Genomic DNA, 63,162 nt, shown 5'->3' on the forward strand with positions numbered 1-63,162 from the left:
AGTAGAGTAATTAGTTAAATTATCTACACATTAATGTTCTGCTCAACTTGGCTTTGAGGGCTTGAGGGTTTTTGAAGAAATAGTTTATGGTGTTCAAATATTGAAGTTGGTTTTTTACATGTGCCTCAAAAGTTTGGGAGTACAGGTATTAAATGAAACCAGATAATAGCTCTTGTCATCTTGTTTTCTTAATAAGACAAACGTTCGACAATTTCCAGCTGTCTGAAAATACATTTGTTCTAAACATTTCATTAAATATATCTAATATTAATATTAATATAAAATATTTCATCAGAAGAGACTAAAGAATAAGATAATCTACTCCGCCTGGATCCGAAGTTGATATTCTGTTCTTCGCGTCTGAAAGCACAATTAACAAAATTATCATTAACGTATAAAGAGGAAGAAATAATTAACATTATGAATACCGTTTAAAGATGATATTAGCTTTCATAGATCCTCATGGGATGTGCAAATTAACTTCTGAATTTTTCGAAAAGTATTATATCAACCCGCAAAGACTACTGACTCCCGCATCAGAAAACACCATAAAACTTACACTTACAAATGACAAACCGTTCCCACGTGCACCGCATGGACTTTCGTACAATGAAACAGCTAAATAGTAACGCATATTATACGGTCTGATTAGCGGAGGTATCATCTGAAACAACACATCCAAATATATTTAACTGGTGGTTCTAACGGAGAAAAAACGGAAAGGTAAGAATGTGTATAGATTTTCGAGCACTCAACAAGATAATTGAGTCAACAACTCGGGATAATTAAATTCATTAGCAGAAAAGAAGAATTTTAGGATATTAGATCTTAAAGGCTCATTTTCCCTACTTGCCCGTACTCTACGACTGAATGTCCGTGATTCTTCGTGATTCTTCGCATCTGCCCCATCTGAAAGTGGGGGTTAAAAGTAAAAAGTTTGCTTCTCTTACCGAGTAGTTTATGAGACTCATAGTCCTTCAAGCCTTGACCCTTTTGAGTGGACATTCAACAGTGTTATAAATCCTTACCTGTCTTAATGGTCGAACATACTGTCCATCTTCAACGCTTCAACACAACAATTAAATAAACATGAGAATACAATACTACAACGCATACCACACCACAGTTAAACAGTACAAGTTTATTATACATACCATTACTATACGTTCTATGAATCTACGTAAATACAATGAATATAGGTATATAATGTTATCCCCCAATGTGAACATGGAACAGTTAAATTCCTACATCAACGAATTGGACACATTGACACCTGCGGTTAAGAGGAGTTATCGCCGGCACCTCCAATTCAAAGTCCACCGCGTGGGATGGCAATGTAAATGACCGCAAGAAAACTGGCCTCCTGGATATGATAATGAATAATAGAATTGTATCAATTAGGATGACGCGTAAGAATTACACGATCTCTAGAAACGGGAGTAAGTTTATTTGACGTGATCAGCGTGAGCAAGAGACTGGCGAGGAGGTATGTCGGTGGGAAGATGCCGAAAGTCTGGCCAGCATCGGACCATCGCTACGTTCTAGATAATTTTATGATTACGAGGACGAGACATAATACCGAGTATTTTAAATACTCAACAAAAGACATGGAGACACTTCTTTTAACATTTGACGATAATTACGATAATTTATTGGAAGACAATAAGGGCGAAGAGAAGGCCATGGTGATCGTTTGCAGAAGACACTGGAGATTACATGTGTCTCGGAATTGAAAAAGATTTATCCACCGATAAGAGATGCACCAACTATTTGTGGAGTGACGAAATCGGCAATTTTAGAAGAATGACGATGAAGAGCAGGAGAAAGGTGCAGAAAGCCTGGATGAGGGGCACAAACGACGCGGCTTGATTGAGAGAAGAATTTATGACGAACAAGAAGAAGTTGGCGAGGTTCATTCAGAACGCCATGGAAAGGTGTTGGAAGGAATTCTGTGCGCCGCTGGATCGGGATCTATGGGGATGGCCGTACAAGACTATCATGTCCAGGATGGCTAGGAGATCGAGGACGAAAGGCCTCCACATGGCCATAGGGCCCCTGACGGGCCGACAGGAAATAATGACGGTAATGTGGATGACGGCGGCTGTAGGATTATGCTGAAAGACTTGTGGGATGCCGCCAAGAGGATTAATCCAAAAAAGGCGATCGATGTATATGGTATGCCAGACACAGCAGTCAGAGTATTGATAGAAGAAAGCGCGGAGGAAGTACTGAGGGTATTGAACGCGGTGAACGCTAAGGGCAAGATTTCGGCAAAACGGAGGAGGCGAGGGTGGTCCTCATTTCCAAATCGGGTAAGGAACCACCATTGACATCTACATTCTGGCCGATCAGCGTACTCCCAGTACTGAGTAAAGTCTGGGAGCACACGTTTGAGAGTCTGTTCGAGGAAAATCCGGGGCTGAACCCATCAATCAATATGGGTTCAGAAGAAGGAGTAGCAGTATTGACGCCCTGCGCCGTGTGGTTGATCTTGCCAACTGGGCCAAAAGAAGAAACGGAATAACTGTGTTGGTAGCAATCGATGTGACGAATCTGTTTAATACCCTCAGTTGGAACGTGGTCTTGAGGGGAGTGGATGTTAGAGGGATACAAAAGAAACTGCTGACGCTCTTAGAAAATTATTTCATGCACAGAAGAATTGTATTTAGAAGTTAAAATTATTAAAGGAGTTAAAGGCGATTCCTCACCTGAACGCAGTGGCATCTTCCGACGACCTAGCGGTCATGTTTGACGTGGCTAAGCAGGAAGAAACGACCACGAAGTTATTCGATACGATGGGTGTGATTTTGCGGTGGTGTGCCGATTGTGGATTAACGATTACTCGTGACAAGACTGGGGTGATTTTCTTGTATGTATGTATGCCTAAGGTAATCGAGATGAACGTCGAGGAATACCTCCTGACGACGAGACAGGCAGAGAAATACCTTGGGGTCCAGTTGGATTGCAAAAGAAGGTTCGGAGCTCACTTGGAAATGATGTGCCGGAAAGCCGACGCCCTTACAGGCGTATCATTTAGATCTTTGCTCCCCAATGTCAACGGGCCCACCATCTCTGATAGAAGAGTCTATTATGGAGTCTGGGAGTCGGTGGTTTTACATGCGGCGCCCGTACTGGCCAAGGTAGTAAATATTAAGAAGAATAGGGACATCTTGAAAAAGGCCCAAAGGTCCGCATTGACAAGAGTTTCGATGATCTACCGTACAGTGTCCCATGTAGTACTGTGCGTGTTTATGGGCATTATGCCCATTTATTTCGCAGCGGAGCTTCGAGTCAAAAAATATCGCATTAAAAAGAAGGATCAATAGGAGAGGACTATGACAGTGGAGGGATGCATCATGGAGAAATGGAAGGACTGGCGATTTTACAGAGAGAACAATTGGACGAGGCGATTGATAGCGGATGTATGTTTACTTAGAAGATATAGGGGGAATATTGATCACTTCACCATACAGATCCTGACAGGGCATGGAATTTTTAATGTTTATCATAAAATAATTAATAAGGAGAACCACTCCTGATATTAAAACTGCAAAGATGAAAGCTATGACGCTGAATATGCGCTCCTCAACTGTCCAAGGTGGATACGCGAGAGGATGGAGCTAAAAAATTACGTTGGCACACCACTAACGGCGGAGAATTTAATGGAGCTAGTGGTAAAGAAGGAAAACGACTAGGCAAGGTTTCAAACCTAGTGCAGAAAAATCATGCTATCAGGAATGACGCAGGAGAAATTGGAATAGAGGAGGAGAACAAGAGGAACAAGAAGAAGAAATGGGACTCAAGTATAAGGGAGCGGTGTGTAGTTAAGACCATCCCACAAGTAATGCCGTAAGGCGGTTCCGAGGTTGATGCTTGCGCAGAAGAAGAGCGGACCCTTCGGGTCGGAGTGGTTACGCTGCCCGCTGAGAGCTGCCAGGAAAATCAGCGGAAGGGGGGACGCCCGATCAGGAAGCAAAATTAACATAGGTTGGTCAGCGGCAAGGGTTTCCCCTCTTCCGGCGCGCCGACTCCAATGCTTCAAGTGCATGGAGTCACGTGCGCAGGGACTGCACAACGACGGCCGACCGGTCGGAGCGCTGCTATCGGTGCGAGGAGGAAGGACATCGTGCCAGGAACTGCTCAGCGGAAGTACCAAGTGTCCGGTGTGCACGGACCCAGGACTCCCCGCGTCGCACCGTATGGGGTCACCGACATGCAAACCGCCGGCCCGTAAAGAGGGCCGCACAGAAGGCAAGGACCGTTCCAGGCGAAGGCGGGGACGCGTCGGCGAGAAAGAAAATGACACCGCCGTCAACTGGACCTACGATGGTCAGAAGAGGAGACGGAGAAGTCGAACGCGCCGACTGCGAGGGAAACGGCCCGGAAAAGGCTATGAAGGCGAAGCCTTCCCCAACGTGAGCGGAAGATGAACAGGAGGACAACTGCTCCCGCAGTACAATCTTAACCGCTCCAGCAGGGACTTAATGTTCCAGAGCCTGGTGGAACGGCGGGTCGGTCTGGTAATGGTAGCTGAGCCATACAGTATTCCCGACGCGTTACGGGGCGCTGGGGATCTGATCAGCTCGGTCCATATTTTGGAACGGGATCGCAAGAAGCCCCTCCTGTTCGGTGATCGAGCGGGGACGGGGCTTTGTAGCCGAGAGTTGGGCCGACCTGGCCGTGGTGGCCGCTTATGTGTCGCCTGACATCAGCCGGACGGAATATGTCTCCTTCCTGGACGGACTCGTGGCTTACGTGAAGCCTTTAGGCGCCTGTCCGTGACTAGCCCTCGCACTCGACCTCCAGCTTATGAATTGGCGGTCGTCTAGCACGTGCGTGGCGTGGCGGGGCGAGTCCATAGTGGACCTCACCTAGGAAAACCCTGCTGCATCCCGCCGTGCTTCCGGTTTGGGCGTGTCTCAAGAGGAGACCCTCTCGGACCACCTCTATATCTTGATAAAGGAGGCGGTTGGTGGCGTGATGGACGACCGTTCGTTTGGTACGCTCACGCCCATCAGCCTACCGGGAAGGAGAAGAAGATTCCCGCGGCGGGCGCAATCCACCGCGACAAGGACTTCATGGCGGCGGCCGCTATAACCGTCGCCTAGTCGGAAGAATCCCCGACCGACGAGGACACGGAGGCGGAAGCGATCCGGCTGAGGCGCGACATGCACGCGATCTGCGATTTATGTATACCTCGGTCCGCAGCCCTGCGCCGTGCAGGCGCGGAGTACTGATGGTCCGAGGAGATCGCTCGTCTCCGCGAGGCGTGGTGCTCGGCACCGATACACCAAATCCCGCCGTAGGCGGAGGGAGGACGAAGTCACGGTTGCTCGTCTATGCGAGGTCTACCGCAAAGCGCGGAGACCCCTGTAACGAGCCATCAAGGAGGCGAAGAGGCGGGGTTGGATCGAGCTTCTGGCCAGCCTCGACTCCGATTCCGGGGGGCGCCCTTACAAGATGGTATCGAACAAACTCCATCCATGGGCGCCTCCTGCAACGGCGGGCATGGACTCTCGGTTCCTGGAGGAGGTTCTCGGTAGCCTATTCCCGGGAGCGGTGAACGAGGAAGATGGCAGGTTCGCCGATGAGAAGGAACAGGAGCCTCATCCACCGGAGGGAAAAAGCACGTGACACTGGGAGAAGTTGGAGCCCGGTATCGAAGGTCACCGAAGAAGAATTGGTTGAGGCTGTCGGGAGGATCGATGCGTGGAAAGCTCCGAGTCCCGATGGAGTCCTGGCTCGCCTGTGGAAGGGCGTCGCCGGGGTCTTGGCCCCGAAACTAATGCGTCTGTTGAAGAGATGCCTGTCTCGGGGCGAATTCCTCGTTTTGTGGAAGGAGGAACGAATGGTCCTGCTGCCGAAGCCGGGACGCTCTTCGGACTCGCTTTCCGCCTTTCAGCCGGTGTGTCTTTTGCACGAGGCTAGCAAGCTACTGGAGGGACTGGTGGCTGCCCGCGTCAAGTCGCATTTGTCCCGGAGTGTTCCCGGGCTGCACAACAGCCAGTTCAGCTTCCGGAGGGAGCGGTCTACGGCCAACGCTGTCGCCCGTATCCGCTCCCTTGTTTAGGGGGCTGAGCGGCGTGGGTACGTGGCATTGGCCGTGTCGCTGGACGTGGTAAACGCCTTCAACAGCATCCCCTAGGACAGGATATGCCGGGCCGTCGAGTTTCATCGGGTACTCACGTATCTGCGGGGTGTGGTCCAGGCGTTCCTCCGGGACCGGAGTATCGTCTACACCGTCCGAGACGGGGGGATGACTGAGAGTGCGGTGTAACAGGGCTCCGCAAATTTCTGTTTCGGGTCCGTTACTGTGGAACATCGCGTACGACGCGGTGCTTCGGGCGCCAATGCTTCCGGACTCGGCATTATCGTATTATGCCGATAACACGTTGGTGCTGGTCAGGGGGAAACCGCGTGGGGCAGCTCCGTTAGTTTGGCGGAGCTGGCGGTGGTCTACGTGGTCGCCGCGATCAAAGAATTGGTGCTGAGGGTGTACCCTGAGGCAACGTGGTTTTGCCGCAGGGCCGATCACGGGACGCCTCCAGCGGGTTATCGCCTGAGGTTGGAGGGGACTGAGATCGGGGTCGGAACCAGCATGAAGTATCTGGGCCTGATCCTCGACTGCCACTGGACCTTCGGCACTCACTTCGAGCGCCTGGCACAGTCTGTCGAGGCTACGGCGAACGCCTTTGGACCTTTGCTGCCTCGGTTGGGCGGGCCTGGCGTCGGAGTGCGCCGGCTGTACACCGGCGTTGTGCGATCGAGGCTTCTCTACGGAGCTCCGATCTGGACGAAGGACCTGATAGTCAGCCGTCGCAGTCTCCTAATGGTCAGGAGGCTGCACCGGACGGTGGCCATCAGGGTAGTGAGGGGCTTCCGCACCATTTCGACGGCAGCGGCGGTGGTGCCCGTCGGAATTCCCCTTTTCGAATTGCAGGCCCTGAGGTGTCGCGAGATTTATCTCCACACTCGGGGTTTGTCGAGCGAGGCCCGGTGGGCGCTCATATTATGGTTCGGCCTCGGCGGGCCTTGCTCGACAGATGGCGCGCCAGTCTCGACATGAGAGCGGGCGCGCCGGGGCCAAGGGTCCTCGAGGCCGTCCTTCCAAACTAGGACGTTTGGTTCGACGGGTGCAGGCCTCCCCTGACCTACAGGGTGACGCAGGTGCTCACCGGACACTGGTGCTCCGGTAAATACTTGCACCGAATCGGGAAAGAGGCGACGAGCCGGGGTATGACGTGACCGCATTCCGCTTCATTAGAGGATGCAGTTTGTGCGCGGCGTGGTGGGCCGGTGCGCCGCTCACAGCGTCCCGCAAGCAGGATTCGCTTATGTAGGTCTATGGGGGCTGGCAAATCCACGTTCCCGAAGCCAGGGGTGACCGTCGGGACAAGCGTCCCGCTTACGTGAGTCCTATATGTACTCCGCAGGGAAGGTCGCCGGAAGTGTAAGGCGTTTAGGTATGGATACATTCTCTCTACGTGGCCTTAGGTAGTAGCACACTTACGATCCTGAAGTCAAGGATGGAACCGTCGGGATAAGTTCCCGGGTACATTGTACCTTGAGGCCCCCGCTTACGTGAGTTCCATCTGGAACTGCCCAACTCGGTAAGCAGCTCGCCTCTCCCTTGAATTCGCGCTTATTAGCAGATCGTCGGCGTAGAAATCACCGACCAGCCGCAAACAAAGCTGCCGGCGCGGTTTTATGCGTTACAGTATTTACCTCATAAACGTCGTCCGACTCTAAACTATCCTCTCACTATAAAATGCGTTGCAATTACCGCCACCCGGGTTAGAAGAATTTTCCTATACATCTCTATGTCGGCACTTATTACTACACGATGTTGTCTAAGTCTGTCAAGGATCGAAAACAAATCATCTTGAACTATCCGCCCTACACATTAAACCTCGTTTAAAGACATTTTCTTTGACGTCTTCGTAGAACCATCGAAGACCACTCGCTCCTTTGTTATGGTACTCGTTTCCTTGATGACAGCATGATGCGGCAGGTAATAGACGGGTTTCGTCTTGACTGGACTATTCCTTGGTAATTTATACGTATGTCCCAGCGCGGTATCTTCTTAAATGAACATATATGCCTGCCGATGGTGGTGTGGACAACTTTCTGTCCAAATTGCGGAATCTGTTCTCACCTGATTTCGTAATGTCGTAATTCAACGAAATCTCTACTATTAAATGTCTGCCGAAATTTCTTGTAATCATTTGCATAAAATACCCTTCGCATGACTGAGTGTATGATTTTTTGGTCTACGGAATTGTTTCGATTACCCAAAATCGCGTTAACTGTTCGTTTAATGGCTTATTAGTGATCACATTGCGAATCCGTCGTTGCGATGCTGTTGTGCTTCTAACACATCCCCCGAGTACCCAACCCATTTGTGTTTTCAGCAAGACCGACAACCCAGGTCCTAATCTGTGGTTTCCCGCGCTCATTATGTCCCAAAAATATCCATTTCCAATTATCATATCCACGTCGTATGGCACATCAAATTGTGCGTCTGTAAGGCGTATGTGTGGTGGGATATGCAACAATGAGCGAGAGAGTTTGTAATTGAGAATATGGAAGTGACATTTTGCATTATTAAGCATAGTAAACTTGCACGGTACCCATTGTATCGCGATACTATCTTAATTTCCTTGACAGATTTACCTGGGAATTCTACCTGTGCCTTCTGTTACGTCCTATTGAATTGCCGCGTTTTGTTGATCGTGATGATATAATCAACAAATCGCATGCACACGGGTAGCGTTAACTAACATTTAATGCAACTGGCAATAAGTTCCACTTTCAGCTAACCTGCTATGTGCGCGTATACTGGCATTGGAGAGGATTAAATTTGTTTGAGAATAAATTATCAATATGCAACGATTTATTCAAATCTTACTCGATTTCGATATTGACAATTGACTGACAGACTGAAGTATGTAAAGCTCTTCGATTGACAAAATGATTACCACTCTAAGTTGCTACATTTATTTATATCTGTCGGAGATGAAAAGACATCGGGGTCTTTCTTTTTTTAAATGTTTCGGAAGATCCCCAATGTTTGTTCAAACTGCCGACTTTGTTTACAATTTTAAACTGCCTCAATATCGTTAGGTAAATTTATCACAAGACATATCTCTTTTTCGAGTCGCGGGTCGCGCGTTCAAATTTTCGCGTTACGGATCATGCAGGGCGCGGGACGTTACATCTTCTACCTTGGTCATCAATTACATGAACAATTGCTGTTGATAGTAGACCGAGATATGAGGCTGTCGCAAAAATAATATAACTTTGATTATCGGACCTCATTTCCTCTGTTCATTTATCTATTACGACAAGATTTGCGACCGAATCTAATCCTTTTTGATTTAATTTTTTTCAATCTTTTTTTAAATTTCTAATGTTTTACCTTACATATACGGTATGTACCTTAAGTACAAATCTTAATGCCGTGCCCTGTATGAAGATACCTAAAGCAGATAATTCTCTAACCTTCGGCCTGCGTGCTTAGAATGCCAATGATTTGAATGACTGACAGAAATATAACCCATGGTCAGCAGTGCATGATATGCATTTGACCATCTCAGTGTTAATTAACGATACGAGACGCGATTGTAGTTCTTGATTATTGTACCTGTTACTAGTAGGAGGTAGAGATGGTACCGGATTCCCCTGATACGATTTTGCAACAAACTTTTAACGCTATACAAGGAGGGCTTTCAAATCTACTAAAGTTTTTCTATGATCTAACTGTGAGGCCCGTTTCTCCTACGCCTTGCGCATTCGTTTGTGTGGCTTATCTGACAGATGTACTAATAGCTAACATTTCGTAGAAACATACAATCCAGTCTTCGGGCAACACATATTCTAGCCTACAAACAGTGACACTTTCTAGTGTTCTGTCAGAACGCATTGCCAGTGAGTTGCGACATACTTCACCATTCATTCGATATACATCTGCTAGCATTCGATCAGCACAGACATTATACATCTTGTTTTCATTAAAATACAAGTGACATATTATTGTTAGGTTTACATGAGTATAAACTTCCATTTTTCTGGACCATTCATTCATGCTGATAGTTCATAGTTATATCGGTACAATAGGTGCTGTCTCAAATGTATCATGTTTACACCAAATTATGGAAAACCCGAGGAATCGTTACATACCATGTCGAATAGTAATGTACATTTACATGTACATGCATTTAATATAATACGCAGTGATCACTTGGCTCTTGCGTCCAGATCAAACGAATATAAAAATAGGTATATTTTCTTAATCAGTGAGTCTTTTACAAAATACAGAAAATTATATACTACCAGGATCATTATCACTCTAAACTTGATCACGATCAGTGGATACTTCACGTTTTTAACAGAGTCCGACTTAGACTTTGGAAGAAAATATATTCGTTATCCTGTTGACCGCGGATACGTTATTGAACCTAGGATCATTAGCATCGAGTACCTAATTACCACGGTTACTTGTCAAATTCCGTAATAATCATATTTGCACCAGTAAATATCATCTCTATTTCATAACAACAACGTCTAACCCAAATGAAGATTCGTTTCACACCCCTAGTCCTAATCATAATGTGAACTTGACATCAGAAGTGGGATCAGTGCCGGTTATAACAGTGCAAGAGCTTAGGAACATCATGCGTGAGTTAATTCAGTCGCTAGTACAAAAATTGAACGCGGGAACTAAAAATCTTCCGCTACCGCGTTTCAACCCTGACACCGTGGGCTCCGGCTCCGCTGCGTGGTGCGCAGCTGCCAATCTGATTATGGAGGAAAATCCTTTACAAATTAGCGCTCTGAATATAATTTCAATAACGAGCGACGAGTCGACTTCTACGTAGTGGAAACGTCAACTGGTATATCAATTCATGTGGGTGAGTCATTTCTATTTTACTCCGATTCTGGGGCCGAGTGTTCAGTAATTAAAGAATCCGTAGTCATGAGATTTTCTGGCAAAAGAACGATTGATATAGTAGTATTGCGAGTAATAGGAAATATTTATATTAAACGTACATCTCAAATCTTGTCCATTGTATGTATTAATGGTTTTGCATTGCAGATAAATTTTCATGTCCTTGCTGATAGCTACTTAAAATATGATATCGTGATCGATCGTGAATTTTTAAGTCTTGGTTTTGACGTAATCTCACACAAAATAGCCTCGCTATGTGTAAAACAAAAATCATTAATTTCTCTAATAAGACCATTGAAAACGAGATCGATATTAATGAAGTTGACACTGATGTACATGGTAATAATAAAAGTCGATCAATTTCTCTTCTCGACAAATTCAAAGATTCATTCGTTACGGGTTTCCTACGTATTCGCGTAAATGCAGGCCGGTTAGAAATACGATTAATTGATCCTAACACCACCGTACGAGGAAGTCCTTATAGACTTAGCGATGAAAAGCGAAGAACAGAACAGTACGTGAGAGAATACGCGAATTAATTAGAGTATAAATCATAAGACCTAGTAATTCATCATTCGAGAGCCCTATGTTACTCGTGAAAAAGAAAGACGGATCAGATCAATTATCTGCAGATTTTCGAACGTTAAATGAATATACGTCGCGGATCAAATCGTGAGATTGCAAAAAGCGAGATACTTTATTAGTCTGGACATGGCCAACGGGTTTCACCAAATCCTTATTCATCCTAATTCTACGAAATATGTAACATTTGTTACTCCCGACGGACAATACGAATATGTAACGATGCCGTTTGGGTTTAAAAATGCACCATCTGTTTTTCAGCGGACCATTCTCAAGGTCTTAGGCGACCTCGCTTATGCGTACGTTGTTGTTTATTTGGACGATGTTCTAATTATTACCGACTCGATAGACCAAGCTTTAGATCCCGCAGGGAGGGCTCGCTTTTGCGAACCTATGGGGGCTGGCAAACCCACGTTCCCGCAGCCAGGGGGACCGTCGGGACAAGCGTCCCGCTTACGTGAGTCCCTATGTACTCCGCAGGGAAGATCGCCGGGAGTGTAAGGCGTTTAATTACGGTTACATTCTCTCTACGTGGCCTTGGGTAGTAGCGCACCCACGATCCTGATGCCAAAGATGGGACCGTCGGGATAAGTTCCCGGGTACAAAAGTACCTTGGCCCCCGCTTACGTGAGTCCCATCTGGAACTGCCGAGCACGGTTAGCAGTGACGGCCAGCAGTGACGTGGCCGTACATCCATACGATAGTCCCACCAACGACTAAGGTTGGTACCACGGGTGGTCGAGTTACAGCCCGGAGGGAGTAGCGACCCCTCTGCTCGGCCAATTAATGGGTATGGACTCGTGGTGGCAGTGGTTGATGGCCAAGATGCTGACAAGAGGGCCGAGTTAAGGTGATTGGCTCCACCGAATGGCCTTCGGCGGATGAGCGTCCCACCTGCTCCAGAACCGTCCTGGTGAGACGGGAGGGCTTAGAATGTGCCCCGTTCGACCTGAGACGAGCGACAGCCCCTGCAGGCTTAGCTAATCCAGGGAGCAAGGTACTGGGTGCCTTGTGCGATGGTTGAGCGTTTTCTCCAACCCCTATAGTCCTAGGAGGCCGGGTACTGTGTGGAATTATATCCGAGGTAAGCACCCGTTACCAAAAGACAATACTAGACCAAGCTTTAGAAAGATCATGCATTGTATTGGATACCCTCAAACGCCGGATTTTCTTCGTATTTTTCTAACTGTTTTTTTTTCTAAAAACATCAGTACTTTATTTTGTATATGTATTTCACAATGGAGAAGTCCGCCCCAACTCCGGTAAAATACAAGCCGAATTGCATTCTATACTTAAGATCAACATACCTTGGCATACAGTTCACATCGATATAACAGACAAAATGCAATCTCTTCAATGTTTTGACGTGAACTAACTGCTATTTCGCTCGTGTTTGAGATATTTTGACTTTTAAACGCTGTTCTCATACCATCTTGTACGTCGAAAGTAGTGCACGCCTGTTTAAGGCGAAACCAGCACAGCACAGCGCAGCGCAAAATGCAATTCGATGAATATTTTGCTTGAGATTTGCTGTCATGTCGCTCCTGTTTGAGATGTTTTGATATTGCAACGTCGCTTTCTTTCCGTATTTCACGCCGAATGTAGTACGCGCCAGTTTCAGCATCGAGACCAACAGAGCACAGCGCAAAATGCAATCCCTTGAATGTTTTGCTTGAAATTTGCTGTAATTTCGCTCCTGTTTGAGATATTTTGACGTTTGAACATTGCTTTCACTCCATATTACACGCCGAATATAGTGAGCGCCTGTTCCATTTTCCAAATAAGTCCAGCCTTGCGCAAAATGCAATTTCTTGAAGATTTCGAAGTAAACTAGTTGTTATTTGGCTTCTGTTTGAGATATTTTGACGTTTGAACCCTGCCTCTACTCCATATTATGTATCACGAGTCCTGCGCTCCGCACGAGTCGTAACGAGAAGCAAAAGTTGGAACACGTGACTAACGCGACCTGCAGAAACCAGACAAGAACAACCCGCTACTCGAAAAGCTAACCAAAATCGACCCGACACTCAAAAAAACTAATTAAGTGCAACTTGTGAGTTGGACAGATTAATTAAAAATACTAACGAGTAAGGAAAATGAATCGAACAACAGGATCAATATATTTTAATAATCTAGCAGTCCTATATACATTTTAATAATCACGCACATATATAGAATGTATATGTTGGAGATGAAAGGACACCGAAGCTTTCCCTTTGGAACCTTGGGAAACTCCATTAACATTATAATCTAGATTCTAATCATAGCCGTAATTAAGCAATTGTCATCATTCAATCCGATTGTATTTGTTCGAGATTTGTGATAATGAGCTTGGGTTCGAGGCGACAATCAATTGCCGAACGAAGCCGCGGTCAAGGGATGAACGCTTTGTCTAACAAAGGTATGCTGTAATAGTACAGTTCTCCTTAAAAGAAATAGTTGTAGCGGGCACGCGACAGTAAACATTCCAACGGTTTCTGTCCCGTAGCTCGCCACACACAGACTCTATCCTTCGGGTAAGATGATTACCAGATGTCAACGCATCTCCACATTATATGTTTAGCTAGCCTGAGGACCCATTATAAATCTTCAGTTTCAGTCGTCTAAAGTCCTTCAAACAAACAAACAGTCTTTGTTCCAACTACGGGAAGATAGGAGAAATCTATTTTTCCACGAACGACGCTTCTCGCTAGCAACTTTCGCTCAAGGGCTGTTAGCATCTTTTTCTAACCACCGACATGGAGATTGACCAATTAGCAGCAACGTCTTATGTATTAAAGAGACAAGTGGTAAAATGTAATAGTCAATGTATTTTAAAATCACTTTGATTACAATTACAGATATAGTGTATATCGGTCTCTCATTCGATTGTATCGTAGAACTCGCTCTGATAATTCGCTATGCTGATCGCTATGAAGACTCTTGCACTGATTCACTATAAAGATACTCGATGATATTCCATGATAACACTCGATGAAAATACTGATACTCTAGAGAGCACGTTCGTTTATTTATAACTACAATTGTTATTATAAAAAGCTCGAATGTAATTCCGGTTTGCGATTACAAATAACGGTGATCATGTTTTGATCCGGAGTTCGTTATTTCATAAATCTATCAAATTGGAACAACGGTAACACGTCAAGACACAACAATATGAGTCATTCCCGATTTGAATCGTCCAATGAATCATGTGCTACTACATATGTAATATCTTTATTATACTAATAATACTATTTTCTATACTATTTTCTATATAATAGTATTTCTATTATACTAATAATACTACTACACTTAATAATACTATTTTCTTCGGCACTCGACAAGCCAAATACCACCACTCGACACTAACTAGTGTCGGACGACGGCAGCGCAGTGGTTAGCGCCTTAGGTTACAAACGTTCGGAACCCGGATTCGAATCCCGGCGACCGGAGTCCGATTTTTCTTCCACGCACAAAAAAAAGAAAAAAGACTGGAGGAAAAACCCGCAGTACCCCAGCAGTGGCATCTACAGTGCCTAGCGACAATTACTCCGGTCGAGGCCCAGCAACTAAAACTATCATGGACAACATATATGGAACCTCATATGTTTTACTATCACTGTCTTTTACATTCAAAATTACTTTCGCTGTATGGACATTTTTCTGTCTAGTAAAGAAATAACCATGTCTTTCTTCTAATCCCGAATAGCTTGAAACAATTTATCGATACAACCACGTAAATTTTTCACATCATATCTAGACTTTACTAGATCTAGTGGCCTCCTACCCTGTGTATGTTTGACATCATAATGTGTTCCTTGTTCTAAGAGCAAGTGTGCAATGTTTAAATGATAAGACTGTATTTTTAATACATACCATAATGCAATAATTATAATGTTATAATACCATTTGTACGTTTTCTATCATTTTAATAAACCAGAAAGAATAGTTCTAACGCAATATCAGATAATATTAGATTTAATGCATTATAGATGCTATCATCAGAATTTATTTCCAATAGTTCATTAATTTTACAATTCTGTTCTCGAACTTAATTTCCATAATACTTTACATATGTTGTACAAATCAATATTTTGAGCAATCTTTTCCTGTATATATAATTGTCGGACAGCCTTAGTTTCCGAGAAATTCGTGCAGAACTTTCGGTACCACCAGAACATATTTCTGCCTGTAGTTGTGTATGTGTCGGTACGCAATTACTGGTTGTCGGGAGATGCGACGGCCGAGTGCTATGACCAGACCCAACTCTTGTCTTATGTTTTTTGGTTGGATAAGTTTGGGTAATCCATCGATCTCAATGCTATGATAGCTGAGGACAATTTGGACAATAAGTTGTTGTTTTCTTCAAATTCTTTTGTGCCTTTGTTCCGTCCATTCGACCTCTTTTAATTGCATAACATACTTTACATGCGCGTCTAATGCTTCTTCCAGAATCATTTTTCTGAACGGCCATATTATGCCGACTCCGTCGAAGACAAGGATTTTTTGTATTTTCAGACAACCCTAATAATTAATTTATTATTATTTAATGCAAAATGTTTCGCCCGCCGTACGGTGGTTGGATAAAAAAAGCCAACCCAAACTTAGAGCCAACCCAATACGCCGATAATATTCACTTTCAATACAATTACATATTGTAACAGAAGATTTTTATAGACATTTTTCGTATATGCACGTTGTTAACGTTATCTACTTAACTCGGAATCCGCACTCGTAACAACATATGAAAATGATAACAATGTAACATGTGTATTTTCGAGATATCGCGGGGAGACGCGGTCGTTAGAATACGCGTCAACGGGAGTCGTAAATTCCCGCTACGATTAGAATAATGGACACCGCGAATAGTTCGATCCCCGTATTTCGGTTAGGATAATAGGGGTAGTTGTTGTGGTATAACACTGTGATTCACAGAGTTATAAAAAATATATATTTCCAAGACTTTATACAATCACACAAAGTAGTGACGCCGTTGTTTAAGATACAGATAACGAAGAGAAGGATTATTCTTGGATGAGAGTGAGAGCTATAGGAGACTCTAGGCCGTGTAAGCACTTTGAGGGTTGTAGGAAACTCTGAGAGATATAGGAACGGTGAGAGTTGTAGGAATTGTAGGAACTCTAGGTACCGTGAGAGACGATAGAACTCTGAGAGATATAGGAACGGTGAGAGTTATAGGGACTACAGGAACTCTAGGCAGAGATGATGTAACTCTAAAGTTTATTCTGATGTCAGTACGGAGGAAAGCTCGGTATGGGTGTGCCCTTTGAACGAAGAACGCGGATTCGTTGCTTACATTTTTAATTAGGAAAGTGAGGGCAATAATCCGCGATGTCGATTGGTTAGGACCGATGTTAGGAAGAAAGAGAGGAGGAAGAAGCCTCCTACCAACTTGGGTCCTAGGCGACATTGTTTATAGGGAAACTCAAATTTTCCGTTAAGTAGATCTCCGCTTTTTTCGTTAGGCTACTACCCGCTTTCCCCGTAATTCTTAAGAGCACGTAATAAACCCAAGGACCTTTCTAAAAACCGGCCGAAAACACTTCTAGAATTAGAAAGTCTTTTCGAGCAACAGATTGACTTAAACCATGTGTGCGTACAATACAGTTAGGATTTCAACTTTATGGTGGGTCCTTAGGCCTATGGAGGGTTCGAAGGACGGCACGTAGACCGTTGGCTGTCGAGCCGCGCGGGATGGAGTGCAGCTGTGTTGCGCGGCAGAACAACATGTACGCTTACAATTACAATCAAATGTCATTTGCCATCTATGAGCTGGAACTACAGGCAAGAATTAAGCAAGAACAAAGAGCGACATAATTGCCACCAAAGGACTTTAAAAACTGTTTTACTTGGATTGACGAGATTTTTATGATAAAAATGGTACCGAACATAGCCATACCTACGAAATCAGTTCGGTCAACTGCGCGGGATACGGTGTGTAGGTTTGTTCGGGGGTAACATTGTAAAACATTTGGCTACTTTTCGCTGTAATGTAAACAACATCCGTCAATTGCCGGATTGTTCCCACGGATCCGAGAACTACAATTCAGCGTCTAAGGGGCCTGGTTTCGGAAGTGATCCTGAAGTCGGCTACCCGAGACGTACGAGGAATACGCGGCGGGAAGCTTTGAAGAAGTAGCGCATCCAACTTGTCGCCGAAGGGAGTGGCACGAACCACCGAGCGGTAGATGCGCTTCTTCCAAGCTAGGAGGCTCGGAAGGCTTCGCTCTTCTACAGTATGAGGCATGAGACATCAGGTACGAAGTGTACAATGAGTAACTACAGAAGATTGGAAGTGCTGACGAGAGTATGTCACCATTGTAGGGTGGACGAGGACACGGCGTACGCTGGGATTCTGCTCATCGTGGGAAGTACAATGCCTTACCTTGAGTCTGGCCATTGATGAGAGCTTTGTCCTCTCGATGATCGTGGAAGCGATGCTGACAGAAATTGAATGCTGGCTGCTCCGTATGCGAAGGGGTTATACTCACAAAGGAGCAGGCAGAAAGGGAGTGGGAAAAAACATCCCACTCAAGCAGGGTAGCGCGCCGTGGAGTTTCAGTGGGCGTGCGACACAGAGCCACGCTGTCGTCACCGTCGGCCGGCGAATGATCGGTCGGAAAGTCGTAAGGGACCGTGAAAACTGGACCCCAAAGAACAATAAACCGTAGAGTCTTGCTGTTTTACCGATTAGCAATTCTAACGGACCACCTAAAACCTCTTGAGACAATGGGCAAGCAGAGAATACTGGTCTCTTCTTTGTATTCTACGATAAAGGGAATCGGATCGTAAAGCATATGTATTTGCGATATATTCCGCGAGCTCATCATTTCGCAGTTTATTGGCGATTTCTGAAATTTGGGGATTGCGACGTTGCACCGTTAATAGCTAATCTCCTGAAATTTCGGCCAGATTAATTTCTTTATCTGCAACTTTGTTAATTATACTGTGATTCATGTCTATGGGATTCTGCGAGAAGAAATCTATGTGAGTCATTCATTTGCCTCCTCGATACATAATACCAAGATTGAAAGTTTGTAAGTAAGCCCATCACCTGTAAACCCTGTCATTTAAACTCACTTTATTGCTAGGTGCCTACAAAGAATTACAGTCGACAACAACAAGAAATTCCCGTCCATGTAACTAGTGGTGAAAATGTTTCACAGCGTTTACAATTGCTAACATCTCTAGTTCATACGAATGGTATCTGGATTCCACAGGACTAGTCCTTTTACTGTAGTGTTCTACGACTCTGTTGTTTACCTTCTACCTTATGCATTAAAATAGCCGTGTATCCATCCGAACTAGCGTCACTATGTAGGTCGATCGAATAGTTAGGATCAAATATCATTAACACCGGCGCGTAAGTTGGGACGGAAATTACCTTTTGTCTTATTTCTTCATGTTTATCTGTCCAAGTTATGATTTTCTTACCGGAAGTGAGTGCATACAGAGGATTCATTACTTGTGGAAATTTAAGAACGAATTTTCGGAAGTAAGAAGCTAAAGCTATGAATTGCCTAAGATGTGTGACGGTCGTTGGTGCAGATAAAGAACTCAAGGCTTGTATTTTATCCAAGTTGGGGCGAACTTCTCCGTTATGTATTACATATCGGTATAAGATTAAGAAGAAAATCCGGCATTTATGAGGGTATTTAATACGGTGTACAATCTTTTTAGAGCTTGATCTATGGAGTCGGCAATAATTAGAATATGATCCAAACAAACAACAACGTACGATTAACACGTTGAGTGTCAGGCGTGCCGCAGTACTAAGCGTTCCCTGCTAGGTGCTCACATCAATATTTTAGTAATACGAGTCGTTCAAGCGGTGATGATAGTATCAATTAATTGCATTTCTAACTGGCCTGTATTTACGCGAGTACGTAGGAAATTCTTAACGAATGAATCTTTGAATTTTTCGAGAAGAGAAATTAATCGACTTTTATCATTACCATGTACATCAGCGTTAACTTCATTAATATCGATCTCGTTTTCAATGGTCTTATTAGAGAAATTAATTATTTTTGTTTTACACATAGCGAGGCTATTTTGTGTGAGATTACGTCAAAACCAAGACTTAAAAATTCACGATCGTTCACGATATCATATTTTAAGTAGCTATCAGCAAGGACATGAAAATTTATCTGCAATTCAAAACCATTAATACATACAATGGACAAGATTTGAGATGTACGTTTAATACAAATTTCCTATTCCTCGCATTACTACTATGTCAGTCGCTCTCGAGGCTACGGATTCTTTAAATAGTGAACACTCGGTCCCAGAATCGGAGTAAAATGGAAATGACTCACCCACATGAATTGATATACGTTGACGTTTCCACTACGTAGAAGTCGACTCGTCGCTCGTTATTGAAATTATATTCAGAGCGCTAATTTGTAAAGGATTTTCCTCCATAATCAGATTGTCAGCTGCGCACCACGCAGCGGGGCCGGAGCCCACGGTGTCAGGGTTGAAACGCGGTAGCGGAAGATTTTTAGTTCCCGCATTCGATTTTTGTACTAGCGACTGAATTAACTCACGCATGATGTTCCTAAGCTCTTGCACTGTTATAACCGGCACTGATCCCACTTCTGATGTCGGATTCACATTATGATCAGGGTTAGAGGCGTGTAACGAATCTTCATTTAGATTAGACATTGTTGTTATATTATAATAAAGAAGATATTTACTAGTATAAATATGATTATTACAGAATTTGACAAGTAACCGTGGTCATTAGATACTCGAGATGCCAATATCAATGATCTTACCTTGTCTACGGTACGAGTTTTACTAAACTAATTATTTGTTGGAACGTAGAATATTCACCGAGTGTAAAGATGCTATCTAACTCACTAATGAGACCTCACGAGAGAACGTCTTTCCGTCACGATGATGCTGCAGAGGAAAACTATGATAGGGTGTGTCTAAGGACACGAGATCATCGGAATCGTCGAGGAAAGCCTTCGTTCGAGAAGTGAGTCATGGACGTTTCTGTTAATTGGTTAATTTCTATGTTGGTGGTTGAAGAAAGATGCTAACCGCCCTTGAGAGAAAGTTGCTAGCGGGAAGCATCGTTCGTGAGAAAAGCAGATTTCCCGTAACTTCGCGTAGTAGGTGGTAGGTTTAGGAACTGTTAGATCCAAGACATCTTGGATTCACAACTGTTCGCTGTATTAACTACTGATCTGACGCAGTCAAACGTTGCGCTGATTACGGTGTTTCCAATCATAGAAAACACCTATGGTCTTCGCTTTTCTCTTTCCACTGCTAGCATATATCGCTCATCTTTGGGCGAGACTTACAAAGCCACAGTAGTTATCTACAGAAAATATCGTCGATCGATTGACATATTCATTCTTGCTTACGATTTCACAAGAGTGTTAAGAATAAAACAATTGTTTTTAACATTGAACTATTAAAATAAACAATTATTCGCTGTGTTAACCTGTGACAACGGTGCTTTTCAAATCATTGAAGACACTCGGATTTTCGCACCCTCCCCACTGCTAGCACATATCGCTCATCTTTGGGCAAGGCTTGCAAAACCGCACAGGTCTCACACATAGAAGAACATCAACTTCATTCTAATCATGTTTAACCCATTTGCATCATAGCGCGGATTAATCCGCGCGCTACGACTATCTTCTATCACCGAGAGCGGATTATTACGCAATCGGCCAACTGTCTTCTATCATCAAAGGCGGAATATTCCGCGCGCTGCGACTGCTTTTTTGCGACATTTTAATCTAAATAAATTAAAAAAGAAAAATCATTTTTACTTTTTTCCTCTGTTATAAAGAATGTAAGATGTTTTGCAAATAACATTGTCTACCAATCGGTTTGAACAGTAAATTTTCGATAAACTCCATGAAGAATTCGGATATCACTTACGGCACCAACGACCGACCGCGCGCGGTGACAGAGACCAGTCGTCACTTGAACGCCGCTGATGCTTTCAACTGTTCTCTTAAGTAGAGCCATATTGCAAATGGGATAATAATCAAAAGCAAGAAAGAATCATAAAGACGATAGTCACCTAAATAAAAGGCAAGTCGAATATTAGTTTAAACGATTGATCGCTGCTGAAATTAAAAGAGAAGAACTAAACGAATTATTTCACACCAAAATACCTGTAAGGACAATCCAAATAGAGATTCGAGTATTAACTGTATTTACACACGCGCCTGTTATACGTTATGACATTCATAATCAACACTGTAGCTATTGTTATCGAGTAAGACCTGAATAAATAATAACACGTCTCAGTTGAACCGAATAGGTTCTTACCTCCACACCAATTATTTACACTGAACAACTTTAAGCCTCTCCCGTGCTAGTACTCCTGCACAATAGCAGATTAGCCGAAAAGTGGAATTTATTTCCTAGTCACTTTTAACGCTACCCACGAGCACCCTTTTTAATTGAAACAAAGTCGAGAGGATACAACTATTCGGAAGTTTTCATCTTGAAACTCTCACTGAATGGGCGAAATAAATCTTTTTTTTTTTTTTTTAACGTGGAGGAAATCCGCACGGACACCAGGCCGCTTCTGGGGGGAAGCGGCGCGATAGTGCCAGACTCCAGCCGACTAAAACCTCCACGATGACCGTCCCGGCTGCGATCGAGAGGTCCGGGAACCTGTGTGAACGACACACCGCGCCGGAGCCGCCGTGCAAGGCAGTCTGGTTCCCCTACCGGACTGCTAGGCGATCCCGAGGCGTTGATGTATCAGCGCCTAAGTTTGACCTCCATCGAGGATCGCGGCGGCTCTAGCGCGCCTCCTCGAAGCGCGTCCACGGCCTCTGCCGCGCCCTCGCCGGCCGATCCTTTCGGGGTGGGAGTTCCGCACCCTCACCCTCTCCACTGCCTCCTTCCGAAGCATAACCTGCTCACAGAAGGAGGTCACGGCCGTCCTCCCTCTCTCGCTCACCAACAGTGCCTCGAGGATCGCCGGCGGCGAGAGGCCCATCCGATTTCCACGGCCGCGTCCACGCCGGACAGTATTCCAGCGTGTGTTGCGCCGAATCCACGCTCGCATCGCAGTGGTGGCAACGCGCGGTCGCCTCTTTCCTGATCCGGTGCAGGTATTCACCAAAGCACCCGTGCCCGGTGAGCACCTGCGTCACCCTGCAAGTCGGGGGTGGGGGGGAGGGGGGAGGGTGGCCGGCCCCGTCCAACCAAACGTCCCAGTTTGGAAGGACGGCCTCGATAACCCTTAGCCCCGGCGCGCCCGTTCGAGCGAAATAAATCTGGGATTCCATTAAAGCTGTGTATAGAAAGAGCAACTCTTTGAATTAACTAGACCGCGTTTCGCTTCCAGAGGGGCGAACCTACCTCGTTGACCATTATCAGTCGCCAATTTGAGGCCGTGTTTCGCTTCCAGAGGGGTGAGCCAACCTCGTTGATTACTACGAGTTGCCATCTCGAGACCGCGTTTCGCTTCCCGAGGGGTGTACCGACCTCGTTGACTTCTACTAGTCACCAACTGCAATTACTATACTGCAAGCACTCATAATATATTAACACTCTTAAAATATATAAATACATAAAAAAAATATTTTGAAATAGACCTTAGACTATTTTTGGTGGCAGCATCTATCGTACTGATTGGAAGTTAATTTATATCTTGAATACTATCATCCTTTTTCGATTAAATTTGAAGGCAAACATAATTGAAAACATCAAATTGAACACATAACAGTTAAAAAATGTTTAGTGACAGCGGTGGGATACGCTCCACGGAGGATTAAAGTTCTTACAGTTATTGACAAAATATAAATAGAAAATATGGAGATCGTATTAGGAACATTGGACAAAGACATACTCTTGGCGTTGTCAGAAAAACTTAAAGCATGAAATGCGAATTTTCGTGTAATAACCGACATGAACACAAAACTCCACGAATTACAAGACGACTTGCATTCACTTAGAGCAAAAGAGGAAATTGAAACACCCACATCAGTACCGATGATTCAGCGAGAGACAATACCGACAGATGGTAGCTTCCAACCAATTAAGTTAAAAGATACGATTGAGTCAGTACCAGTATTCGACGGACATGGACCCTCAGTATTTCAATTTTTAACAGCATGTGAGCGTGCGCGAAACATGATTCCGCGAAATTAAGAGCGTCAAATAGTAAAATTATTAATGAATAAACTTCGCGAGCATGCGTTCCTTGCTGTAGAGGACAGCCAAGTGAACAGTTTGAACGATTTCGGGAACAAATTAAAAGATATGTTCGGCCCAGGGAAATCTCTTAACGAATATAAGGAAGAATTAGGAACAATATTCCAACGACCGGGAGAAGATATACTAGATTATATGGATCGCGTTAGAAACCTTAGGTTAGCAATAATGGACGGAAAATGATGTGATTACGGAATTATATCTCAAGACGTTCAAAACACAATAGATTGGGACACAAGGGAGGCCTTCGTTAGGGGTATATATCAATATATCAAACGAAATATATTTGCAAGTAGCAGGATATCGTTCCCTAGAGGACGTATATCGCCAAGCAGTTAAAGCTACACAAGAATTAAAATTAGCAAACGAAAGAACGCGATATCAACGACCGACACCCCCGAACAACTATAATCGTGACAATGTTCGTCCCCCTAATAATAATAACAATATTGGAAATAAACGCCAAGATCGAAGATTTATACCGCCGTCGCAAAATCGTCCGAACACTTAAACGAGGAGGAGAGGAAAAACGTCGAAGAATTAATTCGAAAGAATCAAGATAGATTTCATATTCCAGGTGACACTCTGGAAGGAACTGAAATTCTAGAACACCGAATAATTACAACGGACGATATACCGATCAGTATTAAACAGTATCGTTACCCACCTATATATCGAGAAGAGATAAATCGTCAAATTCAAGAATTATTGGATATTGATATCGTAGAACCATCGGTATCTCCGTACAATTCTCCGTTATGGATTGTGCCGAAGAAACCAGACTCGCAAGGAAACAAACGTTGGAGATTAATTATTGATTATAGGAAGCTTAATGATAAAACAATCGGCGATGCTTATCCGCTTCCCAATATTACAGAGATATTGGATCAATTAGGAAGTGCAAAATATTTTTCCACGTTTGATTTGGCATCAGGCTTCCACCAGATCCGAATGGCACAGGAGGATGCTCACAAGACTGCATTCTCAACACCGTACGGACACTTTCAATTCAAAAGAATGCCCTTTGGATTAAAAAATGCTCCAACAACATTTCAACGCTTAATGAACTCAGTGCTATCAGGATAACAAGGAGTACAACTATTCGTCTATCTGGATGACAGTGAATTATTCACAATCTCTTCATGAACATGAAATTAGATTTAACAAATTAATGGAAAGATTAAGGGCAAGCCAGACTACGATTACAGCCTGATAAATGTGAACTCCTACGACATGAAGTTACTTGGGGCATATAATCAGTGAAGATAGTGTAAAACCAGATCCAAAGAAGATCGAAGCAGTATCAAAATTTCCACGACCCAAAAAAGCAAAGAATATCAAGCAATTTCTGGGACTAGCAGGATACTATAGAAGATTTATACCTAATTTCTTCAAAATCGCGAAACCATTAATACACCTATTGGGGAAAGATATCCCCTTTAAACGGTCGAAGGATCAAGAAAACGCATTTAACAATTTGAAAACAGCACTAATGACAAAACCTATTCTACAATATCCGGATTTTTCTAAACCTTTCAACCTTACGACAGACACATCAGGATATGCAATAAGCGGCGTATTGAGCCAAGGACCGATCGGAAAAGACCTGCCGATAGCATACGCTTCAAGACTATTAAACTCTGCCGAACGAAACTACTCCACTATAGAAAAGGAGTGTTTGGCAATCTTATATAGTGCAATGCACTTCCGACCGTATCTATACGGAAGAAAGTTTACTATCATAACCGACCATAAACCGTGTGGATGCATTCTATCAAGGATCCTACTTCAAGGATCTGGAAATAGAAATTAAAATTGTCGGACTAATAGTCGAAGTAGATACGTCAAGTGAGGACTCTCCCATATTCGAAGCTAAACCACGCGAATTATCGCAATACGATAGACCAGGAAAACAAGGAAAAACTTCCATTCGAAAGCATGTCACCTTAGAAGAAACACGCATAAAATATTTTGACCAAGCATTAACCAAATCGATGTCAACACAAACGAGGTAGTAATCAATTTGGACATCGACACAAGTGAAGAAGAGCCCTCTATAGCAGTTTCCGAATCAATTCAACAACGAAAAAAAGACGCAAGACCTACGGTACTTGCGAAACTAAAAATTTCAGAAACACGACTCAATTACGAGAGTGAATGATCATAAAGTAATATTCGTTGATATACAGGACACTCCGATAAATAAAGGAGCCTTAGAAATGAAGGAAGCAGGGAAACTGCCGCATTATGAAGATCTAATATTAGAAAGAGCAAGATTGAATCAAGATTCCGGAAAATACATCGTATCCCTATCCATAAAGGAAGGCCGAAATATTCCTATAACGCCAGAAAATTTATTAAATTCATTGAAATCCTTACTGGATGTAGTAAACAAAAAACAATTAACGTCCTTTAGCATTAGCAAAGGAAACCTAGAAGAAATACCCTGGCGATATACAATCAGGAAATTGAAGAAAGTACTTACGGGAAAAACCATAGCTATCACCATCTGTACCGGGGAAATAATCACCCCACCAGTGGAAACACGAAGCAACATAATACTAGAAAAACACGAATTATCCGTGGCAGGACACAAAGGAGTAACAAAAACTTATCAAAGGATACAACACTATTATTGCGAAAACATGAAGAAAAAGATCCAAGATTACGTAAGAACATGTAAGGAATGCCAATTGAAGAAGCTCACCAGAATAAAAACAAAGCAACCGATGGTGCTCACAGACACACCAGGTAAAGCGTTCGACAAAATTAGTATGGATATCGTCGGTCCATTGCCAAAGACACTAAAGGGAAATGAATATATATTAACTATTCAAGATTTATTGACAAAGTATTCGATCGGAATTCCGATGGAAGGAATCTCTTCGGCTGAGATAGCGGACGTTTTCGTAAAACGATTCATTTGCCGATTCGGGTTACCAAGAGCCATCCTTACCGATCAGGGAGCGAATTTTACATCCTTGTTGATGAAGAAAATAGCGAAGAGATTTCGCATAAAACGATACACCACGTCAGCATACCATCCACAAAGTAACGGTTCAATCGAAAGATCTCACCACGTATTAACTGAATATCTCAAATTATACATTGAAAATTCCAGAAACTGGGACGAATGGGTGGAATTAGCCACATTTTCCTATAATACCTCTGTACATGAAGGAATGAAATTCTCTCCGCACGAACTAGTCTTTGGGAATTTAGCCAGAGAACCTACTAGCGAAATAATAATCGAAGAGAACATGGAACCAACATATACAGAATATCTCGGAGACCTATTCGATAAAATTGACACGGTCCAACAAATGGCAAGAGAAAATTTGATAAAATCTAAACTAAGGTCAAAAAAATATTACGACAGACGAATCAATCCGCAAAATTTCAAAATAGAAGATCAAGTATATCTACTAAAAGAACCTACTAAAGGAAAATTCTCAGATCAGTATACAGGACCGCATAAAGTGTTAGAAATTTTGCAAAACCAAAATGTCAAGATTGAAGTGAAAGGGATTCCGCGAACAGTACATTTAGACAAGTTAAAACTAGCACACCATCAAAATAGACCACCTGAACGATTTCAAGAGGCAACGTAGTATGGTGGTATATGGTATAATACTGCTTGTCGAATAATGAAGATAGTGAAAACCCAAAAGAAAGAAAAAGGAATTACTATGTATTCTAGCTCTATTTAAATACAAAATGTGTTAATTCAATAAAATAAATAAGATATCAGGAGAGATTAAAAGAAAAGGTACCTTTTAAATCAACGAGGCTTGTACATAATTAACTATCGAGAAAGGAAATGTACATGCGGGAACTCCACAAGAATTGGTTACGGATCCATTTTTGTAAAACATAATATACGACGGTCAGCTGAAACAAATGGATAAGTTAACCTCAATTGCATTAATATTTAACCTTTATAACAATATTAAAATTAAACTAAAAGAAGCAAGTATAACGATCAATAATTGATGCCCGACAACAACATTTACAAGGTAACAGGACTTATGGTTGACCATTGGAAAGATTTGATACTATTCTACTTACAAGTACAAGGATACCGAAGGTAATAAATATTAAGGTAAATCATAACCTAAAAAGGGGAAGAATGCTGTAAACCACTTTGAAGTAGAAATTGATAATAATATGTTTATTACTCACATCGAAAGGTATACACTAAAGCTGACACAGTTATAAGAAGTCTACTACCAAATTTAAGTGAATACTTATGGAATACTGCAGCAGATACTACCGAAACAGTCAAGACAACAACAGGAAACTGGAAAATCAAGGAAAAATTAGTGACAATATAACAAAATAATTCAACATTGACGAAGCGGTCTTAATAAACAAAAAAAGGGACAGACTATTTCACTATGCGAACACTTATGGAATATGGCGTTTTATATGTGTATATATACACACTTACAGACCTAGGATAAATAAAGGTACTCGTAATAGGTGTTGACGATGTAATAAAGAACCGGATGAACCACATGCACTGCTTAACTGTCCCAAGCAAATAATGCAGCATTGAGGAAATGGAACCAGAGAATCTATAAACAATAATAATTGAATAAACATACCATACAGATATAAAATAACAACAAACCACAAATACAAAGTAACGACAAACTAATAAGGAAGAAATAGAAATAGCCAATAAATATAGAAACAGGTTAGAAATTAATCGAGATAGATTATCCAAGTATCAACGATAAACGTGATTAAAATAAGAAATTATTATATTGTACTAAGATATTAGTCTTAATGTATTAAATTTCGTGTAAAGAAATAAGGTTATGTTATGCAGTAGTGACTAGTGATAGTATACTATGCGCATATTAAATTAAATTAATTAAGCAAACACTCTATAAAATAAACCACTCAAAACAAAGGAGTGAAACAATGCCATTAATAAATTGTAAATTTCAACAATAACGTAATCCACTTGCTATTATAATAAAATAACACACAGTATATATATAATGTTCAATACTTGGATAATTCAGGGATCGATTCTTAAGTCTGAAAATCGAGATTTTTATTATAAAGTAATTACACAAAATACAAAAATAAACAATTAATATCCGTCTATAACAATAAATAACAATAATTATATAAACGTGAAATAACAAGTCTTTGGTACAATGTTTACCGGAAAATCGAAAATCGATTTTCAACGTCCTGAGCTACCGATCTTTCTTCTTCAGTCTTTAAAATCTTAAATAACTATTCTGTAACCTTGTCTGTCTCTAATGTAACTCTCTGTCCATCCGTTTGGGAAAAGCGTGCTTCTCAAAATGGTTGTCCGTAAAACAAAAGAAGATCGCTCTGTCCGCGAAACAAACAAGCCTGTCGAGCTACCCGTAAAACAAAAGGAATCCCTATCCCACATGAACTCTAGGGAGTTTACATATATACACATTATAATGAACACAAAACAATATTATTGTCATTTCTATTTTCAATTGTAATAAAATAGAGTTAAAATATGTAACAGATAAACAATTATTCCAGTATTGAATAAAAGGTTATTAACACATTAAAACATTAACAAGCGGCCATTTTGGAAATAATACTGGTTGTCGCGAGCACAAAGTAGCTTTTATGCATGCGTAATGAAATACATACAATAATTATACACTAAAATAAATACAAAATAATATTATTCCCACTTCAATTATACGTCATATACTAAAATAAAGTTACAAATAAATAACAGATAAATAATAAGTTCGACATTAATAAAAGTCACTATATACTAGGGACATTCACAAGCGGCCATTTTGAAAACACGTCCATATAGTAACTTTTGTATGCTGCAAAATAAATTATATTTTCGATGAAGAAATAAATATTTAATAAGATGATAATACAAATGGAAGATTGTAACGAGAAAAAATAATAATTAATAATAATTATATACCAACAAGAATATTATAAATTAATAGAGATCAGCCCTAAGAAATGAAAAATGAATCAAAATTTTGCAACTAATTGCAATTAACTATTAACTATTCACGATTGATGAAATAATGGAGAATGAATAATTTTTTTTGTGGACGCGAGTTTTACAAACAGAACAAAGACATGATCAGTCAAATTTTCTCTGGAAATTTGAACCCCGCGAGGGGGGGGAGGGTGTCACTCCCGCGCTCAGCATGTGCTGTAACGAAAAAACGGAAAACTACAACATGTAAATATAGCGCGAGTGGCGATTCGAACACACACAACGAACGTGTCACGACCGGCATACTTCAAATCCGATGGACCGATGATGGAGATGAAGATGTGGCGGACTTGGCGACAATGTTTTTTTTTTTTATTTATTTATTTATTGAAATTCACAATTTGTCCAATTTGGACATTTGGTGGAATTTTTTAACAGTTAAATTAGCATGTTGGTGGCTACCCCCAGCGAGGTACCATCCTCGTGTTTGCTACGTTATGTCCTTTATAAGGTCTGCTGGGTGCTTCCTTTTTAGTCTTCTGTCCATGTTTATGGTTTTGTACGTTTCCGTAGCTAGCCGGTTTGGGTGTGTTGCTATTCTTGATTTGTATTTTTCTGAGTATCTGCTGATTGCTTCCTTGACCGTTGGGATTCCCAGGTCCCTCCGTATGTCCTCGTTTCTGACGTACCATGGTGTGTTTACTATCGTTCTAAGAATTTTAGCTTGCATTGTCTCTATTTTGTTTATATGGCTCATTGCTGCTGTCCCCCATAGTGGTATTCCGTACGTCCAGATTGGTTTTATGATCGTTTTATATATTTTTAATTTATCTTCTATGCTTAATTTGGATTTTCGACTTGTTAGCCAATGCATTTGTTTCCTTGTTGTCTGTATTTTGTCTATTATTGATTTAGTATGCTGTTTCCATGTGAGTTGTGCATCTAAGTGGAGTCCTAGGTATTTGAATTCCTTTGTTTGTGTTATATGCGTGCCATTCAGAAGGATGTTTGGTGGTATCTGTTTTCGTAGCGTGAATGTAATATGGTTGCATTTATTGGGGTTTGCTTTTATTTGTTTTTCTTGTAGCCAATTTTCTATTTTTATGATATGTTCTTGTAGAATTTTGACTGCCATTTCTGGGTTAGTATGCCTGACTAGTATAGCTGTGTCGTCCACGAATGTCAATACTGTGCTGTTGGTAGTTGTTGGTATGTTCGCCGTGTATAATGTGTATAGTATTGGGCCTAGGACGCTTCCTTGTGGTACCCCGGCCTTGATGTCTTTAACTTCAGAATGTGTGTCCTTGATTTTTATTACGAAGGTTCTGCTGCTTAGGTAGGATTTTATTAATTGGTGTATTTGCTCCGGGAATTGTTTCCTAATTGTTTGTAGTAGACTTTCATGGTTTATTTTGTCAAATGCTTTCTCTATGTCCATAAAGAGGGCTGTGCAGTATTCCTTGTTTTCTAGTGCTACTATTATTTCGTTGATAAGCCTGTGCATTTGCTCTATCGTGGAGTGTTTGTTTCTGAAACCAAATTGGTGATCCGGTATTAGTTTTTTTGTCTCTACTATTGTTTTTATCCGGCAACATATTATTTTTTCCAGTATTTTGGAAAATACTGGCAGCAGTGATATTGGTCTGTAAGATGCAGTTTGGTGCGGGTCTTTGCCTGGTTTATGTAACATTTTGATCTGTGCTAATTTCCATGGTTTGGGGAAGTATTGAATTCTTAGAATTACATTGAATATTATTGTCATTAGTCTTATTGCTTTTGGCGGAAGGTTTTTCAAGATTTTACCATTGATTAGGTCGATTCCTGGTGCTTTGTTGTTTTTTGTTTTATCAATTATGTTTCTAATTTCTTGTGCTGATGTTTTAGGTATGGTGTATTCCTTGTCGGTTGTGGTAATAGTGGTTTGTGGATCCTCCTCCGTATGACTTTTGAGGTTGCTGTTGTTGATAATGTGTGGCGTGAATGTGTTGCAGAGGTGGTTGGAGAATTCTGCAGCTTGTTCTTCGTTGCTTCTTGCCCATGTGCTATCTGCTTTTCTGATTGCTGGGACGGGTATTATTGGCTCCCTTATTTTTTTCGTGACTTTCCATAGTGAGTAGTTGGTGTTTTCGTGTGTGGAGAGTCTCCCTATGAACTTTGCGAATTCGTTATTGTTGTGCTCCTTTATTTTGTTTTTTATTTTCTTTGCAAGTTTGTTTAAGTGTTTTTTGTTTTCTCGAGTTCTGTATTTTTGCCATTTTGTTTTTGCTTTTCTTTTTTCTCTAATTTTGTCGAGTATTTCTTGCGGGATTGTTATTGTTTGTCTGCTGGTTGATTTGGGTGTAGTGGTTGTCCTTGCTGCTTCTTGAATAGTTGCTGTCAATGTTGCTACTGCCTGTTCTGTGTTCAGGAGTTTTCAACGGGATGTTGCAGTTTATTTTGCTTTCTATTATTTCTTTGAAAGTTTGCCATTCGTGGTTTTATTGCATAGTGTTTCTGGTTTGCTATAGTATATTGGTTTGTTTCTGTATTCAATTATTATGGGTGTATGATCGGAGCTGAGCTCGAGGTTGGGTGTTATTTTTAGTTTGTTTGTGTTTAGTCCCCTTGTAACTGCAAAGTCCAGAAGATCTGGTTTTTTGTTCAGGTCAGTCGGCCAATGTGTCGGTGTTCCTGTGGATAATATATTGAGGTTATTATTTCTAATGTATTTTTCCAGTGTTCTGCCTCGAGGTGTAATGTTTCTTGACCCCCATAGCGTGTGCTTTGAGTTGTAGTCTCCCGCTGCGATGTACTTGTCCCCTAGGTCCTGGAAGTATTCTTCCCACATTTGTGATGTTATTTTGTGTCGCGGAGGCACATATACTGCTGACAACTGGAAGTAGTTGCTGCTAGTTTGAACTGTAACGGTGGTTGCTTGTAAATATTCTTTGTTAACTTGGCTGTGTAGATAATGTTTGATATCGTTTCTGACTATCACTGCTGTCCCTCCGTAAGCTTTTCCTGAGGGGTGTTTGGTATCGTATATGGTGTAGTATGGTATTTTCATGTAGCTTTTTGTAGTGAAGTGTGTTTCTGAGACAAGTAGTATGTCTATATTGTTACTGTATATGAATGTTTTAATTTCGAGGGCCCGTTGTTGTAGGCCGTTTGAGTTCCAGGCTGCTATTTTTAGAGTGTCCGTTTTTTATTTTTTGCTTAGCACATTTGTAATTAGTTGTAGCATGACTGTGATTTGTTGGGTTTGCTGTCTGAGTACTGCGTTTTGTTCGCTTATCATTCTGGTTAGCATTTCGGTGTTCTTTATGGATTCTTTGAGCAGTTCTTTGATTTCTGCAGTGTCATTGTTACTATTGCTGTGGTATTGGTTGCGTGTATGTGTCGATTGGCTGGTTACTTGAGCGTAGCTTAGACCACCAATGGTGTTGGTGCTGATGGGTTTGGTGTTTGTTGCTTGCTCTGTATTTGGTATTATTTCAGGTTTTGTGCTGTCCTGTTGGGCTTGTGTGTTAGTGATTGTCCTGCTTTGTAGGGCCGGGAACAGTTTACGTTGTAATTGTTTTCTTACTTCACATCCTTTATAGCTGGCTGGGTGGTTTCCGTTACAGTTATAGCATTTAACTTCTTCTATTTTTCCAGAATATGGGCAGTGTATAGTTAAGTGGTTTTTTGCGCACTTGACGCAAGCTGGGCTTCTGTTGCAATAATTTTTAGTGTGTCCGTATTGTTGACACCGCATGCATTGAGATATATCTTTTTTGTATCGTAGTGGTTCCACTGTTACTATTGTGTTTAGTATTTGTTTGATATCATATATTTCCTTGTTGTTGTTTTTGGGTTCCAGTTCTATTAAGAATAGTGGTAATGGTTGCTTTGTGTCGAATCTTGTTATATTGTTTATTGTTCTTGTTTGATGACCAATTTTTGCTAACTTATCGCTTAGTTTATGTATGTTCGTTTTAGGATGCAATCCTCTTATGACAATTTTATAGCTCCTTTCAGTTTTAAGCTGATACGTGTGGTAAATAGCATTTTTTTCTTTTAATGCTTTTATAACTTTCCTAAATGTTTCTGGAGTGTTTGTTTGTATTTTTACTTGTTCCAATTTTGTTTGCTTTATTGTGTAGTTGTTTTTCTCATCTAGATTATTTAGTAGATCGATGAGCGGGTCTATTATTTGGGCCTCAACAAAGATTGGTGGTGGTTTTGTAATATGATTTGTTTGGATAGTGGTTTTATTTACGGGGTCAGCGTCTATTTCTTCCGTTAGTGAGCTGAAGGAGTTACTTAATGGTAATTCTTGCAGCCATCGCTGCTTTAGTGTAGCTGGGTTTCCTATGGCACTTATGTCTGTAGTTGTTTTGCGTTTTTTGCTAGCCTTCGCTAGCTTCCAGCTTTCGTCCTGGTAGTATCTTTCATATTCTGAATTGCAATTTTCCTGTCCCCGATGCTTCTTTGTTTCTTCTGTCTCCATGTTAATTTGTTTGTTTTTTATATAATATATTTCTCCCTTTGTTGCTATGTTTATAGTTGGTATCTGCATTGCTATTTTATTTCCTCCTCACTATCACTTTGCAGCACTATTACTTTGAAGCACTTTTTCCCTATTCACTTATACCTGGCGAGGACGACCGTCTAGACACGTCCGTCCTCCTCGGCTGCCCGAGCAGGAGTGCTGCATATAGTGTGCACTACATTCTGCGTGTAAGATGTAGTTATGTGTGCGTATAAACGGCGAAATATCTCTAAATGTACCTAAACAACGATTAATTTTCGTCAAAATCTAGTAAATGGTTGCGAATTTCGAGCCGCTGGGCTTGTTTCGTAGCTGGTAAACGCGTGCACTACGTTCTGCGTCTAGAATGCAGAAAATGAGCGTTTAAACGTCGAAATATCTCAAAAAGTACAGAAATAAAGATTAATTTTCGTCAATATCGAGGAAATGGTTGCGAAGTTCGAGCCGATGGGCTTGTTTTGAAGATGCAAAACGGGTGCACTTGTCACGTCCCGCGCTCCGCACGTACCGTAACGAAAACATAGATAATCGCAATACACAAACAACGCAAGTGTCAACTCGTATACCTCGAAACAAACACACAGTGCAATGAAAATGGAAATTCTTTAATAAAATTTATTAAACATAGTTAATTATTCATATATATATATATATATATATATATATATATATATATATATATAGATATAATTAATATACGAGGGTAAGATAGAAAATAAAATAGAAATAGATACTTCAACCAAGTAACCAATATAACAGGGTATAACATAACCTATACTCGAACAAGCTATGAATCATTCCGGGAGTAGAACAATTTTATCCGACGACAGAAAATATACCACAATTAGTTAATGAAAACAGAATACGCAAATGTATCCGTAAATGTATATGTAAAATCTAGAAATTAAAATAACTAAATACCACATAATAGCAAAAGGGAAATAAATGCAATACATATTTAAATTAATCAACAAGAGAGGAGAAACTATAAAACAATTAATTAACAACTAGATGAACTGCGAACCTGATGAATCCAAAATAAATAAATAACAACGTGTCGAAGAGGAAATAATTCGAGGAAAAGGACGAGAATATATATTATACTTTTATTGACAAATATAAGAAATAAAACATTCCAGGAATCTCGTCCGGAAAACGGGCCTTGGCACAGGCATTTGTATCTACCACTTCGACCACAGGAGAACTTGGCGGTAACGCAAGGGTGTCTTCGTCGGAGAAAGTCAAGTCAATAACCGGAGAACCATCAGGACTCGACGATGGGATTGTAACCACGCCATTACTACCCTCCATGGAAGTTGAGCCTCCCAACCTTTTTAGCACCCGACTACGACCTTTTGCACTGCCACGACGACCTCCCGCAGGGAGGGCTCGCTTTGCGAGCCTATGGGGGCTGGCAAACCCACGTTCCCGCAGCCAGGGGGACCGTCGGGACAAGCGTCCCGCTTACGTGAGTCCCTATGTACACCGCAGGGAAGGTCGCTGGAGGAGTGGGGTGGCCGCGCTCTCTCCACGGCCCTGGGAAGTAGCGCACCCACGATCCTGATGCCAAGGATGGGACCGTCGGGAACAGTTCAGGGTTTGTCGGGTGCCCTGTGATCCCCGCTTACGTGAGTCCCATCTGGAATTGCCGAGCTCAGTTAGCAGGACGTCGGGCTGGTAGTGACGTGGCCGTACATCCACACGATAGTCCCACCAACGACTTAGGTTGGTACCACGGGCGGGTCGAGTTACAGCCCGGAGGGAGTAGCGACACCTCTGCTCGGCCAAATAATGGGTATAGACTCGTGGTGGCAGTGGTTGACGGCCAAGATGCTGGCAAGAGGGCCGAATTAAGGTGTTCTCTCCCACCGAATGGCCTTCGTCGTGTGAGCAGCGTCCCACCTGCTCCGGTACCGTCCCGGTAGACGGAAGGGCTTAGAAAGGGCCCCGTTCGACCTGAGACGAGCGACGGCCCCTGCAGGCCTAGCTAATCCAGGAAGCAAGGCACTGTGTGCCTTGCGCGACGGTTGGGCGTTTACCCAACCCCGAGTGGTCCAGGGGACTCGGGTGCTGTATGGATCTTTATCTGCGGAAAGTACCCGTCACCAAAAAACCACTAATTGCCACGACGACCAGGTTTCCTGGAACGTTTCAAAGGAGGTACGAACGGCCTGCGCTTCCCTCTATTTCTTTTCTTTTTCTTACACTAAAATAAAATACACAAGTTCAAGATGAAGGACAACAATATGAAATAAGATGAAATCAACACAAATCAAATTAATACATACCTCTACAGCTCCAGACATGTCAGTATCCATGATTCAATATAACCTGTATTCATAAAAGAAAATATGAAAAATACAACAAACAAAATTAGCACTACAGATCATACAAACATCAAGCAATATCAAAATCACTTATTGCTATTGCACAAACATTTTATAAAAAGGAAAACTAACCTAAAACTCGGCAAGCAAATCAACAAATAGAAACTACCACCACGCACCACCTCTTATAGAATGACGTATTAAAACTTGTCCTTGAACTCACAATAACTTTGGGGAACATTAGAAATAGAGCATACAACACGTGCAAAGACTCGGCAAGCACCAAGTCGCCAAACACCTCGTACGATTCACCGACATCAGCAAGACGATCGCCGGATACACAAATGCAACCTCAGCAAGGGCAAGCAGCCACGGGCCCGGCACACTCCACTGGCATCAGTAACGAAGGCCATGGAAAGATCGAAGACGCAGCATCAGCAAAATACGACCTACTGCAACATCTACATTCTTTCAAGCACCTCGTATATCATTAGCACCAAGCAAAAAGGTGAGATGATCAAGAAGATGAAATTTCAGCAAAGGGTGAGATAATCAAGAAAACAAGAACTCCAGCGGAAATAAGTAGTTACGATATTCATAAATTGTCACGTAGTAATGGTACAATTACAGAGAAATAATCGGTCACGTGACAATTAGGAAGAATATAAATAGAGATTCAGTACTCAATAGAGAGTTGTTGTTGGAGTGCAGTTTTAATTGAGGTCAGAGCTGGTTTTACCGAGTTCAGAACTTAATTGAAAATAGTGTTGAAAGTAGTTAGAGTTCAGTTTTAATTGAGAGCAGTCAGAGGTCAGTCTTAATTGGAAACAGTGAGTTTAACTTAAAAAGTATTGCAAGAATATTGCACTCAAAGTTCCGTATTAACTTGAGATTCGGTGATTCATTTGTTCTTTTGTTCATTCACAAGTCGATCCGTCAAAGAAACAATCTAGTACATATTGTAATTCCGTTTAATAAAATTGTTAATTAAGTTCGAAAATCCGAAACATCGAGTAACTAATCGCGAAACAAAATTTAATTGTTAAAACCGATTCATCGCCAAACCATACTCACACCTGATCGACTCCACAAATCAAACAAGGTAGGAGATTCGAAATTGTACACCCTCTTCCCTTCTTTTTTAACTTTTAATTGAACAAAGTTGTCTTCAAACGAAAGTATCCGTCGGCAGTTATAGTTGACAGATAGAAGTATCAAGTAAATAACTCACATCAAATTTCATTCGAACATCTTGAATTCACGACAATTATTCTCTGTATTGACCAGTGATCACGGTGTTTTCAATCATTGGAAACATTTATGGTTTTCGTTTTCCTCTTCCCACCGTTAGCAGATTGCTCATCCTTGGGCGAGGCCTACGAAGCCACACGGATTGTTTACAGAGAATATAATTACAAAATTGAGATAAACGTTCTTGCTCAACATTTAATGAATTGTTTGGAATAAACTCAATCAGCTTTCGATCTATTTTGTTTACAATTGTTCGCTGTGTCAACCAGTGATTACGGTGCTTTCGACACAGAAAACATCTAAGGTTTTCGTTTTCCTCTTCCCACCGTTAGCAGATTGTTCATCCTTGGGCGAGGCCTACGAAGCCACACTGATTGTCTACAGTGAACTCAGTTACCAAATAAAATAATCATTTACTCATTTACGACTTTACTTGTTGTCAAGAACGAATTATAATTCCATGACGAAATCAAGAAAGAATAGAAAAGATAAATGTCACCTCAGCAAAAAGCGAGCCGAACGTTGGTACAAACCATTAATTGCTGCAGAAATAAAAAGGGAAGAAAGGAGGCATCGAGAAGAATTAGAGTCAAATCGCGAAGGTTCACCACCTAGTTTTTCGCCTTCAAATTCACCAATTTCCGAACACTGCGAGGCGCATTCCTTTCGATCTCGTTCGTCATCGCCCACATCACACTATAGCGTTTGTTATTAATCTTATTGGTACGAATAAATATTATCCTACCAAACATTTGTAAAATTTATCCAGTTAGAAGCTAGAATATTTATTTATTGTACATCGCTGTATAATATATCTACATTTGCATCCGACGATACTTATTGCTGATATTGTAATACCTTCAATCAACTAACAACGAATAAATTAAAATATAGTTAAACCAATATAACTCTGTCAGACGAAATAAATACGTTGCCAATTGTCTATCCCTAATAACTTTAATCCTCTCCCGTGCCAGTATTCCTGCGCATAGCAGGTTAGCGGAAAGGTGGAATTCGTTTGCCAGTTGCATCAAACGTAAATCAACGCTATCCATTAAACACGAGTTAGTAGATAATAGACTCTCACCTAGTTCAAACCCCACGACAGACAGGTGTACAAGGTTTGTTTTCTTACAGGCAAGAAAGTGCTTACAGAGGCACTTCCAGTCTGGGAATTCAAAAGACACGACAGACGAAAGTACATAGATTTGTTTTCCTACAGCCACGAAGGTGCTTACAGAGGCACTTCCAGACTGGGTATCCAATCTAGTAGTTACCAAAAGAAACGACAGACGAAGGTACAAAGATTTGTTTTCCTACAGCCACGAAGGTGCTTACAGAGGCACTTCCAGACTGGGAATTCAAAAGACACGATAGACAAACAATACCCATCACACACTAACACTCCCAACTTAAAGAAAATAATAATAATAAAAGGAAATTCTTTGAAATAGTCCTTAGACTATTTCTGGTGGCAGCAGCTACCATATTAATCGGACATCTCGATTAATATTTCATAAACAATCATACCATTTCAATTTTCCCCTTCCGATTAAACTTAAGATAACACAACAAAAAAAAAAAAATTTTATCTGGATTTAGTCCAGACTAACACGGAAGGCATAACACGATCGAATCGAACATAACAGAACGTAACAGTAAAATATAAATAGATAAATTTTTGGTGGCAGCGGTGGGATACGTTCCACAGAGGATTAAAGTTATTACTGTCATAAATAAAATATATATCTGAAAAATAATGGCAACCAAATTAGAATCATTGGATGAAGATATGCTTTTGACATTGTTGGAAAAGCTAAGAACGTGGGATGCAAATTTTCGAGTAATAATCGATATGAGTGCAAGAATGAACGAATTACAAAACGACGTACGCGAACTCAAAACAAAAAGGGAACCTCAGTCACCTGCATCGCCGCCGGCAACCCAACAAGAAACAGTACAGCCAGGTGGATATCCCCAACCGATTAAGCTAAAAGACGCGATCGAGTCAGTACCAGTATTCGACGGACATCGACCCTCAGTATTTCAATTTTTAAGAGCATGCGAGCGCGCACGAAACATGGTTCCTAGGCATCAAGAACCCCAGTTAGTAAAACTATTAATGAATAAGCTTCGCGGACATGCGTTTCTCGCCGTCGAAGATACAGAACTAATAAGTTTGAACGATTTCGGGAACAAATTAAAGGATCTGTTTGGTCCAAAGAAATCTCTTAACGAGTACAAGGGAGAATTAGGAACGATATACCAACGACCTGGGGAAGATATATTAGATTACATGGATCGCGTTAGAAATCTTAGGTTAGCGATAATGGACGGAGAAAGAAGCGAGTACGGCATGATATCACCGGACATCCAAGATAAAATAGATTGGGAAACGAGGGAAGCTTTCGTTAAGGGGCTCCCAACCGAGGTGTATTTACGCGTAAAGATAGCAGGATACCACACTATAGAAGAGGCGTATCGCCACGCCGTCAAGGCAACACAAGAAGTGAAACAAATGAACGATAGAACGCGACTCCAACGACCAACATTTCTGAATAATTACAAACGCGACAACGTACGACCCTTGACTACTAATAACAATATCAGAAATAATCACCAGGATCGAAGGTCCGTACCTCCATCACAGAATTATTCAAAACAGAATATCATAACATGTAATTATTGTAAAAAACCTGGGCATTTAGTAAAGGATTGTTATAAATTTAAAGCACGGGTAGACGCTGGAATAATTATACCCTATGCTCAAGAACAGTCGGGAAACCGAACATGTCCTTCGGGGGAATGGGGCGAGCCACGAAAGGACGAATTTTCGAATCGCCTAAGAGTGCAAGCGGCCACAAGGAGGCCGGCGCCTATGGTAATAAAGAGAACAAGGGCAGCTGCCCCCGCGAAATCGACTCCACAATCCGTAACAAGGAACAAAGCCAACGTAACGCCGACTGTAAAATCAAGAGAACAACCCTTGATTTGATAAATACTGTGGGGGAACCATCTCACAGCCACGCGAAAATAAAAACAGAGAGTCCGGAATCTCAAGGCCAAAATGAAAAACCAACACGGAAGGAACAGACGAGGGAAAACCACCAGGAACCGGACTCAGATGCGGAAGACGACCTCTTCGGATTATTTCAATAAAATTAAACGATTCTCTAACAACCCCAACTGCACGAATAGCTTCCCCAGACTTAAAAACCAAGACGAGTTTACTGCTAGACTCTGGATCAGAAATCAATATTATCAAAAAACCTGCTTTACTCGATTCAGCTATCATCCACGAACAGAAACAAATTGAAGTGAGAGGAATTACGGCAACGAGCCGGTCTCCCTAGGGCAAACAGTAATACAGGTCGCAGGCCATCCAGTATTTGATGACTCATTGCTGATCGATCAAGACGGAATCTTAGGATCCGAATTTTTTGCAGGATGCAAAGCTCGTTTGGATTACGAGGAAAGGCATATCAAATGGGGAAATATTTATATTCCCTTCGACACTAAAGAAAGAATAATCGTATCGAAACGAAGTTCAGTAACATGGTCAATTAATATCGCAAATCCAGAGATAAGAGAGGGATTTATTCCCTGAATCGAGCCGATCAAGGGGATTTATTTTGGTAATGCAGTTGTGAGAAATCATAAAGGAAAAGGTTATCTGAGAATAATAAATACTACTTCAAGAGATTATGAATTTACGACACCAACAATGGTAATCAAAGAATTTGAAAACCCCACCCCGCTTCCTAGTACGGCGTACAATTTTAAAAACAAAGGAAAGCAGATCTGATAAAATAATCGAATTACTACGACTTGAACACTTGAATGAAGAGGAAAGGAAAAACGTCGAAAAATTGATTCATAATAATCAAGATAGATTGCATATTCCAGGAGATACGCTGGAAGCAACTGGAATTCTAGAACATAGAATAATTACAACGGATGATATACCAGTTAATACTAAACAGTATCGTTACCCACCAGTACACCGAAAAGAAATAAATCGACAAATTCAAGAATTATTAGACACAGACATCGTGGAACCATCGATATCCCCATACAATTCTCCGTTATGGATCGTACCGAAAAAACCCGATTCGCAAGGAAACAAACGTTGGAGATTAGTTATTGATTATAGGAAGCTGAACGATAATACGATCGGCGATGCTTTTCCACTCCCCAATATCACAGAAATATTGGATCAATTAGGAAGTGCAAAATACTTTTCTACGTTTGACTTGGCATCAGGTTTCCATCAGATCCGTATGTCACAGGAGGATGCCCATAAAACTGCATTTTCGACACCGTACGGACACTTTCAATTCAAAAGAATGCCCTTTGGATTAAAAAATGCTCCAGCAACATTTCAACGCTTGATGAACTCAATATTATCCGGACTGCAAGGAATAGAACTATTTGTCTATCTGGATGACATTGTAATTTATTCGAGGTCACTTAAAGAACACGAAAGTAAATTTAACAAATTAATGGAAAGACTAAGGAATGCTAAATTACGATTACAGCCCGATAAGTGTGAGTTCTTACGACATGAAGTAAATTATTTAGGACATATAATTAGTGAAGATGGCGTAAAACCTGATCCAAAGAAAATCGAAGCCGTGTCGAAATTTCCACGACCCACAAAGATAAAAAACATCAAACAATTTTTAGGACTAGCAGGATACTACAGAAGATTTATACCCGATTTCTCCAAAGTCGCAAAACCATTGACGCAACTATTGAAGAAAGATACCTCTTTTAAATGGGCAGAAAATCAAGAAAATGCGTTTAATAATTTAAAAACAGCATTAATGACAAAACCCATTCTACAATATCCAGATTTTTCTAAACCCTTTAATCTTACCACAGACGCATCAGGATATGCAATAGGCGGCGTACTGAGTCAGGGGCCGATTGGAAAGGATTTGCCAATCGCATATGCCTCGAGATTATTAAATTCCGTCGAACAAAACTACTCCACTATCGAAAAGGAGTGTTTAGCAATCGTCTACAGCGCAATGCATTTCCGACCGTATCTGTACGGAAGAAAATTTACTATTGTAACCGACCATAAACCTTTGGTGTGGATGCATTTTATCAAGGACCCTACTTCAAGGATCTGGAAATAGAAATTAAAATTGTCGGACTTCGAATTTGACATTCTATACAAAGAAGGTAGGGCAAACGCAAACGCGGACGCATTGTCTAGAAACCCTCCGGAGATCTGCCTACCAATCAGGAGGAGAGAAGGAAATTCACCGATCCAGTATCCTGCCCCAAAACGATTCGAATTAGACACCTCAACCGAAGACTCTCCCATATTTGAAGCTAAACCACGTGTCTTGTCTCCATCTCAAGACTCTACAAAACGAAGAAAAGTTTTTACCCGGAAACATTTTACCATAGAAGAAACCCCCGTAAAGTACTTTGATCAAGCATTAGCTGAACTCGATACGAAAACAGGCGAAGAAATATCCAACCAAGAAAAGGAGGACACTGATACAACAAGCGAAGAGGAACCCTCCATTGCAATCCCAGAACTAACACAACAACAAGAAAGAGACGCGAGACCTACTATACTTGCGGAACTAAAAATTTCGGAAACTCGAGACTCGATTACGAGAGTGAATGATCATAAAATAATATTCATAGATATATATGGCACCCCGATAGATAAAGGAGCCTTAGAGATGAAGGAAGCAGGGCGATTGCCTCGTTATGGAAGTCTAATGTTGGAAAAAGCAAGGTTGAATCATGACTCCGGGAAATACATCGTATCCCTACCAATAAAAAAAAATCGAAATATTTCAATAACACCAGAAAATTTATTAAATTCATTAAAATCATTGTTGGACGTAGTTAACGAAAAACAACTAACTTCCTTCAGCATTAGCAAAGGAAATTTAGAAGAGATACCCTGGCGGCACATAATCAGGAAATTAAAGGAGGTTTTCATAGAAAAAACAATAACTATTACCATTTGTACCGGGGAAGAAACTATCCCACCAGTAGAAACACGAAGCAATATAATACGAGAAAAACACGAATTATCTGTAGCAGGACACAAAGGAATAACTAAAACTTATTTGAGAATACGACAACACTATTATTGGGAAAATATGAAAAAGGAAATTCAAGATTATGTAAGGACATGCAAGGAGTGCCAATTGAAGAAACTCACAAGGATAAAAACGAAGCAACCAATGATACTTACGGACACACCAGGTAAAGCGTTCGATAAAATCAGTATGGATATCGTTGGGCCGTTGCCAAAAACTCAAAAGGGAAACGAGTATATACTAACTATCCAAGATCTATTGACAAAGTACTCAATCGGGATCCCCATGGTAGGAATCTCTTCAGCCGAGATAGCGGATGCTTTCGTAAAACGATTTATCCGTCGATTCGGGTCGCCGAGAGCTATTCTCACTGATTAAGAAGCGAACTTTACATCTTCGCTAATGAAGAAAGTAGCAAAAAGATTTCGCATTAAACAATACACCACGTCGGCATATCACCCACAAAGTAACGGCTCAATCGAAAGATCTCACCATGTATTGGCAGAATACCTGAAGTTATATATTGAAAATTCCAGAAATTGGGACGAATGGGTGGAACTAGCCATGTTTTCCTACAATACCTCTGTAGACGAAGGAACGAAATTTTCACCACATGAATTGGTTTTTGGACACTTGGCCATAGAACCTACTGGTGAAGTGATAATCGAAGAAAACATGGAACCAACATACGCGGAATATCTCACAGACTTGTTCAATAAAATCAACACCGTGCAGCAAATGGCAAGGGAAAACTTGATAAAATCTAAATTAAGATCAAAGGAATATTACGACCGACGAATCAACCCTCAAAATTTTAAAAGAGGAGATTTGGTATATCTGCTAAAAGAACCTAGTAAAGGAAAATTTTCTGATCAATATACTGGACCATATAAAGCGTTAGAAATTTTGCAAAATCAAAACGTCAAGATTGAAGTAAAAGGACTCCCTCGAACAGTACACTTGAATAAATTAAAACTGGTACATCATTTAAATAGACCACCAGAACGATTCCAAGAGGAAATGTAACACGGTAATATATGGAGTAATATTGCTTGTCGAATATTGCATTTGCATTCCAATCATTCCTTAGAAATAAAATGAGTAATGCAGTATATAATTACAAAACAGTAAAAGTGGAAAGATATCTCGTGAACAATTATTCATCATAAAAAGAAACAAAACAAGTTGTGGACCTACTCCATAGAACATAGTATACAACTGTCAACGAATGGATAAACTAACCTCAATTACTTCAATATATATATATATATATGGAAGAAAATAATAGTATTAAAGATTCACAATATCTCAATTAAACTAACGGAATGGTCTTAGCAAACAAAAGGGTATCTTATAAGTTAACAAAGTCCATATGCAACAAGTTATCGTAGAAGAAAGTGTACACGCAAGACTTCCACGAGGATTTGCTACGGATCCATTTCCACAAAACATAATATATGACGGTATGAAGATACCAAAGGTAATAAATACCAAGATAACCAATCATAACCTAAAAAAAAAAGGGAAGAATGTTATAAATCATCTTGGAATAAAAGTGACAATAATAAGAAGCTCGTTACTCACATCGGAAGATACACATTAAAGCCGACGCAGTTACAAGAAGCCCACTACCAAAGTTAGGCGAATACTTATAGAATACTGAACCAGGCATTGTCGAAGCAGTCAAGAAGGCAACAGGAAACTGAAAAACAAAGGGAATTTATGACATCATAACAAATAATCCAACACTAACGAAGCGGTCTTAGTAAACAAGATAGTGGACACACTAATCTATTATACAGATATTTTATAGTGTTTTATATATATCTATATATATACTTACAATTCTAGGATAAGTAAAGTAATCATGATAAGTGTAGGAAATGTAGCGAAGAACCAGAAAATACCCAACGCGCTTTATATAATTGTTCCAAAAAAAGTACTCGGTGATGAAGGATTAGAGTTGTAGAACCTGTAAACAATAAAGATGCTAATTAACAATATATAGATTAGTTCTAGAATTACATTATACAGATGTGAAACAACGACAAAGCCACATGTTATTAGATTAAAACAACACACAGTATATAAATGTTATAATGATTACACAAACAACACCATTGTCACAAAAAAAAAAAAAAAATTTAACTGCGCTAAAATAGAGGAAACTAAGCGACGAACGAACAATTATTTCAGTTGTCGCGTGACCGATTATTTCTCTGTAATTGTACCATTACTACGTGACAATTTATGAATATCGTAACTACCTATTTCTGCTGGAGTTCCCGTTTTCTTGATTATCTCACCCTTTGCTGAAATTTCATCTTCTTGATCATCTCACCTTTTTGCTTGGTGCTAATGATATACGAGGTGCTTGAAAGAATGTAGATGTTGCAGTAGGTCGTATTTTGCTGATGCTGCGTCTTCGATCTTTCCATGGCCTTCGTTACTGATGCCAGTGGAGTGTGCCGGGCCCGTGGCTGCTTGCCCTTGCTGAGGTTGCATTTGTGTATCCGGCGATCGTCTTGCTGATGTCGGTGAATCGTACGAGGTGTTTGGCGACTTGGTGCTTGCCGAGTCTTTGCACGTGTTGTATGCTCTATTTCTAATGTTCCCCAAAGTTATTGTGAGTTCAAGGACAAGTTTTAATACGTCATTCTATAAGAGGTGGTGCGTGGTGGTAGTTTCTATTTGTTGATTTGCTTGCCGAGTTTTAGGTTAGTTTTCCTTTTTATAAAATGTTTGTGCAATAGCAATAAGTGATTTTGATATTGCTTGATGTTTGTATGATCTGTAGTGCTAATTTTGTTTGTTGTATTTTTCATATTTTCTTTTATGAATACAGGTTATATTGAATCATGGATACTGACATGTCTGGAGCTGTAGAGGTATGTATTAATTTGATTTGTGTTGATTTCATCTTATTTCATATTGTTGTCCTTCATCTTGAACTTGTGTATTTTATTTTAGTGTAAGAAAAAGAAAAGAAATAGAGGGAAGCGCAGGCCGTTCGTACCTCCTTTGAAACGTTCCAGGAAACCTGGTCGTCGTGGCAATTAGTGGTTTTTTGGTGACGGGTACTTTCCGCAGATAAAGATCCATACAGCACCCGAGTCCCCTGGACCACTCGGGGTTGGGTAAACGCCCAACCGTCGCGCAAGGCACACAGTGCCTTGCTTCCTGGATTAGCTAGGCCTGCAGGGGCCGTCGCTCGTCTCAGGTCGAACGGGGCCCTTTCTAAGCCCTTCCGTCTACCGGGACGGTACCGGAGCAGGTGGGACGCTGCTCACACGACGAAGGCCATTCGGTGGGAGAGAACACCTTAATTCGGCCCTCTTGCCAGCATCTTGGCCGTCAACCACTGCCACCACGAGTCTATACCCATTATTTGGCCGAGCAGAGGTGTCGCTACTCCCTCCGGGCTGTAACTCGACCCGCCCGTGGTACCAACCTAAGTCGTTTGTGGGACTATCGTGTGGATGTACGGCCACGTCACTACCAGCCCGACGTCCTGCTAACTGAGCTCGGCAATTCCAGATGGGACTCACGTAAGCGGGGATCACAGGGCACCCGACAAACCCTGAACTGTTCCCGACGGTCCCATCCTTGGCATCAGGATCGTGGGTGCGCTACTTCCCAGGGCCGTGGAGAGAGCGCGGCCACCCCACTCCTCCAGCGACCTTCCCTGCGGTGTACATAGGGACTCACGTAAGCGGGACGCTTGTCCCGACGGTCCCCCTGGCTGTGGGAACGTGGGTTTGCCAGCCCCCATAGGCTCGCAAAGCGAGCCCTCCCTGCGGGAGGTCGTCGTGGCAGTGCAAAAGGTCGTAGTCGGGTGCTAAAAAGGTTGGGAGGCTCAACTTCCATGGAGGGTAGTAATGGCGTGGTTACAATCCCATCGTCGAGTCCTGATGGTTCTCCGGTTATTGACTTGACTTTCTCCGACGAAGACACCCTTGCGTTACCGCCAAGTTCTCCTGTGGTCGAAGTGGTAGATACAAATGCCTGTGCCAAGGCCCGTTTTCCGGACGAGATTCCTGGAATGTTTTATTTCTTATATTTGTCAATAAAAGTATAATATATATTCTCGTCCTTTTCCTCGAATTATTTCCTCTTCGACACGTTGTTATTTATTTATTTTGGATTCATCAGGTTCGCAGTTCATCTAGTTGTTAATTAGTTGTTTTATAGTTTCTCCTCTCTTGTTGATTAATTTAAATATGTATTGCATTTATTTCCCTTTTGCTATTATGTGGTATTTAGTTATTTTAATTTCTAGATTTTACATATACATTTACGGATACATTTGCGTATTCTGTTTTCATTAACTAATTGTGGTATATTTTCTGTCGTCGGATAAAATTGTTCTACTCCCGGAATGATTCATAGCTTGTTCGAGTATAGGTTATGTTATACCCTGTTATATTGGTTACTTGGTTGAAGTATCTATTTCTATTTTATTTTCTATCTTACCCTCGTATATTAATTATATCTATATATATATATATATATATATATATATATATATATGAATAATTAACTATGTTTAATAAATTTTATTAAAGAATTTCCATTTTCATTGCACTGTGTGTTTGTTTCGAGGTATACGAGTTGACACTTGCGTTGTTTGTGTATTGCGGTTATCTATGTTTTCGTTACGGCACGTGCGGAGCGCGGGACGTGACACAGTATTAAGCAAACTAAGGACGCGTCGCTATACTTTTACCGGAGACACTCACGAGCGACCATCTTGGATCGCCATGAACATAGCATAGCTCTTGCACGTGCACATCGACTAGAGACATTCACGAGCGGCCATCTTGGATTGCCATGAACATAGGAAAGCGTTTACGCATGCGCACCGAATACACGCAATAATTATGCACATTAAATAAGTGCAAAATAATATTATTCCTATTGCAACTATACATCAATTATTAAAATAAAGTCACAAATAATTTCGCATTAATGTAATGTCGTCACATACTAGAGACATTTACAGGCGGCCATTTTAAATAACCAACACGTGCATATAGTATCTTTATGCGTTACAAAATAAATCATATTTTCAATGAAAGAATGAATATTTAATAAATAATAATAGAAATGGGGAAGATCATAACGAAGAAGGAATAAAATAATGATCAATACAACGTAACGCAAGAATAATGTAAATTGATGGGAACTAACTATGAGAAACAAACCACGGATTAGGACATTAAATAAAATTATTAAACCCTTAACTACCCGCGGCGAATGGATTTAGAAGAAATGATCAATACCGATCGACAAAATATTGGCATCGACGACTCACGCAAATAAATGCATATACCTATACATATACATACACATACACATACATACACATTTATACATAACACATGCATACGTACAATTGTAAACAACCATTAACATACTAAAACTCTTTCCCTATATATATACATACATATATAATATATATATACAACGCAATAACAATAATATACACACAAAAATGAATACCTATGTAAAACGATCAACATTCATAACAAAGCATATAATTTTCGTGCATGTCCATTATATTTATTGACACACTCATACACACATATATATATATATATATATAAATCTATATAAATACATATATATATAAATTTTTGTAACTTATATTGTAAACACTAGAATGTAAAGACATAAAGTGTTAGCAAGGAAATCGCGCCGCATTTTTAACACTAAAGACACACATTCTAACTCAACATGGAAATCATAGAGAATGTAGTGCAGTACTACCCACACTATACAACATCGACGGACTCTGGCACAAGTTCGTACCAAAACCGATGGAGGCAATTGCACCACAAGAACTCCGTCCAGACACACGCCAAACATGGCAATATCCAGCACCATCATCACTGGCCACAAGCGGAATATATACCCAAAGGAACCTGGATACACTACGAGATCACGTCATGTTCCCAGCTGAGAAAACAACAATATTAAACACACTGGCCAGAGGAGCAACAGGAAAAGTAATCGTCCCTGGAACGGTAAATATCTTGGGAATCATGGATGAAAACGCACTAACGACACTAGCAAAGAATACTGCATTGAAATTATGGATTGGCTTTATGGAATTTGGAACGGTCAGCGCAGCAATACTTGGAATCTTCATAATACTGAAAATAATAAAAACAATAGTTGACATAGTTATACATGGATATCAATTACGCGAAACTTACGGATACGGACTCGCACTACTCGGAGCAATATGGGGCTCGGTCACTCACCTGCTATTGTACATCAAGGGAAAACGCAACGTCGAAGATCAAACGCAACCACAAGGAGTATCAATTACATCAAACGATACAATATATCAACAACCAACACCCACTACGTCCGCTCTAAATGAGCTGAAGGACACAATCAGTCAAATTTCCTCCGGAAATTTGAACTCCAAGAGGGGGGGTGTCACGTCCCACGCTCCGCACGTGCCGGAACGAAAACATAGATAACCGCAATACACAAAATAGAAATTCTTTAATAAAATTTATTAAACATGGTTAATTATTCATATATACATATATGAGATCGATATTCTAATAATAAACATAAAATTTAATAAATTGTCTGTCCTATTAGAGAATTACATCCTGAAGATTATTCTAATAATAAACATAAAATTTATTAAATTGTCTGTCCTATTATAAAATTACATCCTGAAGATATACATATATATGTGTGTAATACATTACTAAATCATACATAGACCAAGCGAAACATAACCAAAACAATGCAAATGATACACAAAATGCAACCTCAGCAAGGGCAAGCAGCCACGCGACCGGCACATTCCACTGGTATCAGTAACGAAAGCCATGGAAAGAACGCAGACGCAGCATCAGCAAAATACGACCACCTGCAACATGTACATTCTTTCAAGCACCTTGTATATCATTAACACCAAGCAAAACGTGAGATGATCAAGAAGACGAAATTTCAGCAAAGGGTGAGATAATCAAGAAAACAAGAACCCCAGCGGAAATAGGTAGTTACGATATTCATAAACTGTCACGTAGTAATGGTACAATTACAAAAGAAATAATCGGTCACGTGACAATTAGGAAGAATATAAATAGAGATTCAGTACTCAATAGAGAGTTGTTGTTGGAGTGCAGTTTTAATTGAGGTCAGAGCTGGTTTTACCGAGTTCAGAATTTAATTGAAAGTAGTGTTGAAAGTAGTTAGAGTTCAGTTTTAATTGAGAGCAGTCAGAGGTCAGTCTTAATTGGAAACAGTGAGTTTAACTTAAAAAGTATTGCAAGAGTATTGCACTTAAAGTTCCGTATTAACTTGAGATTCGGTGATTCATTTGTTCTTTTGTTCATTCGCAAGTCGATCCGTCTGCGTCAAAGAAACAATCTAGTACATATAGTAATTCCGTTTAATAAAATTGTTAATTAAGTTCGAAAATCCGAAACATCGAGTAACTAATCGCGAAACAAAATTTAATTGTTAAAACCGATTCATCGCCAAACCATACTCACACCTGATCGACTCCACAAATCAAACAAGGTAGGAGATTCGAAATTGTACACCCTCTTCCCTTCTTTTTTAACTTTTAATTGAACAAAGTTGTCTTCAAACGAAAGTATCCGTCGGCAGTTATAGTTGACAGATAGAAGTATCAAGTAAATAACTCACATCAAATTTCATTCGAACATCTTGAATTCACGACAATTATTCTCTGTATTGACCAGTGATCACGGTGTTTTCAATCATTGGAAACATTTATGGTTTTCGTTTTCCTCTTCCCACCGTTAGCAGATTGCTCATCCTTGGGCGAGGCCTACGAAGCCACTGATTGTCTACAGTGAACTCAGTTACCAAATAAAATAATCATTTACTCATTTACGACTTTACTTATTGTCAAGAACGAATTATAATTCCATGACGAAATCAAGAAAGAATAGTAAAGATAAAAGTCACCTCAGCAAAAAGCGAGCCGAACGTTGGTACAAACGATTAATTGCTGCAGAAATAAAAAAGGAAGAGAGGAGGCATCGAGAAGAATTAGAGTCAAGTCGCGAAGGTTCACCACCTAGTTTTTCGCCCTCAAATTCACCAATTTCCGAACACTGCGAGGCGCATTCCTTTCGATCTCGTTCGTCATCGCCCACATCACACCATAGCGTTTGTTATTAATCTTATTGGTACGAATAAATATTATCCTACCAAACATTTGTAAAATTTATCCAGTTAGAAGCTAGAATATTTATTTATTGTACACCGCTGTATAATATATCTACATTTGCATCCGACGATACTTATTGCTGATATTGTAATACCTTCAATCAACTAACAACGAATAAATTAAAATATAGTTAAACCAACATAACTCTGTCAGACGAAATAAATACGTTGCCAATTGTCTATCCCTAATAACTTTACTCCTCTCCCGTGCCAGTATTCCTGCGCATAGCAGGTTAGCCGAAAGGTGGAATTCGTTTGCCAGTTGCATCAAACGTAAGTCAACGCTACCCAGTAAACACGAGTTAGTAGATAATAGACTCTCACCTAGTTCAAACCCCATGACAGACAGGTGTACAAGGGTTGTTTTCCTACAGGCAAGAAAGTGCTTACAGAGGCACTTCCAGTCTGGGAATTGAAAAGACACAACAGACGAAGGTACATAGATTTGTTTTCCTACAGCCACGAAGGTGCTTACAGAGGCACTTCCAGACTGGGTAAACAATCTAGTAGTTACCAAAAGACACAACAGACAAGGGTACAAGATTTGTTTTCCTACAGCCACGAAGGTGCTTACAGAGGCACTTCCAGACTGGGTATCCAAAAGACACGATAGACAAACAATACCCATCACACACTAACACTCCCAACTTAAAGAAAATAATAATAATAAAAGGAAATTCTTTGAAATAGTCCTTAGACTATTTCTGGTGGCAGCAACTACCATATTAATCGGACATCTTGATTAATATTTCATAAACAATCATACCATATCAATTTTCTCCTTGCGATTAAACTCAAGATAACACAACAACAAAAATTTTATCTGGATAAACCTAACAAGTTTTCGCTACCACGTTCTAACCCTTAAAATCGCACGTTCCGACCCCGCTGCATGGGGCGCAGCTGTCAACCTGATTATGAAAGGAAACCATAATTTCAATAACGAGTGGCGAGTCGACTTCTACGTACTGGAAGCATTATCGGGTAGATCAAGTCATCTGGGTGAGTCGTTTCCATTTTACTCCGATTCGGGAGCCGAGCGTTCACTAATTAAAGAGTCCGTGGCCTCGAGATTTCTGGCAAAAGAATGACTGACATATTGGTAATGCGAGGAGTAGGAAATACCTGTATTAAACATACGCCTCCCATTTGTTCATCGTGTGTATTAATGATTTTTACATCGAAGATAATTTTGTCATGTCCTTGCTGATAGTTATCTAAAATATGATATCGCGATTAGTTGCGGAACTCTAAGTCTGGGTTTTGACGTTACATTACACAAAATAGCCTCGCTATGTGTAAAACGAAAATAATTAATGTCTGTAATGAAACCACTGCAAACGAGATCGTCGTTAATGAAGCTGACACTGATGTACATGGTAATAATAAGAGTCGATCAATTTCTCTTCTCGACAAATTCAAAGATTCATTCGTTACGGGTTTCCTACGTATTCGTGTAAATACAGGCCGGTTAGAAATACGATAATTGATCCTAACATCACCGTACGAGGAAGTCCTTATAGACTTAGCGAGGAGGACCGAAGAGCGGTACGTGAGAAAACAAGCGTTTTAATTAAAGCAAAGATCATAAGGCCTAGTAATTCGCCATTCGCGAGCCCTACGTAACTCGTGAAGAAGAAAACGGCTCAGATAGATTACGAGTGGATCCCCGAGAGCTAAATCAAAGTACCGTCCCGGATCGGTACCCTTTACTCCTTATTGCGGATCAAGTCGCGAGATTGCAAGAGGCGAGATATTTTATTAGCCCGGATATGGCCAGCGGGTTTCACCAAATTCCTATTTATCCTAATTCAGCGGAGTATACAGCGTTCGTTACCCCCGACAGACAATATGAGTAGATGACGATGCCGTTTGAACTGAAAAAATTGCACCGTCCGTCTTTCGGAGGGCCATTCGCAAGGCCCTAGGCAACCTCGCTCATTCGTACGTTGTTATTTATTTCGATAACGTTCTAATTATTGCCGACTCGATAGATCAAGCTTTAGGAAGATTGAACACCGTATTAGATATCCTCGTAAAAGCAGGATTCTCTGTTAACTTTGCGAAATGTTCTTTTCTAAAAACATCGGTGCTCTATTTGAGATATGTAATTCATAACGAAGAAGTTCGTCCCAACCCGGGTAAAATACACACCTTAAGTTCTTTACCTGTGCCAACGGCCGTCACACAGTTCAGACAGTTCATAGGGTTAGCTTCGTACTTCCGAAAGTTCATCCCTAAATTCTCACAGGTGATGAAACCCCTGTATGCGCTCATTTCAGATAACAGAAATATAACTTGGACAGATAGGCACGAGAAAATAAAACAGGGAGTTTCCGCCCTGATCGACGCGCCGGTGTTAATGATATTCGACCCCAATTATCCGATAGAACTACATACTGACGCTAGCTCGGAGAGTTACGGGGCGATTTCGACGCATCAAGTCGAAGGTAAAGGCAAAGTAATAGAGTATTACAGCAAAAGAACTACCCTCGCGGAATCTAGGTATAATTCCTACGAACTAGAGACGTTAGCAGTCGTAAACGCAGTCGAGCATTTCCGTCACTATCTACATGGACGGGAATTTCTTGTCGTCGCGGATTGCAACTCGTCGAAAGCGTCGAGTAATAGAGTACATTTAAATGACAGGGACCATAGGTGATGGGCCTACTTGCAGACTTCTGTTTTTATGACATTGTGTATCCGGAAAGTAAACGGACGGCCCACGTAGATTTCTTCTTGCGAAACCCCGTAGACTTAGACCACCGTAAAATTGATAAAACTGGGGAGAAAGAAATCAATCTGGCCGAAATATCGGAAGACTGGCTACTAGCCGAACAACGTCGTGATTCTCAAACCTTGGAAATCGTCAAGGAATTGCAAAACGATGAGCTCGCGGAAGACACCGCGAATACATACGAATTACGGTCCGGTACTCTTTACCGTAGGATACAAAGAAAAGACAGGACTCTCTGTTTACCTATAGTCCTAAGAGGTTTTAGATAGTCTGTTATTAACCATGTGCACCAGTCAATTATGCACTTAGGTTGGGAGAAAACGCTCGAGAAACTATACGAGTATTACTGGTTCGAAGGGATGGCGAAGTACGTTCGCCGATTCATTGAGAACTGTCATGCTTGTCAAGTTTCGAAAGCTAGTTCAGGTAAGATACAAGCCGAACTACATCCTATACCTAAGACCAGCATACCCTGGCATACGGTCCACATGGACATAACAGGTAAGTTGAGTGGTAAAAGCGATTCAAAGGAGTACGTCATTGTTTTGATCAACGTGCTCACTAAATTCGTATACCTGCATCATAATCGTAAGATAGATTCCCGTAACACCATTAAAGCGCTTAAATCCGCTATATTTTTATTCGGAAGTCCCTGCCGGATAATAGCAGATCAGGAAAGATGTTCTAAGGGTAAAGAATTTCGAGAATTCTGCGAAAGCAAACGAATTAAAGTTCGCTTGATAGCGAGCGGTGCTAGTAGAGCCAATAGACAGGTAGAGCGTGTTATGCGTACATTGAAAATATGTTCACGGTAGTAGAGACGACCGGGCGGTCATGGCAAGACGCGATTGGGGAGATACAATTGGCCCTGAATTGCACCACCAACCGCGTGACTAAGGCGAGCCCACTGGAACTACTAATCGGTAGGACAGCAAGACCGTACGACTTGTTGCTACCTGATAGCGTTGAAGAAAGAGGAATAGACATCTCCGATGTAAGACAACAGGCGACAAAAAATATAGCAAGTAGCGCCAAACACGACAAAGAAAGATTCGATAACACCAAAGCTAAAGTGGTTAGGTTTAATGTCGGTGATTTCGTATTGCGCAAAATCGAGGAAAGAAACCAAATCAAGTTAGATCCAAAATTTAGGGGCCCATTCGTAATAGCAGAGATTTTGGAAGGGGATAGATATACTTTAAAGATATTAGACTGCAAACGATCGTATAAATACAGTCATGACAGATTAAGAAAAATGCCGAATAGTTGCGTTCCTGCTGAGTTGGACGTCTGTAGTGATGACAATGGCAGTGACAATGACGATATGACTACACCGATCTCAGAGAATCATTAACACTATGACCATGACGTGTAACACAGTGTTTCCACACACAAGCCTAGTGTTACCATACACTAGCACACAAGCCTAGTGCGACCACACACTAGCATTCGATGTTTCCACACAAGCCTAGTGCGACCACACACTAGCATTCGATATTCCCACATAAGCCTAGTGTGACCACACACTAGCATTCAGTGTCTCCATACACGCCTATTACATCAATGCACTCGTGTTCAGTGTCTCCATACACTGCACTCGCATTCAATGTCTCCATACACGCCTATTACATCAATGCACTCGTGTTCAGTGTCTCCATACACTGCACTCGCATTCAGTGTCTCCATACACGCCTATTACATCAATGCACTCGTGTTCAGTGTCTCCATACACTGCACTCGCATTCAGTGTCTCCATACACGCCTATTACATCAATGCACCCGTGTCCAGTGTCCCCATACACTGCACTCGCATTTAGTGTCTCCATACACACCTATTACGTCAATGCACCCGCACTCAGTGTCTCCACACACGCCCAGTGCGGTAATATGATCCAACAAACTGAGACTCGTCCGTGTACGAAATCGAAAATGATCTGTCATGTCATTACGGTCTGACTGGTAACTCACAAAATGCAACTGGCGCTTTGAATACCAATCATAATGCTACTGACTTTTGTGTTTTTTTTTTCTTCCTTACTTTATCATTGAACGACCGATCGAAATTTTTGTTGTTAACCTGGGCCCTTGACCTATTTGGACAGTTAGTTAAACCATAAATAAACTAGTGTAATATAATTTAGCTAAACTATAAAGGAGTAAAATATTAGTCATATCAAGTCTAATGTTGGGAGAACCCAATATTTTAGATCCACCCGAGGACGTGTGATAGTCAGAATGGCCGTGTCGGAGATGAAAGAACACCGGAACCTTCCCTTTGGAACTTTGGGAAGACCCCTAGTATTGTAATTTAGATTTCACCATAGCCGTATTAAGAAACTGTTGTCATTCGATCCGACTGTATTTATTTGAGATTTATGATAGTGAGCTCGGGCTCGAGGCGACAATCAGTCGCCGAACGTAGCCGCGGTCAAAGGGATGAACGTTTCGTCTAACAAAGGCATGAAGTAATTCTATAGCTCTCCTTAAAAGAAATACTTGGGACAGGGCACGACGGTAAACGTTTCAATGGTTTCTGCCCCATGGCTCGCCACACGCAGACTTTGTCCTTCGGGTAAGATGATTGCCAGATGCCAACGCATCTTCACAGTATATGTTTAGCTGGGCGAGGACCCGCTACGAATATTAAGTTTCAATTATACAAAGTCTTTCAAATAGACAAATAGCCTGTGCCCCAACTACGGGAAGATAAGAGAAATCTATCCTTCCACGAACGACGCTTCCCGCTAGCAACTTTTCCCAAGGACAGCTAATATCTTTCTCTAACAACCAACATGGAAATTGACCAATTAACAGCAACGTCAATTTCCCTCACCCTTCGAACGAAGACTTTTCTCCGCGAATCCGATGATCTCGTGCCCTTAGGCACACCCATCATAGTTTTCATCGACAGCGTCACCGCGACGGAGAGTCACTCTCTCTAGTGCGATCTCATCCGCAATCGAACGGTCTTTCGTATACGTAATAATTGCTCCTTTCTCTAACGTACAGTGTAACATAGACGCTAACGAAGGGTAAAGTTCGTCATCCCGTTGACCGCGGATTCGTTATTGAGCCTAGGATCATTGTCATTAGCTTCTCGAGTATCTAATTATCGCGATTACTTGTCCAATTCCATCATAGTCATATTTGCACTAGTAAATATCTCCTCTATTGCATAATGATCACATCTAGCGCCAATAGGGATTCGTTTCACGCCTTTAACCCTAACTCTAATCTTAACGCCAACCCGACATATATATATATATATAGGGAAAGAGTTTTAGTATGTTAATGGTTGTTTACAATTGTACGTATGCATGTGTTATGTATAAATGTGTATGTATGTGTATGTGTATGTATATGTATAGGTATATGCATTTATTTGCGTGAGTCGTCGATGCCAATATTTTGTCGATCGGTATTCATCATTTCTTCTAAATCCATTCGCCGCGGGTAGTTAAGGGTTTAATAATTTTATTTAATGTCCTGATCCGTGGTTTGTTTCTCATAGTTAGTTCCCATCAATTTACATTATTCTTGCGTTACGTTGTATTGATCATTATTTTATTCCTTCTTCGTTATGATCTTCCCCATTTCTATTATTATTTATTAAATATTCATTCTTTCATTGAAAATATGATTTATTTTGTAACGCATAAAGATACTATATGCACGTGTTGGTTATTTAAAATGGCCACCTGTAAATGTCTCTAGTATGTGACGACATTACATTAATGCGAAATTATTTGTGACTTTATTTTAATAATTGATGTATAATTGCAATAGGAATAATATTATTTTGCACTTATTTAATGTGCATAATTATTGCGTGTATTCGGCGCGCATGCGTAAACGCTTTCCTATGTTCATGGCAATCCAAGATGGCCGCTCGTGAATGTCTCTAGTCGATGTGCACGTGCAAGAGCTATGCTATGTTCATGGCGGTCCAAGATGGCCGCTCGTGAGATTACCGCTCCGGTAAAAGTATAGCGACGCGTCTGTCACGTAAAAATAAAAAGCAGGAGGCTCGAACGAAAAGAAAAAATTAAGATAACAAAAAAAACGAGAGAATTTATTTCTTGTATTCTGAATTTACACTGACTGCGATTTTGTTCTGAGCTCCAGCCGTGACTTTCCAAGACTGAAGCTCTTACAATTTGACTTTCGGTAACATCTGTTTCTTCTTTGTTTGTCATCCCTCAATATCCCCACTACCCTGTAGGCGTACGTGACCGTTGTCACACTTCTAGGACATTCGGTGGAAGGACCGTTAGGATACAGATGACTCATTAGGCACTTCGGCGATATACATTGTCGCCAAGGCCGCCACATCTCTATCTCCATCATCGGTCCATCGGATTTGAAGTATGCCGGTCGTGACATACCCCCCAGTTTAGATTGATCTTGGTCCTCTAAGATTGTAGTAGAATTGGTTGGATTTGTTTATAAATCGTATAACCTTCATGTTTTGCAGTGTTGTATCCTAAACAAATGAAATTAAGTACTTCGTCCCATTCTTTGTCATTGTCGTGTAACGCAGTACGAATTAAATCTTTAACCGAGGCATGTGTTCTTTCGAGGGATCCGTTACTCTGTGGGTGAAATGAAGTTGTTTTGACGTGTTTGATTTTAAAGGCCTCCTCCAATTTCGTCATTAAATCGCTAACAAAATTTTGTCCTTGGTCTATCAGAATCGTTTCCTTTCCATTCCTTTGGTGAGGAAAATATGTAAATATAGTGCTCAATGAGCGCGTTAATTATAGATTCAGTTCGTTGCGTTTTAAGGGGAACAAGGATCAGATATTTCGTAACTTCGTCGTGAATTGAAAGTATATATTGATTTCCGCGTTTGGTTTTCGTCATCGGTCCTATGATGTCCATAGCGATTTTGTCGTTAGGGTGAAGTGATGTGTCTGAGATCTGTGGGGACTCTTTGGGTCTGATACGTGTTAGTTTCTCCTTTTGACATGTGTCGCATGTCTTCACGAAGTTTTCTACTCTTTCAAAAAGGCCGGGGATTTTGAACTTATCCTTAATCCGTTGATACGTTTTCTGTATCACTAAATGTCCTACGGTGTCGTTATGGTTTTCCTTTATTGCTTGTAGTATTTCGCTTTCGTCTAGTTTTAAGATGGGGTTGGGCGCATAAGTAATTTCCTTGTATGTGTCGTTAAAATATATTAGCATGAGTTTAATCTGTGTTTTCTCTAATTCAGTGAAATCGTTATTTCCTATGCCGATTTTTGTTGTATTTTTAAGAATTTTGTAAAGTTTTCCGATCCAAAGTGTCTCGTCGTATTCTCCTAAATCGTTTCGAGTTAATTGGTAAAATGTTTGATCATTCGGTTTAATTTCTAAGAGTTTCGGGTTCTCGTTGTTGTTTTTCCATTCGTTGAATGAATTAGTGTGGTCAATTAATAGGTCGAGATTAACTATTTCGTTGCGAGTTACCGCGTGAACCCTAGATAAGGCGTCTGCAGCTGTATTATCTTTACCCTTTGTGTATTCGATTTCATAGTTGTATTCTTCGAGTCTAAGTCTCCAACGAATCAGTCGACTAGAGGGGTCTTTGCAATTGTGTAGCCACTTAAGGGTTGGTGGTCGGTTCGAATAATGAAGCGTCGTCCTAACAAGTATTGTCTAAGTCTTTTCACGGCCCATACGATGGCCAAGAGTTCCTTTTCTGTCGTTGTATAGTTTCGTTCGAGTGGGTTTAGTGTCCTTGAAATGTAACAGCAAGGATGACCGTCTTGTGACAGTATTGCTCCTAGTCCTTCGTTACTTGCGTCGGTGGTTAGGGTAAAGGTTTTGTTAAAGTCCGGATAAGCTAGTATTGGGGAATTACAGAGTTTGTCCTTTAAAGTATCAAAGCTAGTCTGGTGTTTGTCAGTCCAATGGAATGGTGTGTCCTTTTTTGTTAAGTCTGTAAGGCTTTTCGCGATTTTAGAAAAATTCCGAATAAATTTGCGGTAATAACCTGCTAAACCTAAGAATGATTTAACGTCCGTGGCATTGCGGGGTAATCGAAAGTTTTTTACAGCGTCTAATTTCTTGGAGTTTGGTTTAACTCCTTCGGCTGAAACTACGTGGCCTAAGTATTCTAGTTCCGGTTTTACGAATTCGCACTTATCCGGTTGCAATTTAAGTCCTAATTCTCTGAGTCTCTGAAATACTATCGCGAGGTTTTCATTATGTTCTTGAATCGTTTTTCCGAATATCACTATGTCGTCCAAATAAACAAGGCAATATTTTCCTACAAGTCCAGTAAAGGCTCTGTCCATTAATCTTTGAAAAGTAGCGGGTGCGTTTTTAAGACCGAATGGCATTCGATTGAACTGAAAGTGGCCTTGCGGTGTCGAAAAAGCGGTATATTTTTTGGATTTCTCGTTCATTGGAATTTGATGGAATCCTGAGTATAAATCAAGCGCCGAAAAGAACTTCGCGTTTCCCAGTTGTGTCAAAATGTCGTCTATGTCTGGTAAAGGATAAGCGTCTTGTTCCGTGAGTTCATTTAGTTTCCTAAAATCAATGACTATCCTCCATTTCTGTTTTCCTGAGGCGTCTAATTTTTTCGGAACTACCCATAACGGAGAGTTATAAGGGGAATCTGATTCTTCTATGATATTTTTCTTTAACATGTCTCCTATTTGTCGCGAAATTTCGTCTCGATGACATTCCGGTGGTCTATACGATCGTGTGTTAATGATTTTATCTTTGGTTAATGAAATTGTGTGCTGGGTTAAATTAGTACAGGGCAAAAGGTCGGTTTCTAAATTAAAGATGTCAACGTAGTGGAGAATAATCTTTTCTATGGATTCGCGGATTGGCTTTTCAATGTGATCTGTTCTCACTAGGCTTTTTAGTTTTGATACGTTGGAAACATCATGGGAATTTTGAATATTATTAGAAATTTCAATGTTTTGCTCACCAGTGTTGATAAAACATACTTTAGTTGGTTTGCCTTCCAGATAGATTGTTTGAACTCTGTTTTCTCCAGGAGTTAATTGTATTGGTTTCTGAAATAAAATGGTTTTGTCATTTAGTCGGATTCTGTCATTGGATATTGAATAGTTATACTTCTCTAAACATGGTAGCCCAATGATTCCGTCTTCGATGATTGGGAAGTTGTCCGGTACTATGTGAAAGATGTGGTCTTGTCCAAAAATTTGTTTCGTTACGTATTCGTTCGTTTCGTATTTGTCTCGTCCCATAGAAAATTTTTGTCTAGGCCCTATTTGTATCGCGTTGACAGTTTTGTTACGTTTCACTAGGTTTATCCCTGCTCCTGTGTCGACCAGAAATACTCGCTCTGTGTTTCGGGTTGACAAAGGTATTGTGAGTAATCTTCCTGTGGTGATGTTGACTCGCGTCGTTTCGCGCGGTTCGTCTATACTCTGGTTCGATATTACTTCTCGTGTTTCGTCCCTTTCCTGGACTGCTTGAATTCTTGCGGGTGGTCGGTCGTACTGGCTCGGTTGTAGAAAATTTTGGCATTTGCTGGCCATGTGTCCCAGCTTTCCGCATTTGAAACACTTCATTTGCGCGCGTTTAGCGGGTGGCCCATTCTCTACTCGGTCGAATGTGGTAGGTTTCTGAGCTACTGGTGCGTTAGGCGATCTAGATAGTGTATTAGATCGTCTTACCTGCATTGATTGATTGTTGAGGCGATTACTAGCGGAAGGCAAGCGACTACTTGACCAATTGGCTTACCGTTCTTCTCGCGAGTAGCGTTCTAAGTCGGCTGCTTTCTTTTCAGCTTCTTCAAGATTCACGGGTTCAATGATTAATAATGTTCGGCCTATGTCGCGCCTGAGTCCCTTTAGGTACACACGGACAATCTTCTTTGTAGTTTCTTCGATCATTAGCTTGCGTAGAAGTGGTTGTGGGTACTCGTTGGTTACTGCGTACAGTAAACGGTTGAGTATTCTTCTGAACCGAATATTAAAACTCTGCACTGATTCTTCCCGTCCCTGTCTCAACTCTTTTAATTGTTCCCGATATTCTTCCGAAGTCACTTGAGCTGCCACATTGTTCCTCAGTGCGTTGTACAGATCACTGTAGCACTCAATGGGGATGTTGCGGACACTTTGAGCTGCTTTTCCTACGATTTTTTCTACCTTTATTGCTTTTAGCAATAAATCTTGCTCTATGCAACGGTCTTTCATACTGCTCACTTCTTTGATGAATTCTTCCACACCTACGTGATCGTCTCCGTTGAGCATTGGAATACAACGTATTGCATCCTTAACTCGTAGAGTGGAAAGAGCGGGTGGAAAATAGCCTCTTTCTTCAACCTCGGGTTGTTCGGTGTCGATGTGCGCAGATG

At 41.0% G+C, this 63,162-nt stretch overlaps 6 long non-coding RNA genes across 6 annotated transcripts; 2 read left to right on the plus strand and 4 right to left on the minus strand.

Moving 5' to 3' along the window:
* Positions 1 to 20,689: 20,689 nt before the first annotated feature.
* Positions 20,690 to 29,058, minus strand: LOC126922443 (uncharacterized). Its single transcript, XR_007712761.1, has 4 exons — positions 28,911 to 29,058; positions 28,186 to 28,308; positions 27,914 to 28,031; positions 20,690 to 23,041 (listed from the first exon to the last, which is right to left on the minus strand). It is a non-coding gene; the product is annotated as an uncharacterized LOC126922443 (long non-coding RNA).
* LOC126922450 (uncharacterized) lies at positions 27,497 to 29,056 on the plus strand. The gene is made up of 2 exons (XR_007712771.1): positions 27,497 to 27,833; positions 27,922 to 29,056. It is a non-coding gene; the product is annotated as an uncharacterized LOC126922450 (long non-coding RNA).
* Positions 29,059 to 35,310: 6,252 nt separating the features above from the next.
* Positions 35,311 to 36,832, minus strand: LOC126922433 (uncharacterized). Its single transcript, XR_007712751.1, has 3 exons — positions 36,678 to 36,832; positions 36,507 to 36,549; positions 35,311 to 36,424 (listed from the first exon to the last, which is right to left on the minus strand). It is a non-coding gene; the product is annotated as an uncharacterized LOC126922433 (long non-coding RNA).
* Positions 36,833 to 37,920: 1,088 nt separating this feature from the next.
* Positions 37,921 to 52,334, minus strand: LOC126922431 (uncharacterized). The gene is made up of 2 exons (XR_007712749.1): positions 51,836 to 52,334; positions 37,921 to 38,295 (listed from the first exon to the last, which is right to left on the minus strand). It is a non-coding gene; the product is annotated as an uncharacterized LOC126922431 (long non-coding RNA).
* On the minus strand, positions 45,176 to 49,965 carry LOC126922435 (uncharacterized). Its single transcript, XR_007712753.1, has 4 exons — positions 48,610 to 49,965; positions 45,714 to 45,842; positions 45,455 to 45,572; positions 45,176 to 45,380 (listed from the first exon to the last, which is right to left on the minus strand). It is a non-coding gene; the product is annotated as an uncharacterized LOC126922435 (long non-coding RNA).
* On the plus strand, positions 50,379 to 52,263 carry LOC126922442 (uncharacterized). The gene is made up of 2 exons (XR_007712760.1): positions 50,379 to 50,894; positions 50,971 to 52,263. It is a non-coding gene; the product is annotated as an uncharacterized LOC126922442 (long non-coding RNA).
* Positions 52,335 to 63,162: the final 10,828 nt, after the last annotated feature.

This window comes from Bombus affinis, chromosome 12 (genome assembly GCF_024516045.1).
Source record: "Bombus affinis isolate iyBomAffi1 chromosome 12, iyBomAffi1.2, whole genome shotgun sequence".
In the NCBI taxonomy this organism is placed as follows: domain Eukaryota; kingdom Metazoa; phylum Arthropoda; class Insecta; order Hymenoptera; family Apidae; genus Bombus; species Bombus affinis.